The sequence below is a fragment of the Coffea eugenioides genome, chromosome 2 (assembly GCF_003713205.1).
Source record: "Coffea eugenioides isolate CCC68of chromosome 2, Ceug_1.0, whole genome shotgun sequence".
Lineage (NCBI taxonomy): Eukaryota > Viridiplantae > Streptophyta > Magnoliopsida > Gentianales > Rubiaceae > Coffea > Coffea eugenioides.
In genome coordinates, this window is record NC_040036.1 from 12,194,043 (window position 1) to 12,264,198 (window position 70,156).

The 70,156-nt window shown below is 36.0% G+C and overlaps 8 protein-coding genes across 13 annotated transcripts in view; 4 read left to right on the forward strand and 4 right to left on the reverse strand.

The window, feature by feature from the left end:
• Positions 1–4,781: 4,781 nt before the first annotated feature.
• LOC113763019 lies at positions 4,782–6,578 on the reverse strand. The gene is made up of 2 exons (XM_027306696.1): positions 5,803–6,578; positions 4,782–5,056 (listed from the first exon to the last, which is right to left on the reverse strand). Exons 1-2 carry the CDS (start codon positions 6,499–6,501, stop codon positions 5,042–5,044), a joined length of 714 nt encoding a protein of 237 aa, XP_027162497.1. The 5' UTR covers positions 6,502–6,578; the 3' UTR covers positions 4,782–5,041.
• A 13,424-nt stretch (positions 6,579–20,002) lies between these two features.
• Positions 20,003–26,861, reverse strand: LOC113762779 (ADP-ribosylation factor GTPase-activating protein AGD5-like). Of its 2 annotated transcripts, XM_027306370.1 has the most exons (11): positions 26,605–26,861; positions 24,157–24,215; positions 23,960–24,050; positions 23,666–23,720; positions 23,484–23,574; positions 23,119–23,353; positions 22,067–22,286; positions 21,689–21,864; positions 21,217–21,402; positions 21,066–21,124; positions 20,003–20,322 (listed from the first exon to the last, which is right to left on the reverse strand). In XM_027306370.1, the coding sequence occupies exons 1-11, from the start codon at positions 26,653–26,655 to the stop codon at positions 20,184–20,186; spliced, it is 1,362 nt and encodes a 453-aa protein (XP_027162171.1). In that variant the 5' UTR covers positions 26,656–26,861; the 3' UTR covers positions 20,003–20,183. The 2 variants fall into 2 exon arrangements, with proteins under 2 accessions (XP_027162171.1, XP_027162173.1); XM_027306372.1 differs by lacking the exons at positions 24,157–24,215; positions 26,605–26,861 and having other exon boundaries at positions 23,465–23,574; positions 23,960–23,996.
• Positions 26,862–32,654: 5,793 nt separating this feature from the next.
• Positions 32,655–35,802, forward strand: LOC113760789 (uncharacterized metal-dependent hydrolase YabD). Of its 5 annotated transcripts, none has more exons than XM_027303510.1 (3): positions 32,655–32,797; positions 33,768–34,766; positions 35,319–35,802. In XM_027303510.1, exon 2 carries the CDS (start codon positions 33,849–33,851, stop codon positions 34,761–34,763), a length of 915 nt encoding a protein of 304 aa, XP_027159311.1. In that variant the 5' UTR covers positions 32,655–32,797; positions 33,768–33,848; the 3' UTR covers positions 34,764–34,766; positions 35,319–35,802. The 5 variants fall into 5 exon arrangements, with proteins under 5 accessions (XP_027159311.1, XP_027159312.1, XP_027159315.1 ...); XM_027303511.1 differs by having other exon boundaries at positions 33,780–34,766; XM_027303514.1 differs by having other exon boundaries at positions 33,786–34,766.
• Positions 35,709–39,587, reverse strand: LOC113760790 (transmembrane protein 184C). The gene is made up of 4 exons (XM_027303515.1): positions 38,937–39,587; positions 38,679–38,801; positions 37,672–37,962; positions 35,709–36,093 (listed from the first exon to the last, which is right to left on the reverse strand). The coding sequence occupies exons 1-4, from the start codon at positions 39,198–39,200 to the stop codon at positions 35,884–35,886; spliced, it is 888 nt and encodes a 295-aa protein (XP_027159316.1). The 5' UTR covers positions 39,201–39,587; the 3' UTR covers positions 35,709–35,883.
• An 835-nt stretch (positions 39,588–40,422) lies between these two features.
• LOC113760787 (beta-galactosidase 6-like) lies at positions 40,423–53,077 on the forward strand. The gene is made up of 19 exons (XM_027303508.1): positions 40,423–40,761; positions 40,853–40,948; positions 41,254–41,366; positions 41,684–41,750; positions 41,910–42,002; positions 42,956–43,099; positions 44,157–44,245; positions 44,369–44,474; positions 44,572–44,659; positions 45,599–45,717; positions 46,202–46,366; positions 48,377–48,576; positions 49,044–49,150; positions 49,657–49,766; positions 50,398–50,505; positions 51,238–51,348; positions 51,583–51,794; positions 51,989–52,316; positions 52,675–53,077. Exons 1-19 carry the CDS (start codon positions 40,582–40,584, stop codon positions 52,783–52,785), a joined length of 2,547 nt encoding a protein of 848 aa, XP_027159309.1. The 5' UTR covers positions 40,423–40,581; the 3' UTR covers positions 52,786–53,077.
• Positions 53,078–53,532: 455 nt separating this feature from the next.
• LOC113760788 (quinone oxidoreductase PIG3) lies at positions 53,533–58,029 on the reverse strand. The gene is made up of 6 exons (XM_027303509.1): positions 57,686–58,029; positions 56,072–56,251; positions 55,499–55,583; positions 55,321–55,428; positions 55,002–55,160; positions 53,533–53,877 (listed from the first exon to the last, which is right to left on the reverse strand). The coding sequence occupies exons 1-6, from the start codon at positions 57,935–57,937 to the stop codon at positions 53,681–53,683; spliced, it is 981 nt and encodes a 326-aa protein (XP_027159310.1). The 5' UTR covers positions 57,938–58,029; the 3' UTR covers positions 53,533–53,680.
• A 4,265-nt stretch (positions 58,030–62,294) lies between these two features.
• LOC113761190 (endonuclease 4-like) lies at positions 62,295–67,524 on the forward strand. Its single transcript, XM_027304059.1, has 9 exons — positions 62,295–62,602; positions 63,265–63,439; positions 64,235–64,345; positions 64,421–64,476; positions 65,301–65,384; positions 65,716–65,808; positions 66,354–66,406; positions 66,830–66,903; positions 67,195–67,524. The coding sequence occupies exons 1-9, from the start codon at positions 62,480–62,482 to the stop codon at positions 67,311–67,313; spliced, it is 888 nt and encodes a 295-aa protein (XP_027159860.1). The 5' UTR covers positions 62,295–62,479; the 3' UTR covers positions 67,314–67,524.
• Positions 67,525–69,188: 1,664 nt separating this feature from the next.
• Positions 69,189–70,156, forward strand: part of LOC113763530 (endonuclease 1) — a 2,147-nt gene continuing 1,179 nt past the window's right edge. The window contains exons 1-4 of the mRNA XM_027307362.1: positions 69,189–69,341; positions 69,512–69,692; positions 69,776–69,883; positions 69,975–70,030. Of these exons, the coding sequence (XP_027163163.1) occupies positions 69,207–69,341; positions 69,512–69,692; positions 69,776–69,883; positions 69,975–70,030 (480 nt within the window). The 5' untranslated portion in view covers positions 69,189–69,206. The remainder of the gene's footprint in view (positions 69,342–69,511; positions 69,693–69,775; positions 69,884–69,974; positions 70,031–70,156) is intronic.

Genomic DNA, 70,156 nt, shown 5'->3' on the forward strand with positions numbered 1-70,156 from the left:
TTTTAAAGAGGATTAGTAGTGTTTCTCCACTTATCCCCTTCCTAACAAAATTTGAGTTTTCAAAAACATAATCTAAAACATGATTTAAAAGCATATTATATGATTATGGGATATAACCAAAATTTGAATATTAAACAATTCAAAATCACTACTTTTTTCACCATTTACAAAAGAAGCAGCAACCTCAAAAGAAGCAGATCAACAAAGACTTCAAAAAGACACACACACACACACACTCATTAGTTGTCCTTCAACTGACATAAATGATATGACACATGACCAGAGGTTCCTAACAAAATTTGAGTTGTCAACAACATTACTTTAATACATGATACTATTAATGGGGAATAAGAAGAGAATGTTCATAGTTCTTTTAATTTTAAGCCATTAAATTGATAATCAATTATACTGTTTCTCCAAATCTACATGTTAACCATTTAGATTTAGCATAATATCAACCCATTGGTAGTCATTTTAAGCAATCGAAGAGTATTTATTAAATATAGTATTATAGATGAAATACTATGAAAAGCTATATATCTTCATAATAAACCTTATAATTTACTAAACCTTCAATCCAGCCCTTAGACACGTACGTCTTTCATGATTAATTTACTAACTGAACCTTATAATTTAGACAACTAACGACGTACATATACCAATTTAATTTTTTCTAAGGCAGTACCAAGTTCGTATTGGACCCATGCCGGCCTCAAGAGTAGTTGAATTAATCGAAATTAGCTGTATAAACATTATGGTTTGTTAGACTCTAAAATCTTGCTAAATTCGTTGTCGCATTTGTGACCTTAACCATGGCTTCTCATGCCAACCCAGATTCCAATTACAATGACTTCAACCAATTTCTGGGTCAAATAAATTCAGTTCCTCATCAGAGATTGATGAAGAGGAGGATGAAGCTCCTCTTGGGAGCAATGAGGTCTTGATCAAATAGAACAAGAAATATTTCAAAGATTTGCCTAGCAAATCCATCTGCAATTAGTTTGTATTAATTTGATCACACATTTAACAAAACTCTCAAAATCCAGTTAATCAAAAGAGGAAACTTGTCAGATATGTTCATGTCTGGTTCCTTCAAGAAATACAAGGATTTGAAGAATCAGGCTTCGAGGGACAACATGGAAATTGGTGGAAGGCTGTCAAATGATGCTAGCCATCTCGATCGTTTTATGCATGAACTCGAGATCGTGAAGGAAGACGTGAAAAGCATGGATAAGGTCCGCAATAGGCTGAATGAAACGAACGAGGAGAGCAAAACCGTCCCGGATGCGGCAAAAATGAAAGAACTCAGAGCCCGAATGGATTCAGATGTTGATCATGTCTCGATGCTGGCCAAGTCCATCAAGAAAAGAGTCGAAGCTCTAGAATTCATGTCGTCCACCGATACCATTGACCGAACCATGATTTCCGTGGTTATGGGGCTTGGAAAAAAACTAAGGGACATGATGGATGAATTTCAAGGGCTGAGAGTCAAAATGGCAACTGTATACAAAGAAACTGTCGAGTCCAAGTACTACTCAATCACGGGAGAAAAGAAATTTATAGAGGCCATCGAGAATTTGGCATCCAGCGGACGACTTGAGGATTCTCTGGAAGAGGCAATCCAGGAGCATGGGAGAGATAGAGTAGTGGATTTTTTTCAAGAAGTTCAAGAAAGGCGTGAAGGTTCGAAGAATATGCAGAGGAATTTGGTTGAGTTGCATCAGGCATTCTTGGGCATGGCTGCTGTAGTTGAGGGATTTGGTCAGAAGGAGAGCAAAAGTGGCGGCTTGGGTCGGGAAAACCAAGTGGTCCGTGAGAGTTCCTTTATGAAATCAACTGGGGCGGCACAATTGCTAGACCAGCCTGATCATTATGATATGGAAGCCAGAAGGCGTGCTAAATTTGCTATAGCAGGAGCTGTCACTCTTGTTGTCATGATCCTTATCCCACTCTTCGTTAATGAGTCTTTTAGGGATTTGGAATAGATATATCTACCTAAGAGGAGACTTAATATTGAGATGCCCGTTGTGTGTCCAGCTTTTTTCATGATATTCGTCATTTGCAAGAATAAATCTCCACATTATTGACTCACTAACTGTGGGATATAGTTATTGATGTATTCCATGTTGGGAAGTTAGGGGGAAAATGAAAAGAAAAGTGATAGTATATCAAAATGCACCCATTGACAAAAGGTACCGATTGATTAAGGGGGTACCTATTATTCAAAAGGTTTCTATTTATTGAAAGGTATATATTGACAAAAAGTTACCTATTCATTAAGAAATGTTGATGAAGATGTATGTACATGTCTAAAGAGACGTATTTTCATAAAGGGGTATCTAGACTATAAAAAATAAAAAGATCTAGACATCATTCACTCACTTTTAACTTTTACTTTCATTTTTCTTTCTTCTTTTACTAATAAAAAAAAACATAAAATTCCGTAAATATTCTTGAGAGAGTTTCTTTGTATTGGTGCAAGGAAATTCTAGTTTCTGGCATTGTAATTCTTAGATGGAATTGCCACAAACTCGATAGCAAGTAGCGGGGGCAAATTTCCTCAAGAAAAGTGAATCTATTCACGTCAAAACCACATCTTGTATTCTATATTTGTAGTTATTTTTCTAACACAAACCAGGGGACATTCATTCCTTAAAAGAAAAAAAAAAAAATTTACTACCATGTTTCTTTTGAAATATTGATGAAACACACGACTACCTCTCCAATCAGATGTAAGGTGTACTGAAATCTGTAGTAATTGTTTAGTTGCTCTCCTCTCTTTATATTAGCTTTGTAGACAAAGAACAGTATTAGATAATCGTCCATTCTCATGAAAGGTCTATCTATTATGTTCAATCTTAATACTAGTTCCAATGACCAATGCAAAGGAAGCAGTAGAAAATAGGCGTGGCCAATGAGAGGGTTGGCAAATTTTGCACTTTCAATCAGACATAAATTGGATCGTGTGTATGAATACCGAGAAAGATTTTACATGCAAAAGTAGGCATTCCAATCTTTATTGTATAACTGATCCTGGATTTGATAAGATGGCAAAAGTTTCAGAAGCACCGATAAATACGTTGAAATTGATGTGGATTCTTGATCGCTCCGATGACCATTGACGTAGCAGTTCAAACCGACCGCCGAAAACTTGGCTTCTGGATTTAACTAATTTTAGCCCATTTCGTTCGCAGAATTTCAGGAGCGAGTAGATCATCAGTGTTTGGCTGTTTTTGGGCTGCCAGAGAACGCTGGAAAAAAAAAACAACAACAACAACTTCTTTTTGCTTTTTTATTTTTGGAATTGCTTTTACTCAATGAATTTATCTGTGACTTCTGACGTGAAAATAATAAATAAGAAGTAAGGTTGACTCAGTGTTCAGTTCATAATTCATTTATTCCATATATATATATATATAACTAATTAAGTTACTGTGTTGTACAATCTACAACATTCCAGTTAATTGACAGTTATATCAACCTGTAATTATTTCGACAAGAATTTAGTCTAAGAATCTTAAAACCAAGATACCTTGTCATAGTTTATTCCTAGAAATCCTTTTTTTTGTTTTTTAGCAGAAGAGGGTTGGGAGATTTGAATTCAGAACCTCTAATTTCTAAATCTATTTAAATTCGTTTTCTTTCCCAATCAAGATATCTTGTCATATTTTATTCTTAGCAATTATTTATTTATTTATTTTTTGAGAAGGGGATGGTTGTGGTCTATTAAGTTCTTTTTCTTATCCGATCAAGTGGTCCATTATGTTTTTTACTTCTCATGCCAAGTGGCTTTCCGTGTCGGGCCTAACGATGCAACAGGTTATGAATACGGATGACTAGCCAGTGTCACAACCCAAAGCCCTGGCCCATCTTATGAAATAGGACCCAGCATTGCAATTGACTCTCGTTTTCTGTCGTTGGTTGCGGCCTATAGCATCAGCACGACTAGACCTGGCGAGATGCATCGGAGAACATAATAAAGATACTAGTAGTAATTACCCAAAAAAAAAATGTATATGGTAATAACTGCAAATTAAACTTGCACCCCAAAATTAATCTTTCTTCATCTAATAAAATACTAAAGTGAAGTATTAAGAGCTATTGTTAGAGGTTAAGTACCACCTGCTATAACAAATAAATCAGTGAAGAGTATTATCTGAGGAACGTAACGTCGTACTTAGTTAAGTTTTGAATTTGAGCTTTGAGTTTCTAAATTTCAATCCTAACCAAATTACCAAAAAGGCCTAGAAGTAATAAATGGAGGAAATTAAAGAAAAAAGTAAAGAAAATATATGCATAATAGCAAGTAAAGATAATACTCCAATTCAAGTATTCAATAACTATTAAAAAGTTAATAGGCTACTAAGTTTTCATTGATGTAAAACATAGATAATTAACAAAAAAAACTTTGCATGTTCATGTACATAACTCTTTGGTTGTATATGTAATTGGCCCCTGTCTTATATCCCTATACCAATTAGACATGGAAAAACATCACTGAACTCCCAACCATTTTAACAAGTCAATCAAAAACTTCTATACACAACTTTTCCTTTTTTTTTTTTTTGGGTTTTTGTGTCAAATTTTTCTTTGCTAAAAAGAAAATCCTAAAATTAGTAGTATCAAATTAATTGGCCCCACGGTTGATCATTTCCATGTACTGGTTCAACGACTCTTGCCTCTGCAGCCTCATATCTTCATTGAATTTTTTGATGAATGCTTCGACTCGGCGGTTCAACTCGTCCTGACCCGGTGAAGGCTCCCTATTAATCCTCCCAGGAACCGGAGACAAACTCGCCGGCGGCCGGTGGTTTTGTGCGTCATAATAATTGGTGCGGTCTCTCTGAAGGTCTGTGATTTGGGCACGTGGTCCGGAGTCAAGTCATGCTCCGAATCTAATGATGGTTTACGAAGACCTCCCGCCCATGATTCTCCCACGTGTCAGATCTCTTCAAGTGCCTCGTGAGCGGCACGTGACGCCCATCCGTTATCATCTTCCACGTGCTCTCCAGCGTTTCATCCCTCTTTGGCCTTGCTACCCTCAGCGCTCTCCCACCTTCCAAATCAAAATAAAAAATAATAATTAATAAAAAGAATAAGAGCTAAATGGAGTAACTATTTGACCAACCTAACCTAACTACTTCAAATGAAATTTTAGGCAATTAACAAAAATTAGAAGACAAGAAACCTTTGTGGGCCAATATGGTAGCAACTACTAATAAGTGCGTGCTTATCTAATGTAGCCAAAACATAGCAAATTTCTTCTGTCTATACGTAAACACAAAAAAAAAAAGTAAAGGACAAATTAAATTTCGTAGAGTTTTCCGTGAAACTTCTGCATTAAAAGATGGTCAAACTTAGGACATCCTTAAAAATGGCTAATGTTACAACCATCAAGGAAAAGAATGAATGCACAATTACAAGATGTAATAATACGCAAAATTTCAATTTTTTTTTTAAATCTTTCATGTTTCCTTATCCATATCGTTTTTCACCCTAACTGCTAAATTTCAAATTCGAACTCTCTGCACGACCTTAGAAGCACTGTAACAGTACACTCTAAAAGTTCTCTTCTTATCATTAATGGATCAACCGCAGCTGTTACACCACAAAATTTCGTTGCATGAGTCCACAATTTAAATCTATATAGCGTCCTTAATAAATTACTGCGTGGTAGTTGACTTGTCTTGCTACCAATAGTAGGGTTAAAATTGTAATAGTAGTAGTAGAACTTAAAAAATGGGAAAAAAGTAGTAGTAAAATAAAAGGACGGAATTTTTAATTAGTAAATTGAGTTTATACCTTCGGGACTGGTTTTGATAGGCTTCCTGTGACCCAAATCTCGACGCAGTTAGCGTTTCTCTTTTTCCGGCAGGAGAAGATCCAGGGGAGACTCGGGGAGAACCATCTTCTGAGACGGAGTGGCACTAGACTCCGAACCACCCATTCATCATTCGCCACGTCATCAGCATCTTCAGTTCCTCCAACGGCCTCAAATTGAACACCGTTCACCACCACGGGCTTCAGCTCCACAACCTTCTCGTCCTCATCTTCCTCTTCATCTTCAGCTTCAGCTTCAGCAACATACACCTCCACCACAGGCGGCGGAGGCAGCGACAGCGGCCCCGGAGCTTCCACTGCATTCCTATTCAGCTCATCCTCCCGCTGAGCCAATACTACCGCGGCCACCACATCAGACGGCGGAGGTGTTCTAACAGAAATCAGCGGCTCACGTGATTGATAGGAATCCGAGTTTTTGGATTGGTGATGATGACTGAAGCGGGAGGAGGCGGCGATGGTGATGATAATAACGTTGATGATGAAGTAGAGGTAAGGAGGCTTGAGCCAGGTCACCACAGATTTCCAAACTACAGGAAGGTCATAACAGGTAAAAGCTGTAATCGATGGAACAGAGAATATCATCCCCATAGCCATGGAAATGGCTCCCGTCGAAATCAAGATAATTTTCAGGGAAAGTAGCAACGTAGTAGGAAACGACATTATTTTTTTTCTCCGATTTGTAATTTCCAACAGACCAGAGAGTGGAGTGTATATGCTTAGCTTTGAGTCTGGGGAACTTTTCCTTCCAGGTTGCATGGTTTTGTGGGAGGTGGGTGGCTGGGGATATAAATAGGGGTGGGGAAATGGACGAGGGACCGGGGAGGAGACGTGGTAAGTGGGATTTGATGGAATGAGGGCCGTTGGATATAAACATGGGGTGGGGACCTGGAGGAAGGACTAAGGAGGAGACGCGGTAAGTGGGATTTGATGGAATGAGGGCCGTTGGATGTGGGAATGGAATGGAGTTCGTGAGTCGGAGCTTGGGGGTGCAGCAATGCAACTTGCAGAGGAAATGGGGGGTGGCCCACGTGTGAGAAGATGAAGTGATTAATTAGTCAAATTAAGGATAAAGTGATTTCACTTTAGTTAATTAATGGATTTAACGATCAAATACTTTGTATTATGAAACTAAGAGACAAATTGACAGTTTGTAGTTGTTGCACAAGATTCACACTGAATTTAAATGTTTTCATGATCATAGATTGCTCATACAATTTTTGATAGATTGCTCATTAATACAGTTTTCACATCGACAATGAAATTCAAACACACACATCTTTTGCATGAAAATAATCCGGTCTTTATATTGGTGAAGCTATCAATCACTTGTTATAAAAGTAACCATTACTCCGATATCCATTAGATTTGCTTTAAAGCATAAATGATACAGTATATTATAACTTGTCAATGTGTCTTATTCCATTTGAGTTCTTGATTGGTCTATGCTGCTATAAGAACTTTTGATCAAAGGTAAAAAATTTAAGTAAGACTTGATTTTACCAAAGGAAAAAAGGGATACGCAAGAACCATGAAGCTATTTTGAATTAAGGGATTTTGTGTTCAAAATATGCATAAATTTCAAAGTACCAGATATAATTAATCCTTCTAAGATCGCATATTTGCAAAAGTCTGCCATAACGGTCATATAACAGACTGTTTGAGTCGAGGGCTGGATCCGGGATGCTGATAGCCCGGTCCCATGGTTGCCGGCGGGCTCAATTGGTGGGTAGGGTACACCCCTCTGACCGACCATTCTTGCGATTTTTGTTTGTCACAAATAAAGGGTTTCTCTCTTCCAGCTGGAAAATTTTTAGAAATGCTTTTCAAAAGTAGAAAAGGGGAATTATTAAACTATTTCCGTTATTAATTGTTAAAGTTATCGTTACTTCAGTTAAAAGAGAACAAAAAGCCAACGGTTTGCAATCTAAATTTCGAAGTTGAGTCTTGATATTCTATTGATTTATTTTGCTTGTTCTGTCCCAAAGCAACATGGTCCGATAAATTAGTTATACGTGTCTAATCTGAAACATACACCACTTAGTGACGCTGGTAGTTTTTTTCCCCTTTTCTATAAGATTACCTATAACCAGCGACTGTGGACCAATAAAAGACATAAATTTGTCTGTAAAAGAAGAATTTTAGTGACGCAGGTAGTTTTTTTTTTTTTTTTTAATAAGATTAGCTATGTGGACCAATGCAAGAGATTGAGTTTACAACTAATTTAAACTGTAACTAACCCCTACCAACGATGGGAGAAATATTAACATAAAGTTAGGAGAGACTCACACTTTGGTGAGATTTAAACCTATAATATGTAAATCCTTGTAACTCAATCTTGATCAGTAGACTAAGGTCTCATCGACATTAGGGGTGCTGGCGAGCTCAATCAAACGCTCAACTCAAACTCGATACAGGAACCAAGTTGGGTTTCAGTCTCTCTTTGTGCTACTTGAGTGCTAGTCAAGTAACCCGATTAAGTGTTATTTTATATATTTATTTTGATTATGAAATGACCAATAAAGGTTTATGTTTTAGATAATTTACGTGAAGTTTTGTAACTTGATAAGATTGGAGAATAGTATCGAACCTTATTAAATCGAGTTCGAGTTTTAATTGTTCTTCTCTCAAATCGAATCGGGTTATATAAATTTTTGCTCGCTCAAGTCGAGCTCGAACTCAAATAAGCTTGTCTATCATCGAATTCAAACTCAAGCATAGCACTATTGGGATTCGAGTCGATTCGATATCACCCCTAGTCGATGTGAAACTGATAATCGATAAGATCTCCTCTCGAAGAATTGTTAAGTATTTTGGTTAATTCTCACTAATCTCATTTTTCCTTAACATTTAAGCATTTGGAATCAATCCATGCACTTCTTTTGAAGCAATTCCTTACTCAATTGACAGGAATTTATCCATATCTCTCAAGGGAGATTAGAATTACTTTATAACGACATTTACAGCGTTATTAACTCAAGCACGTATAGTAATACGCCATTTAATTTGATATCACATCGTCTCATGATGTAACAGTTTTAGTAGACCTTTTTCAGGGTGATACCTACTAGTCACCAGCTAAATTCCCGAAGATTATCTGCTGTTCCGGCTGGCACCGAAAGGATAGCTGTGGCAGCAGTTTCGAGTTTTGACTAGAAAATCTAGGACTCGCATCAGACCTGTACCGTACATTTGAACCCAAGGTTGATCAAGTGGTGGTGATTATGCTATTAAATTTAAAAAAAATTCCAGTAAACGTGGAGACAAAATTAAATCGCAATCTTGGCATGTTTCACTCTCTGCACAAGGTGGGGTATTCAATGGCTCATCTAAAAGAAACCATATCCTTAGTTGGAAGTAAGCGTATGACATCTTGATCTTGACTCAGAGTTTGGATGAAAATATTAATTAAGGGTAGTGAAAGATTTAATTTAAGGAAGCCTCATCACAACTCAACATGTAAAAACACTGGACACCATCACTTCTCTGCTTAATCAGAGAAGAAATCTCAAAGATTTCTTGATATTGGAGGCAATACTTATTTATTTTCAAGAAAAATGTGGTCTTGATCTGTTTGTATTGTGTGTGTGACTCTGTCCTTCGAAATGGAATCACCAGTGTCATTATTTGAAAAAAAAAAAAAGAAATAACGAATGAATAAATAAAATGAAAGAAAGAATAAGCGTTCAACTTTTGCTTGCTTTTTTAACCACTAAAACGAAATTCACTTCTGGATAAATCTCAAGCCTTACTCCATAGGAATTGCCATTCCCATCAACTTGTATTCTTTTTTTCTACGTTGAAGCTCAGGAATGGACGGTGGTGGGAGCCAAAAAAAGTCAAAGACTCCACAAAAACAAATCCATTAACCGACATACAAATATGACTCATTTATCTCATTATCCATCATCTACTATTAATTTTCTATCTTATCTATCTATGCAAATATTTGCATGGGCATATCTATAATGCAAAAAGGTTACATCGAAAAAAAGGGCTTCACTCATGCAATCTTTCCTGAGAATCTCCAACAACTTTTTTTTTTTTTTATCTTTTGCTTTAGTTTCTCTGAATGATTATTTTTGGTCATAGTTAAAGCATCTTTATGACTAACAAATAACTTTTAACCTACATTTGTAAAATTTGGCACACAGGGGGATTCTTGCAATCATCATTCTGTTAACTATTTGTACTCCATCATAAGCCCAAGATTCTCTTTTTTTCTCTTGACTGTGAAGCATAATGGAATATGCTGCCAGTATATATATGTGAACTAGTCAATAACGTGTAGAATTTTACATACGTACAGAATATACGTACAGTATATGAATTTTCTTGCTTACTTTGGAAGTCAATTAATTAAAAAGGAAAAGCCCAAATTTCATACCACTGCTCTCGTGAAAAGGATCTTCGAAATACTTACATCTGGAATTATGTCGATTCAATCCTCCTAAACCCTATCTAAGCTAATTAGTCCAATTGGGTAGATTGCATGTAAATTCACTTTTCTTGTCTGAGATAAACATTTTAAAACATTTCAACAGAAACTAAAATAAATTAGATGTTGTATGACTTTTCCAAGCAAAAGACTTGAGATCTACCGAAGAATTTTACGTTGGTTCGGTCGAATAGCTGAGGTGCATGGACGAGATTCACCCATTTTATTTTAAACCAGTCACTGATGCAACACAGTAACAGAAGCCTTGGATAAAATAATCTGATAATGAAAGGCAACTAAATTGCTTTGGAACTGGAATCTGATTGACTTTAAATATCAGATCAAGTCAACCCAGACTCGTATGAGTCCTATTCAAACCGTCGGAAGTATCCAACCGCTACTCATCGAGTTGGCATCTTTTCATGTTTACAGCGAGGAAATTTACCTGCGTCGGTTGCGGAGTTGGGTCCATTTCTGTCGTACCATTAGCGTACTGGACTCATCAAAGGTCAGGTGTAACAACGATTGGTTTTCCATTTGAATATTGGAACTTTTAAATCAGATATTTATGCTTTTTTTTTTTAATATAATAGAAAAATATATGGCTCTTCCTGTCTTTCAAGCTCCAACTAAACCAGTTAAAAGATGTCAATTTGTTTGTTGGAAAAGATTCCCATTTAGGTTGTAAATTATCGTAGTAGATCCGTAGATGTAGCGAATGGACGTCAGCCAAAATTACGCGTTGTGAAGCGTTGATTCCACAAAGAGAAACTTAGGAGTGAATTTGATTTTCAAGATAATCAGTTTTTTCTTTTCTCCCCTTTGGATAAAACTTTTTTTTTTCCCTGCCAAATTAATTAGGTTGCTTTGGTGAAGCATTTGATCTTGAATACGTATTTGATCCTTTATTCAGATCAAGAATAGAGTCTGGTGTCGCCAAATGCTGAACTCCTAATTCACATAGTACTAGTTAACGAAAAATTACTAACTACTAATTTCGTCAAAAGTGATTTTCGAGCGACTAATTTCTAAGAAATTTGCCTGCAAACGGTGGGCTAGAATGATTTGTATGGTAGTATGCACGGTTAGAGTAGAAAATTTCAACAATAAAGCCAAAAGTTTGTCCACTTGTCATCTATCAGACGTTCATAATTTACAAAAGATTAACTTAATCTACTCTACCTAAAGAATAACCGTTAAACTTTGAAAGAACTCTTAATTAAAGTTTTATAGGAAAATAGCGTCCCTAGAACGTCCTGAACGAACGAGTGATGAGAATGGAAACTAAATTTATCCAAACTTTTTATTACAAAAATAAAAGAAAAAGATAAGCATTTAATTGCCATACTAAAGATTTAGATCTTAATGAACATATACATATATTTTTTTTTCATCCTCCCATCTCTTCATGTACCCTTCTTATTTTCAATTGTCAAATCCAAAATTCAAACTTTAAACCTAACAGGTGCATTTGCTTAAATTAAAAATGTTAAAATAAAAAACGAAAAAAGAAGACTTGAGGAGTTGACCATGAGGGTGGACTCAGTACCAAGGGAAGGTTGTTAAGACTCTTTTTCGCTGTTAAATTTAGGATTTGAATCCTATGCATGAGAATTGGGGTGAGTTAATCAACCTAGCAGAGAAGTCTATTATAGTAAGTACATCTTAATTTCGAAGAAATGTTGAAACCATAGCTAGGTTGATAAAATAGGGAAAACATCACTGGGGACCCAATCGGCCAAACCCCGGCAGCTAACCACAGCACAGGTTTCTGCTGTGCTGTTGCAAATTGCTGAACCAAGACAACCGCGTCCACTGTGCTTGACACAACTGAATTGCGGCCCCTTTCCAAATATAGACAGGCCTACGGTCACTGCCATTGTCTACGGATGAGAGTGGCCAGTGACATCTTTGTCCATTTCCCTGCTCTAGCCCACCACGACCAGCTTCGTGGGCTGACCCCCCCAACCGACCATTTGTTCCTTCTAAATTGACACCCACCCTCTTCCATGTGCTGCCTTTCTGTCAAAATCGACCCACGAACGGACCAAAAAGGGCATTCTCCAGGCTCTGGCTGCCGGGTCCTAGGCAAAGGAATGACATGACAGTAGTTTCTTTCATCACAATTCCCTATCTTTTTCTTTTTCGCTAAGATACTACATATAAATTTTTTTAAAAAAAAACATTCTTGGTTAATGAAGCACCATTACCTTCATTCTTCTTCTACCATGAAAAAAAGTAGTAATGAAAATCCACAATTACCTTATTTTCTATCTAAAGATAAACAAATTTCTCTCAACAAGTACTGTTTATATCTTTTAATTAGTAATATCAAGATTTAAGGGTTTTTTTTTTTAAAGGCAGCAAGATTGATCGCTTTCATTAATAAGGAAATAAGCCTGTAGAAAAAGTTTAAAGAGATAAGATTAAGGTTTTAAAAACATTTTGTTGCCATTTTAGGAGATATTTATCTCATTTTGATGGTTTAATTTCTAATAAATCTTCCGATAGTAGTTGATTCCTTTTCTCCAAAGTCTACTACTAGTCGTCTGTTAAACTAAGGTTCAATCATGACTGAGGTTGGAGTAAGATTAGTCCCTAAGGAAGTTTAGACATTATTGCCTCCCATCTTTTTAACCTTTTAGAGAAGCATCAATAATTACTGCACATCTGTAATTTTTGATCTTTGTCCTTTAGAGAAACATCAATAATTACTGCACAGCTGTGATTTTTTGAGCCACCCACAAAGGCTAATAAAAGCATTGCGCGGAATACAAGTCAAGAAATGAAGAGCAGAAAAGTCCATAGATAGAACTTGTAAAGCGTACACGGAAATGAAGACTCCGAAGACTTTACTTTATCTTGGAATAATTTTCAAAGTGGGATAGTAGTTGAGATAATAATCTCCAATCTGATTATTGGCATCGAGGTTGTTTCCTTTCCCGTTTGGTCTAGTATTCACCCTATCGACAAATTCTTGAGGAAGAGGAGGCCATGGCTTAACCGCCTCCAGCAGTCCATATAAGGTGAATTTGAAGGAAGTTTCTCCCGCAAGAAATTATGGACGTGCTTGAGGTCTTGTCTGGACCTTCTTTTTTTCTTTTTTTTTTTTAAATGTCTGGACATGACTCTCTGTTTTTTTTTTTTTTTTCATTTTGATTTTTACAAATGGGCAACACTAAGACGTGCTGAATAATGGGATTTACCTAATGCCTAGTTTTTTTATTCTTTTTAAACAAGAGAAGAGTGGGATTGAGAAGCGGTAAGGGGACAGAAAGATTTGAAACTAAAACCTTTAATTCTTAGAATACTACTTAAGATATCTTATTGTCTTGCTGAGAATTATACCAAATCACACGAAACATAGAATAGAAAACTTTTTTTTTAAAATATGATAAAAGCATAGAATAGAACTTTTGTATGTATTACATATTTAACACGCATGTTCTAAGGAAACTTCATGCGAACTTTCAAGATAAAAATTTGTCATACACCTAACTGAATATGCTTGGACCACTTGTACTTATCCGGTAATTCAATTTCATGTATGACTTTTCGCGGGTAAAGAAGTGTAGGGTTTCGAACTCTGAATACGACAGTGGACTGTCTACCGTGTGAAAGAAAGAATAGAATAGATAACTCCATTCCTTCAACTGCCAACCATTCTCCGAATACAACAACAAATTTAAATGGAGGAGGGCAACAGCAACATAAAGAAATTACGTGTGTCCATGAAGATTGAGATCCGAGGGTCGAACGTTTGAAAATGGAGTGAACGTTAATGGTCGATCCAATATGCAGGTATGGGTAAGGAATTGGGGGTCCCATGAGAGCAATAGGCAGTTATTTACGTTTCAACTAACATAACTGCCCAGAAGAGGTGGCACCGACTCATTGCCAGGAATTCCAAGTCTCCATCTCCAGAAGTTACGGAACGATGTTGCATGCCAACCCCTTCAATTAATTTCTCCTAATATATTAAGCTTTGGAGGAGACGATCAGAAGTGTATATATATATATATATATATATATATATTTCTTGCTTTCATCTCATCCGTTAAATTGACGATAGCAGTGGTCATTCTTCTAGTGTCGGAAAAGGCACCATTCTTAATTAGAGAAGAAAAAGCTAACGTCCATAGCTGGACAACGGTTGTGTTTTGGATAATGTATTATGTCGAAAAGAATAAAAAAAAAATAAAGCCAAAGACTATCTTTACTGTCTGAGATGTAAGGTAGAGAATCAACGTTTATAGACGTTTTGGATAATGCAAGTGTGTTTGGATAGCATATTATTTGAAATATTATTTGGAATAATTACTGTAGCATTTTTTGTGATGTGATGTGTGTGAGATAAAAAGTAGTTGAGAATATAAAAAGATGGATTGGAAAATATATTTATGATACAAGCGAAATATTATTTGAGATAAATTTGCAATCCAAACACAACTGTGGATGGTAGAGAATCAAGGTCAGTTTTTGCCATATTATCACTTAAAATATTTTTAATGTTTGAGATTTAATTCGATAACTCAAAAGACAAAAAAAAATTTTGTAGGATAGAAAATAAAAGTGAATGCGTATCAATGGCCAATAAATTAAGCTTTGGAGTAGAGGTATAGATGGTATATTTCTTCTTGCTTTCAAGTTTCATCTTATCAAATTGGGAATACGTACACTTGTTCTTCTTCGATTCCTCACCTGCGTTGATTAACCAAAATTAGCTTGTAAAAAATTTGTAGTACTAGTGTCAAAAAGGGTACTTTATTTTTCAATGGAAAAGACTGACGTCTATAGCTGGATAACAACTTGTTTTTCTGGATAATGGATTGTATCAAAAGGAAAGGGGAAAAAACAAGAAACAAAGATGTATCTCACTCTTCGACAAAGAAAGTAGGATGATAATTTAAAAACCTTGTAACGGTTACTTTCGATGATCGCTGGCTTGAATTGTTCGAGTCAAGAAACCATCAAGTGGGGGTGCAGATGCAATAATTTCACTTTAGATATTTATATACAGTTAAATATTTATAACTGGTTTTAATTAATTGTTCGAGGCTTTAACTATCAAGGGGGGAGCATATGCAATATTTTCTCTTTAAATATTGAGTAAAATTTTTATACATTATCAGTGTATAATTTTTTACACTATCAAATTGAAATCATATTACATAGCATGAATTTAAATTCAAAATTTAAATTATGCACATGCGACATACATTCATAGTTGTTAGTGTAAAAAAAATTACTATACTATTAATGCATAAAAAGTTAATTCTTAAATACTCCCTCTGTCCCACTTTGATTTGATAGATTTGATTTTTTTGCCACACAAATTGAGAAAAGTTAGTTAACTTTGTTGGAGTAATAAATCTAATTTACTATCTTACTAAAATACTCTTACATTAAACGGAGTATAACTAATTAGCTTTACCTTAAATAAGTTAAGTTATACTCAAGAAGAGGGCTAGATTGAGCAGTAAAGTGGGAGGGGTTGCAAGTAAAATGTCTTTGGTTAAAGTCCTCTCAATTATAAAAAAAAAACATTAAATAAGGACATTTTAAAAAGTTATAATTTAATTATATTTTTCAATTGTAAAGTAAATTGTAATTTGAAATGAATGAAAAAGAAAAATAAAGCTATCAAAATGAGACGCAGCGAGAGTAGTTAAGTTTTGATCGTGTAGCTCAATTACAAAATGTAGAATTGATAACGAAAAGGACTATATCTCAATGTCGGCCCGAGGCCAATGTGTCAACCTGCAATTCAGTTTAAGTCTAAGGGACCATGTAATAATTTACGCTTTCATAATGGCGTTTGTACACTTTTCTTGACTCATATGCTTAAGTCGTGTGCATTGACGGGCCATTGCTGAACCCAGACAATTGACCGCCATTATGAGTCAATCTACTCGGGCCATCCACGAGATTACCTAATCAATTGAAACTGATGTACCCAGCTTAGGAGCATTATTCCATAACGAGAATTATCCTCAGAGAATTTACCGGGAATTATCCATCATACCCTATTTTTCCAATTGCCCCACTTGCAGAAGAACCGCCAGATCAATATAATTGGTTTCTTTTTTTATTTTTTATTTTTTTAACATGGAAAACGAGGATGAATACTAAAATTAGTGGCGAAGCCGGAACATTAGACCAGTGGAGCAATATTATAGTTAAAAAAATGATATAATTATTATGTGAAAAAGATATTGAACTTATAATTATGTATTTATTTTTCGTTATTTTTTAAAATTTTTTTACTTATTCAAGTAGTATTCAATTTTTTGCTTAATTAGTTTTGAAATAATTGTATCATAAGGAGAGATGTCTAAAGTTATTATTTAGGGGGGTGGGGGAGGGGTGATGGGCAATGTAGAGGGGCTATGAATTTTTCAAAATATAGGGAGTAATTTCAAGGGAGAAATATTTCCTAGAATTGAGAGGGAGGGGGGACAATTATGATAAAAGCCTACAATTCTGTGAAGTTTTCATGTCTATTCCATAAATTGTGCAAAATTGAAGGAAGGAGGGATAATTGCCCGCCCTCTTGTAGTAAAACAAAGTGTTTGGATAGTAAATTATTTCAAATAATATTTTATTTGTATCATAAACACATTTTTTAATCCACCTTTTTATATTTCCAATCATCTTTTTATCTCACATACATCACATCACAAAAAATGTTACAGTAATTATTTCAAATAATACCCGTAGAAGTGTTGATAAATTCAAAATGTTACTCAAATTCTAAACTTTCGATTAATTGTCTTAATAAATCCAACATGTTAAGCTAATTATTTAAGTTATGCATATTCTACACGTAAAATAAATTTTTTTTTTGGGGTTGGCTATCAGGCCTATAGCTGATGGAGCTTTGTCTAAAATAAAATTGTCAAGAAAAAGAAGTTAAAAAATGTGCCAAAAGATTATTTGAATAATTATATGTTATATTGGCTGGTATATTACTGGCTTGATCAAATATTTTGTAAAAATTCAATTGGTCTGTCATCCATGCAAAACACATTTTGTTTATTCATATTCGCCATTATTCTAATGAATTATCTCTATATATATATATTCAGTGTTTGAAACGACAAATTAAACGAAGAGAGGATACGAGTTGAGCCTGAAGGTTTAATGTGTGAAAGCAACAATGGAAGTGGATGTATGTAGCTAGTTCACACCTTATCACCGTCAATCTTCTAAGACTCTGCCAAATGTGCAGCTAGCAATTAAGATAAATGGCTGCATGGGTTTGGTGGGCGCGGGGGGTATATTCCATGTACTCGGAGTTCTAGTTGGAGTTTGAAGGCTACCATTTTTACTGAAGCGTACATGACATTTGAAGCTTCACAACTGCCGACGAATCATCACTACACAAGTTTCAGGCAAGTTGCTCATCAGTCAAAAACATGTATGATAACCTAGAGATGCTTTACCAGTTTTTTGATGGGTTCATCTATTTAATGACTTTGTACCATTTGATTTCGAGGTCATGCCAGCTGTACATTTAGAATGGATAGATTTGTCGGGCGAGTAGGGAAGTACATTTAGAATTCCCTCATATGCCACTTTTAGACCTAAATCTTAGATATGACAGTTAGGGATGAGAATATAGTGATGAGGAGCGGTGGAATAAACCTAACTTTATTTTGTCAAAAATTCTTACTTTTGTAAGAAAATGTCAGAAAGAAAACTCATTCTCAGGGGGTTTGGGGGGGTCTTTATCTCTTAGCAGCGGGGTACCCCTGTGGGATTTTCTATCCCACATCGGTAATGAGGGGGTTGGGGTTTAGGTTTATAAGTCCCTCACAGGACTCCAAAAGTTACCGGCTTTTGGAGTTACTGTGGGGAGTTAGGTTTATTTTGCCAAAAATTCTTACTTTCGTAAGAAAATGTCAGAAAGGAGCGGTGGAATGTCAAAAATAAAAAAAAAAAAAAATTGGCATGTGTTAAACTCACATGTAAAAATTTTTAATTTATTTGATAATCAAATTTAACACTTAAATTTAATGTATTCAAATCTTAATTGTGTTTAGATTGTTTTATAACAAAAAATAGTGCCACTTAATTGATCTAGTGCTTCTGAATTATCTAGGCAAAATTGAGTTCAGAAAATAAGTGATAAGTTTTTCATTTATCACTTAATATAAGATATACTTATACGTTGGGGTTTAAGTACTTTTTTTATATGACCAAAATAATCCGTAGGTTGTCTTCTCCCACACCCTCTCTCATCAACATCCGATCATAAGTCCCCCACCCCTTCCTTTCTCATTTTCCATTGGGCATCATTATGGATAATTAAAAGGAGTTTTCCATTGAAGTGTTCTCTCATATAAGCTAAAGGTGTGCATACAAGTCTGTAGATATTTGTATCGTTTCCGCCATATTTGACAACTATATGATTCATCATTAGTTTATGGTTTGATTACAAAATTCGTTGAAGACATCACAGAAAATGTAGAACACGAAGGAGGATCTCGACAAGTTGATCAAGCTTTTATGATCAACTTACGTGAGCAAATTAAAAATCAACATTTTTAGCATTTTAGACGAATTATATTTATAGCATTTGATAGACTATTATTTGTATTTTGTCAAATATATTTATTCCATTACCAATTTTATTTCAATTTTAAGTTCATTCTTTTTCTAATAAGTAATTCTTATTTTAAATAAAATTAAATCATATGTGCTACTATTAAAATACACCAATATAATAGCATTATTTATAAATAAATCAATATAAGGACAAAATTGTAAAGTAAAAGAAATTCGGCATTCAGTTGTCTATAATTATCAAACATACATAATACATTCAATGTTCAAATTCAGACAAAAATTGTATTAAATTTACCACTTAACAATTCAGTAACTTAATGAATTCAAATTTCAGACTTCAATTTTATCAAACATGCCATAAATTTAGAGATCAATTAACCTGGTTGTTATGGCCCAAGAGACCCGCAAGACAAGCCAAGGAAGACTACTTTTGAGCTAGAGATCATAAGTAATTGACTATGAAAAGTCAGAGATTTTGCAATATTTTCTGAAGTTTTTTGTAAAAAATATATTGTAACGATTTGATGTGTGTAAAGTAAAAAAAATGATTAAAAATGTATTTACGAAAAATGTAAAATTTTTTTGAGATTCCCAAATCATAATGTTCTCCTTTGTAGAATCAAAACTCAACTCCAGCACCTTTTGGACAATATTCTGAGAGAGAAAAGCTTGAAGCCGATCAACATTCCATGAGCCACCCAAGAAGAATTCCGCCACCAGCATTGGCGGAAATTTTAACAAAGTCTGGCAAAACTTTTACAGAACAATATATATATATATATATAACAATTTTATAGTTTTATTTTCTTCATGTTGGTGCCATTTTCCCGATTACGGGGATTTACATCGATATTTGCTTACTGCTTTTTACAACTCCCTCTTGCCCCCTTTCTGATATAATCTTGTTTCCTGCTTTCTGAATCTTTCCTAGCATGAAAACACGCATCCTTTTGGTTATTACAGTATCGGGCAACATTCGTGTTTTATTTTCTTATTACCAGTTGCTGTCGATGCCCCACATCGCAGGTGATCCACTCCACTCAAGTTAGAAGCATTGTGTTTCTTAGCATAAATCATTCTCGGAAGTTCACAAGGTAAAAATCTACTATATTTATGCTAGCAAAATTAAGAATTGACAAGCTAAATGCCTTAACATAAGAAGGGATATAGCAGGTAAATTACAAATATTTGCAATATACAATCTGCTGATAAATAAAAGAATGGAGCCAATTCTGAACATCAGTCACTATAATAATTGCTTCAAACCAAAAGTAGTATTTAACTATGGATATGCTAATTTTGTGCTCTAAAGTAACAAATGAATTGGGGTGGTGGATCACCGTTTTGTAAACATTCCCTGCACTAAAGAAGAGAAGTCATAATTTGATGGTGCACTCAAAGTTGAGTAAGGCCTGCCCATCCCCGCAGCTGATATTCTTCCACCTACTGGAGCCATTGGTGTTGCATTGTACATGCTGGCAAAGACAGATTCTGTAAGTGTTTGAAGTTATTTTCGAAAGGCTGATTTCAAATTACTGGTATCTTTCCATTGAATAATGCCTATCTTCATGTTTTCAATGTATTATTAGAATGCCACGCAGGGACTGCGGGGATTTGCACTTTCTTGATTTCATCTTAAATTTTCACAGCGATTCTTGTGAGCTGCATTAATTGGATATCAGATTGCGGGACATCAAATTTTCATAAAACTAGTAGATATAGAACCAGAGGACATTTGATTTGGTTACATGCACTCAGATGCTTGAACAGGCTGGAAGAATGATTCAGGTGGAATTTCTATGCCAACCTTTGGATTGCATTTTTCATGATTTTTCATGGAAAAATTACTGTAGCGATTTGATGTATGTGAGGAAAAAAGGTAATAGGAAAATGTGATTACGGAAAACGACGTAATTTTCCGACGGAAAACCGCAATCCAAACAAGGAGATTATCTATTAACGGAAGTGATGCAAACGAAAGGGCGCGCACACTGTATTTTGCAACAAAACGACAGCAAGTCTCTTCAAATAAAGCTGAAAACTCTGATGAAGGCTGTTTAAGAAAGGTGAAAGACACCTTTTGATTGAGTTGTTATTCATGTCTAGATGTCATTCTATGATCTCAGATTTCAGATTATTCAGTGGATATTAAAGGTAATTTCTCCAACAATTATGGATGAAGAAATTCATGCAAAAGACGTTCCATAGTTAGTATTACCTTAAATTTGGACTTGCAGAAGCAGCAGCATAGCAGTTTAAAGGTTGAACACTTCCCATCTTGTACAAGAACATAAAAATATAACAATGGTAAGAAGAAAATATGTTAAAAAAAAAAAATAAGATTAAGAGAATACATTCAGGAGACCAACCATTCTTCCAGGTGCCTGATAGCTAATTCTTCCCCAGTTTTGAGCATTGGAGGTGGCTTGATGTATATTGTTGGGAATTGAATGAGACTGACCCCAAGGCCTTGGTGCAGCAGCCATGAAACTAGACTGCTGTTCAGCCAGCATCATATGTTGTTGTTGGACGGGCAAAGGTGACACCACGCTAGACTGTGAGAAAAAAAAAAAAAACTAGCAAGTTAAGATGTAATCTTACCTAAGAACAAGAACTGCACATGAACACTTAATAAACATATAGATTTGGTCAAGAACATACGTTACAAGTACAACAATTTCCAGGGACTGCCCAACAAATTTGAATTGAACCTTAAAATACAGTTAATGTTCTGAATTACCCTGTTCCTTTTTTATTTCAGTGATTATTTGTCATCAAAAGAAAAGAACCTCATAATATGGCAGAATAAACTTTAACTGATTGTCGCAAAAAGTCATATACCTTGTCAATGAGGCTCATGGTGTCATTCTTCATATCATCTAAAGGTTTCCCTACAACAGTTGGGGTATTCCACTGAAAATCTCTAAGTAATTCTTCAATACCAGAGTCCAGCTTGCTCTTGTTTTCTGCAACCTTAGATGGAACCTTTTGCTCTAAGCATCGTGTAGCTTCAGCAGCTGCAACAAGACAATTAAATCATTAGTGCAAGGCAAAAAGGTTTTAACTTATCCAACTATAGATGGCTTCTTACTCCATGGCGATAAGAATTACAGCCATCACCACCTCCCTAAGAAAATAAAAGAAGGAAATAAAAAGTGCTGGGAGTAGTCAGTAAAAATGCCTGCATGATACCAAATAAATCTCAGGTGAAGAACATACTCTGCGAATGTCCCAATGAAAGATTATTAGCAGCAGACAATTTGGGGTCATTTTCTTTGGCTTCCTCCATAGAAAGCTTATTAAGAAAATCAGTAGCATATTCAACCTTAGCTTCTGATTCCATTGGGGTGGCCCTGCCTCCTGGTTGTCCTTTCCTAGCCTGAGTGTCTGATGGCTCCAATTTCTGGTGAACTTCTTGCGGTTTCACAGCAGAAGCAATCTGTCCAACAGTCCATGTCAGTCTTTGGGAAACAATTATTTCTGGTATAGAATAAAAGCAAGCTACCAAATCCAGATCATTCAAATATATGCTCAGAGAGGGCAGAAACATGTTCAGAAAAAGGATGGCTCAATTTCCAAGACATCCAAAAATGGAATACAAGGAAATCAAAGTCTAGACCTCTGTATCTCTTTAGTGAACTCAAAATTCAGAAGTCTCCTGACTGACAAGTATTAGGTTGTAAATGTGGAGGCATGTGAAGGTTCACTATCATATGTAGTTGCAGAGTTACATGTGCTTAACAGTGAGCAATTTTCCCCCAACCCCCTCCAACTGTGATAAAAGTACTTCATAGGCATAAAAGTTCTAACCACTTTTCGAATTTGCACCCATTTGGACCCCATTGTAAGATTCCTTCCTCTATCACATACTGTGCCCTCTACAATTATAGTTCTATAAAATTCAAGAATTCAATGTAGACTCACTTTAAAGTAAAAAAGTTCCAACATGTTCACTTTTTTAGATCCAAGCAACAATTAAGCTCGAATGATACACAACAACTATCAAAGAATACAGTTCTTTACTCTTCACTATCAAATCCAGTCAAAAGGGTTGCTAAACGCAGCTTCCGTGCTATGACTCTTATGTACAAAATTTACAGGCTTCAACTGATCTCATCGGACTTGTGGAAAAGAAGACAAAAATACAAAGTAAGATCTTCAGAAGTTGCAAAATTCGAAGAAAAGTACAAGGACAAAAGGAGATGAAGGGAGGGAGGAACAAAAGACAAAGCAACCAAGAAAAGAACATCTTTTAAGTTTGTTCTTTTAACCTGTTCGGATACTTTAGGAGGCGCAGGGTTACAGCCGTTTTGAATGGAGGGGGAACTTGTAACATTATTCAGAAGTTTAGAGTTTTTCCTCTCTTCCGACAAATTATCTGTGCACTTAAGGTATCCAGTACTTCTACTTCCAGATCCCATCTTCTTGTCCAAAATTCTATCTTCTCTCACAGCTGGAGATGCTTTAAAGTTTCCATTCCTTGGGATCCATCTTTTCTCGACATACCTAACAAGAAATTGAAAAATAGAAACAGGATAAGTGCCTATTAGAATTCCACCACTAGGGAGTAACAATGAAGCTGGACAAAGTCATTGGCATCATAGTTGGTCAAAGTACCGATCAACCACTATCATACTTTGCACGGATAAAATTTTCAATTCCAACTCTATCAAATTTTTGAGGCAGCTCAGCTTCCCAATAGCTATTTGACTTCTCATTCCCCATTGCTGCAAAGATGAACAAACAAGTTAAGTCCAAAGGAACCATTGAAAAACTTAGTTTATCTGTCCACAAGAGGTGGAAAGGAATCCTGCTCACATTGAATCAATGCAACTTGATCTGGAAGCCATGTGTCAAGAGTAGCAGATCTCACCTGCAACAAATTAAACAAGTTTAGTAGGCATAGCATTGAAGACATTTTAAGGAAATACAATTAATCCAAGACAAGTAGCAGGGGCAAAAGATTTGCTATCCATCTGATAGGTGCACAAGTAACTCCCAAGAGCTAAAATTTCCGGTGAATATCATACTACTCTTTCATTACAGATGAACAGGATGATACACATCTTTTCCAAATCTTGAACATGTGTCATGCAAGTATGATACACGCACCTTTGATATGTGTACTCCAAGACCTCTATGGATTCCAGAACATTGCATGCATATGAAGATTCCCAGATTCACGCTAGCCCATCTAGGGCCTCTTCACAGAAATTAAATGTACCATTAGGACAAAAAAGCATGACATCTAATGTTTGAAATAATTATATTGAGACTAATTGCAGAATATACAGCTCCCAGGTACATACTTGCTCTTGCAGTCAGCACAGTATTGGTTCTCCGGCAGTTTGAGTAGCCCCTCAAGAATCTGTCGGAAGGACACAACATAGAAATTCTTCCTTTTAGCCTCAGTATACTAGAGATAACTGGATCTAATTTTGCTGGATAAAGCAAGATTGTAGGTCAGAGGCCCTCAATCACCACAGAACAGAGGCATCTTTGATCATTATAGTATCTACTCGTCAACAGATATAGATTTTATCTTATTGTCAAAATTGAATGGAGCTTAGACATCATGGATAACAGAAAAGTCAAAATTGATATCTGAGATTTCAGTTTTCTTGGCACAGAAAGAATTGGATAACAGAAAAGTCAAAACTTTTCCCCAGAGATCAGTGAACCAAAGTCTATCTAGTAGAGAGAAGACTCCATCTTTAATGCATTCAGGGGTGCAAAAACCAGTTGAAGACATAGATTAACATAGATCTAACAAATATGCTCGTAGTTGTCTACAGTCAAATGCCTTTTCAAATTTAGAAAAGAATTCAATCTATTACTCATTTTGATATGCCATTGTTCTGCATGACTGCATCTTTTGCTAGGAAAATCAAATTCCATAAATGGATTAATACCCATAAAATTTGTGGAGATCTGCATTAGCTCAAACTAACATGAAATTTGATTTCAGAAAGATGCAAAACCAGCTCTTTATTGCTTGTCAACCAAAAAAGGGGGGAGGAGGGTTTCCAAACATTTCATATGCTGGTTCAAGTATAAGTAATCAATTCAAGCTAAAATTGGCATATGTTGATTGATTGGTTCTGGTATTGCAACTTCCAGACTCTTATGTGTCAAGCCAAAATCTTTAAATGAAACTTATTAATCTCACAGTATTCTGAATTAAAGCACATGAACTGCATGTTGGAATTACCTAGAACATCATAGCTCCCCAAATGTTTAACATATGTCTAATCTATGAAAATGATATTCCTTCATATCAATCATGACTGCCTTTCCTGTAAAATCTTATCTAGCACAAACTTCTTTGTGCCAATCCATTCTTTGCCTGTTTGTTTCCTCATCGAGGTCCTAGATGTTCTGTTAATTCTTTCTTTAGCACTAAAGGAAACTCATACTGCGATAACTCTTTCGGATCGATGCCAAATCTAAGACACAGATGGAGGAAGGGCTTGTTTTAAGACACAATTAAGAGTCCACAGGAACTTTTAATAAAAAGCTAGTCTTTTCAGGGGCACCAATCTAATTTTGCCAACATATAAATTGAAATACACCAACATAGTGCTGTATGCTCTAGATTATGGACTTATGCATGTCAACCTCAACTACTTTCCCAATATGTCCAGCTATGCCGAAGTATCATGGTAATAGCAGAATATCAATGCTATAAAATTGTGTTCCAACCTCCAATGTGGGGCCTGATGCCAAAAGAAATATTGGCTTATAGAACCTTTGACAGGAATAGGAATATATAAAACTGAATTAAGACCCAGCATTAGCTCATGATTGTGGATAAGTCTAATTATTTTGAGCACCAAATGGAACACAGAATAAGTTCGTCCTATGTCATCAATGACTTAAAAAATAGGAAGTTTGTTAACCAAACACACCAAATCATACATTGGCACTTGGCAGCAAAATAGTCAAGCACCGACTATCAATCTATTAGACCAAATTAGTTAGACATTCATGTTCCGTCCCAAATTGAAATTCAACCACATGCTAAACCCTCGAGAAAGGAAAAGAAATATCTCAAGAAAAGATGTTCTTTTTCTAAGCAAACCTAAAGAAGAAACTTAAAAGCCTAAATTCTGAAACTAAAATCTAACTAATAACAGAAATAAACGATGTATTTGTCCATAACGGACACGGCTCTGCTATGCTTCTCAAGAACAAAAAATTAACACCTTAATAAACAGAGAGAAAAAAAATAATTTAAATTGAAAAAGAATAATTTAAATTACAGACCCATCATGGTAAGACAAGAGGAAGTATTCAAACACAAGGAATACAAATTCAAACAATCCTAGCACATCAAATTTCAAAACCCACGTAAATTTCAGCGTCATGGATGCTTAGACATATTTCATGCTCCTAAAGATTCAATTTTTAACAATTTTTTTTCAAAAAAATAACTTGACATGGGATTGAAAGAAAACAGATGTATGCTTATGGAGCATGTTGACATATTATTGCTGAACAGGGATACCAGTACAACGAAATTTCCAAAACGCATTAGTTAAAACTTAAAAGACATAGTCACATATTACTTTGTTATGCAAGAATTCAAGCTTTATCAAAATCTTGGACATACAGACTCCAGCATGATTGAAGACACATATATATTGATGAAAGGAATCATAAAAACACGAAATTTTGACAACAAAGATGAATTTCAGCTCCATAAAAATTCGAACTTTGACAATTTCCCATGATAAGGAGAAAAAAAAAAACCTTACCTTTATGTGCTTTGCATTAAGCTCCTTGGAAACGCTGGCTTTTCCGTTCATGGCGTGGTGCTCTTCCCTTACTGGGCTGCCAAACTTTCTCTTGCTTTGTCTTTGCGTAGTTGCAAACAATACAAGGAGGATAACTCTTTCTTTGTTTTTCTTGTTGGACTTGTGATACGAAAGGATCAAGAAACTGCTAAGAAAACTGAGCGTAAAGAGAAGGAAAAGAAAGAGACAGAGGAGAAGATATTCGCAGCCCAAGCAGAAGCAAGTGGAGGAGGCTAAGGTTGTGAGTTGTGAGTCAGTCCCCTGAATTTGACTTTTTTCGAAGTTCCATTCCGATTCCTTCTTTGCTTTGCCGTTGTTTTTCGAGGCTGGCGTGTGCGGCTGGCTGGTCAAATCCAAGACGACCCCGCTTTTTTGTTGGTTCTTGAAATTGTGCCTGCCATTTGTTTCTACACAATTTATTTGTTCTATGCGGAAGAAGTGTTCCAATTGATCTTGTTGATTACAGTGCCTAGTCGGAGTATCAATTATTAGTAACACTTTTGGTCTATTATGTTTGTTAACTTTAGGTGGGGAGTTTTGATTGATTTAAGGACAAATCTGAAATGGGCTAAAGAAAAATGAGTTAAATTTTAGAAGGCATTAAAAGTTCCACTATGGTACCTAAATTTTTTTTTTTAAAAAAAGAAAGTTTCATTATGATCCCTTGTGGGTAGAAAATGACCCATTCGGTCCCTAATCTCATATGTTTGGGATTTTAATCAATCAAACTCATTCCAAAGAAAAGCTTAATACAAGTTGTGTAAAAGATGTCATTGGGAGGTAAAATCTTTGGCAACGGATGTGTGGACTTTTGCAGAACTGTCATAAACTTTTGTTTACGAGTCCTCTTTTGGTGTTTCATTTTACCATTTATTGTTGCTTTACAAATTCGGATTCTGATAGGTTTATTAAAAACTTACATGGTTGTTCGATCATAAAATGCAAGCACAATATGGTCTAAACTGCAAAATACTAAAGTTCCATTATTTAAGTTACTATCTTTTAATTCTCAATGATCGAGTATACATTAAAGTGTAGTAATTTCTGGTCCTTTAATTTTGACAAAATTGCAATTGATGACTGAGAAAAGATACCTGAGAAAGTAGACAAAGATGGAGAAATTTTACTAATTTGGAATAAAGTACAAAGCACTTATGCTATGCATTTACAACCGCAAAATTCTATAGCAGAAAGAGCTTAGCAAGTCATGCATCGAGAAAAGCTTGTTCTTGTGTCATAACTCAATTATCAAAGTTGTATAACTCCCCACCTTCTTAAATAGTATAATTGTCAATGTCTCAAGCTTTATGATTCCATATTTTTGGTTTGATTAATCAATGATTTGAGCTTACTAATCACTTTCTTCGCTTTGCAGCTGGCTAATCGAAAAAGTGGTGGATTAACAAGAAAGGCTACTAACTACCCAATGTGGGGCACTCTTCTACTGTAGTAGTCACTTTGCTCATGAATTGCGACCATGATCTCAACAAAGTCTCAGCATATTTCAATTTTAACATCTAGTTACTTAACACCTTTTTCATTACCTATCTTTGATTTCTATTAAATGTCCATAATTGGCCAAAATTTTGAAGTAAAAAGGCCAAAATGGTTTTAGCAACATTGGAAGGGACCAAAATGTAATTCACTTTAACATTAATGGAAGCAAAGTAATTTTTCTTTCCCTTTTCATTACCTCTTAAATGTTTGTAATTTGTAGCTTGTGCATTCATTAAGCTTTTACCTTCCGGAGCCTTTAAAAGTGGCCTGGGTTTTTACGGAATTCTTCACATCTCATTAGATTTAAATATAATATTGTGTACATGAATGATGAATTGTCGGAAGATGTCGGATCCATTTTACCAACTTCCAATACTAATCAGAATGAGAAGAATAAGAATAAACCACTGAGCCAACGGCTCATAGGCCACAGGGAGATACTTAAGTCCCTTCTCTCGAACTGTAGGTGAATGTTCAAATTTCATCTGCAGTGAAAAAATTTTAAGGATTGTGCCATAATATTCTCTTGATCTAGTTGGATTGCTGATAAAAAAAAAAGAGAAGAAAAAGAATAAATTGTCGAATAAAGTAATGGAAAACGAAATTTTGAGATTAGATTACCAAACAGATGGAGAACGGAGCTCTCCAGAAGTTTGGAAAATTACACCTTAATTGTGAACAACATTTTTATACACCGCCATTGCTTCGCAGATTTCTATCCTAAATCAATCATTAATTGTTTGTGATTGATGATTAATGGAGACGCTTTCTATTCCAATCATGGCATGCATATATACGCGCGCACACACACAAACACACTATCAGAAAGTTACACACACTGACACACACTGTCAAAAAGTTGTTGCAAAGTTTGTCATAAAATAAAAAGTTGTATATATGCAGACCCTACTAAGGTATACATGTATGTATGTGTGTATATATATATTATGTTTGTAACTTTTTTATGACAAATTTTACAATAACTTTCTAATTTTATGCCCATAATCAAGATGGGAGCTTATTTATCTTTTTACTCTCTAGTTAAGTTTCTTTGTTTATTTACTCATTGAAAGATCCGAAATATATCAAGTAACATAGAACTAACCTTTTAGCAGAGCGAAAGCTTGCACTAGTTTTTTTAAGAAAGACAAGACTAAATTTGCAGTTCTGAATTTGCATATTGCCTTTTGAATTGGGTAATAATTTGCACTTAAATAATTGTCAAATGACAATATATGGGCAGGCGCAAAATTAGTACCATAACACCGCTGTATACTATTCTACTTCTTATATGCGTATGCGAGAATTTTGGGATTTTTGGCAACATTAAGGGGGTAGATTAGAATTTTTATGGAAATATTGCAGGTGTCATTTTATATACTTAGCAATTATTCTTTTTAGATTGTGACACACATTACGTGGAAATTGGACGTGAAAACTGACGTAGCTTCAACATACTGAGTTTTCAAGTGATTTTGTGCTTGGAATAGATGATTGGACTTCCAAGAATTACATAAAGAAGAAGAGACAAAGCAAAGAAAACAAGAAGGTATTTAAATGTCTAGCCAATTCCACTAGAGAACCACATACCTTTAGATTTGATAATACTGCTTATAGAAGTGGAATGAAGATTCTGATTTGATCGATGTTGTAGTCTAGTAATCTGTTTCCTTGCAGATTGTATTCTGACGAAGGACTGGTCTCGCGCTTTGCACCTCTAACTTTGTATTACTTTTTTTATTTTGTACTTTGAGTTTTAATTTTAAACACGAATTTTACACTTTAAACTCTCAATTTTGGATAATTTCCATCACAAACTCTCAAATCTGTCTCATTTAAATCCAATCAATGTCTGTTACTGTCCCGATGCTTTAAATATTCAAGTTTGTATGATTGCTTATCACACAACTTCTTCGAAGATCATTGATATTTTCCAGGGATAATTTCAGAAACCTCCCCTGAGGTTTCTGACAATCTCAATCACCTCCCCTGAAGTTCCATTTACACCAAAATCTGCTTCAAGCAAATGAAGATTGTGAGGAAATAGGAGATGAATGATACAACAAACAGATAATATATTAAATATGATGCAGCACTTCTTGGATGATCATCGATCGTCTTTCGAACTAATCTGATTCATATCATATTATCATTACGAGTTAAAGTTGATTGGATTTTAGAGAGAGTTTGTAAAGAATACAGAAGAATTGCAGAAATTGCCAATTAACTTGACGATGCAATTATGCAGAATGAGTGGAGAGCCAGATATATATTTAGTGCGACCGGCAAGAAACAACTTAAACCTAACTTTAACGAAACGACCATACATGGCTGTAGGCGGAGATCTTCATGATGCCCCATGCTTCAAGCCCTTTTCCTACCGTCTTGATTGACAGGGGGCGGCCAGTGGGATATGGATATGGATGATGCACGCTCCAGATTACAATAGTACCACCACATCTTCTTTCGTTTCAACTCACTTCTGCTCCGAAATCCACGCTTTGGTCTCATAATCTGATAATGAAAAAGTTCATATTCACCATCTCATCTTTCTTTATGCACTTTTTGTATTTTATTTGCAACTGAGTTTACAGAATTCACTTTTGCTAGTCTGAGAAATTAGAATTACAAAAATCAAAGTTAGGTACACAAATTGGATTATGCAATAGAATAGTCGTCACTTTGACAAAAAAAAAAAAATAGAATAATCACGAAAATTAATATATTCTGTTTCTTCGTAATCCTACATTTGGCCAAGGTTCACTTTGCAAAAAAAAAAAAAAAATCTTGACCGCTTTCAAGCTCAAGAGTCATGACACCACACCTTTCCAAAAAATGCAAAAAAAAAAAAAAAAAAAGAAAGGGAAAAATTACTAGAGTCGTGAGTTGATGATCTCTGGATCTAGAATTCGTGAGGAATTTGGTGACTTGTGATACTTATTGAAGGTAGAGAAATAAAGATACGAAGTTATTGACGGTGTTGAATGGAAACATAGAAAATTTTTAGAGAAGAGTAAAATTTTAAAATTGAAAAATTAGATTTCATCGTTTAAGAGGAAAGAGCTAAAGTTATGTATTTCTTTTTTTGCTATTTAATAATAGTATATAGTGGGTTAAATCAATTTTTTTTAAAGATAATTTATGAGGCGTATGCTTTTGACGTCTCACTTAAGATAATTTGATGTATGCCCTGAGTTTTCGAACTTAGATCCTAAAATACTTTCGCCTTATGCGATCGCCCTTGGGGATCTCGGAACGCCACTTCCTTCTGTATATTTTTGCAGTTTCTTTTTTGCTCAAAATGAGAAATCCCCGTTCGCTGCGTGTCATCCTCATTTGTGTTCCATTGCATATTCGCTTCCTCTGAAGTCTGGAATTTCCAATGCTATCCACATACACAAGACAGGAATTGTGGTTATGCTGTAATTCAAATGCTGTACTTGTTTTTGGTTTTGGATTTTTAAGAAGCTTTTTGAACGAATTTCGACAGGTTGTGATTTATGGTTGTCAATTCTCTCGGCAGTTCTTTGATCGCAGATAAATAGCGATGAAGCATCTGTCAGAGGTGATGTCTGAGGCGGCAGTAAGTGGGCATTTTCTCCTTTGTTGAATTTTATCTTTTCTTTGGGCTTGGGGTGGCTGCTTCAACTGTTATGCTCTCTTTTTCACTCTGCCGTAGATGACCTTGCAGATGTGTTTCTCAGTTCTTGTGCTGGTAATTTTTTGCACCAGAAACTGAAAGCCTCCTAATCAAAGCTAAAACGCCTCCTAATTCATGCACCATTCTCTCTACGCCCCAAATTCACAGTATGAGCTATGACTGACTGTAAAATGCAGCTTTCCGTACTTTGGGGAACATGCATAGACAGAGTAGTGTGTCTTTTGGCCCGCAAAAGGCACCATCCTGCAATTCTCTACTTCTAACACTGACCCTTTGTATTTCTTGACAGCCGCCTCTTAAAATACACCGCCTGTGCGTTTATGCAGTTTGTCGAGAATAATAATAATAAAAAAAAAGCTCCTTCTTGCCTTTCTTCTTCTTTGTGAAATGCTTGGATATGGTGTATTATTTTGGAGAAGTTTGGCACACATATTGATTGGATAAATAACAATTATATAAATTTAAAATTTAAAATTCAATTTTTACACGTATGTTATGAATCAAACGGGTGATAACGTATGTATACATTGTCAGTATGTGTTTTAATAAGATATTAGTATTAATATGTGGTGGTGTTCATGAGTATTTAAAATAGGATGATAAAGATTTTTTATTTTAAATATTTTGCAAAAATTTTTGGAGCAAATCCAGAAATGCTTCATCTAGTATTTCTCAAAATAAAATATTGCTCTGCTTGAATTAGACATAAACAAAAAAAGAGGCCAAATGGAAACAATAAGACCTCGAATAGAATTATTTTAGAATAAAAATGTATTATTGCTGATTAATGACAAGTTGAAGACTTGAAGTGCAATTTGTTCGTTAGCCACAAAGACTTCACCCATCCCATTATCATTCCTATTTCTTCCGCAGTCTTATCTTTCAACGACGTCGTACAGGCTCCAGTCTTTCTCCGTACCTTGGAAGCCTCACAAGTCACAACCCGAAGAGCCAGCTGCCAACCGACGTTTTATCCATCAAAATAAAGAGAACAAGGTGAACATTTTTATGCCCTTTGTATTTCTTTCTTGTGCAATTTTGCAGAATTAATTGGTACCTGGGCCACCTAGGTTTTTTTTTTTTGAGTTTATTCAAATAATGGTGATTGATAGTTCAAAGACGGAGTATTTGGATTTAAACATATGGTCTGTGGATTATTGGGTTTCAGAAACTGATTTGGAAATCCCTTCTTTTATCTGAATTTTTCATTGCAAAGTACAACTTTGAAGCTAACAGAACCAGGAAAAATGATGGAATAGCATAAGATAAGAAGTCGAGGGAGGGAGGGTATTGCAATATAGCAAGTTATATCTCTTGCTAGACTATATATAGAACCCAAATGATGGTCCTGATGCAGTCCTCGCAGGCATTTTGATCACTAGAAAGCAGTTTTATGTGTGTTGTTTGGTGATGGGCATCCCAGTTTCCCCAACATGTATATCTTGCTTTAGTTTTGGATTCACAATGTGCAGTAGGGAAATGACAGCAAGTATCAAACGGAATTTGTTCACTAGTTGGTTCTTGATATCCTGTGATCTATCATAATGGCTGGGTGTTACTTTTGTAGTTTTAGTTTGCTTTTTTGTTCTTGATGTGGAGTATTCTGGCTTCAAATAGTGGTGTTTTGCAGGGCATTGACCAGGTGCATGTCTTCTCCCATTTCGATAAGTTGTTATGCCAATGCCTGTTCTTTGCCTTTTACCTTTTCCAGTTTGATTTTTTTGGGCGTTCGGTAAATATTAGAACATGGGGTTGTATTAACTCGATAGACCAACCTTTCTGATAGCAATTCCCTTGGTTGCAACTTTTTATGTTGTCTCTAATTAAATCACCAGGGACTTGTGTTGCCACGACTTCTTGCTCTTTCTCTGGCCTTTCTGTTTTATTGTGCTCCTTAGTGTATTCTGCCCGAGTATCTCTTCTAGAAGTTAAGGTTACCTATTGCAAGCTCTGACTTACTGGATAGTGTTTGATTCAGGAGCAGAATAAACTCTTTAAAGGGTGACTAGGTAAATAGCAGCCGACAAGCAATGCCTGTAATAGTTCCATGGCCATGATGAAGCTGTTTGATGCTCATTGTCACCTACAAGATCCGAGGGTGTTCAATATGGCCCCACAGATAATCAGGAAAGCGCTTGATAATGGGGTTGCTCATTTTGCTGTCAATGGAGTCAGTGAGAGTGACTGGCATTTGGTTAAGGAGATGAGTGATAGGCATCCTTCGGTGATTCCAAATTTTGGGATCCATCCATGGTTTGTTGCTGACAGAACTCCCAATTGGCTGAACACTTTGAAGGAATTCTTTGAGGCTAATCCTGCAGCTTCAGTTGGAGAGATAGGTTTGGACAAAGGTTCACGTGGGAAGCAGATTGATTTTACAGACCAGGTTGAAGTTTTCCGACAGCAACTTCAGCTTGCTAAAGAGTTGAAAAGACCAGCATCTATCCACTGTGTGCGAGCTTTTGGTGATTTACTTGATATACTGAAATCTGAAGGACCATTCCCTGCTGGTGTGCTTTTGCATTCTTTCTTGGGTTCTGCCGAAATGGTTCCTGAATTTGCTAAGCTTGGTGCGTACTTTTCCTTTTCGGGGTTTCTTATGTCCATGAAGGAAACCAAGGCAAGGAAAATGTTGAAGTCTGTTCCTCGTGATAGAATTTTGTTGGAGACAGATGCACCCGATGCTCTTCCAAAATCAAACAATTCAGATTCTCTTCTTGTGATTGGAAGTCCTGATGAAGATTCAACTACCAAGGACAGTCCCTTGTTTGAGAATGCATCTATAAAGGAAACCAACAAATCAACTTTGGAGACAGAAAACCTTAATCATCCTGCTAACATTCACCATGTACTGTCTTATGTAGCATCTTTGCTTGATATGACTAGGGAAGAACTTGCTGAAATTAGTTATGGAAATGCGGTAAACCTCTTCACTTATGAAGGTTCCAAGAAATATAACTAACAGGTAATTGTAGTTGTTTACTATTAATTATACAGGGTAAAATTTGTATTCAAAAAGGGCTCTTATATGTTTTCTCCTTGCACGTATTGAGAAAATGTAATTGATCAACTTCATGCAGCACATTTGCTGTACTTGCAATGCAAGCATGTTTTGATAGCGTTGAGTCTCTTTCAATGCAATAAAATGAACTGAAATGTCAATAAACCATTCACAAGCCAAAAGTACTTTCTGCCATCTTCAGCCTAATGATTGCCCCCCCAAAATTTCAGGGATGGGTCCGATCTAAATCCTATACCTTTTGCACCTGTAGGCAATAGATGCTGAAGCTTTACAAGTTGGATGTTTCTCACTTCTCTTAGATCAGCCTTTTTTAGTACGATACAGTAGCATCATAAACAGAAATAAGCCAATAAATTTTCTGGTTGTGAAACCCTATGCTGTTGAAAGGCAATTCGTTTTGCTGACTGGTTTCAACATTAATGTTTCTGCCTTCCCATTTTATTGTGACTCCTCGTGATTTAGCTCGAGTTTTTCTTTTACTTTTCCCTGTGACAGGTATTAGTGGCTGGTCTAGTGCCTACTTGTTCCACAATATCAATCCAACGAAGTGGAGTAAAAGAGACTTGGAGGTCTAGAAATCGATCTGAAGCTTCTTTGTAATTTCTGTTGTGACCGACATATTTTTACTGGTGCATACTGCAAGAAACCTGCTTTCCAGTCAGATAGGTTTACGTGTTGATGTGGCTGTCGCTAGAGAAAGTTCTGGCTAACTTGGAGGACATTGAACTACTACCAGGATATCTTGCACTCTTTTGTATGACTTGCAATTTATCATGGTCTACCAGTAATGCTACGTATAGATACAGAAGTGTTTATGTTCTGCAGCAGCATCAGCAAAAGCTATATCCTTTTGTGCTATGTCTTTTATGTTTCTAAAATCTTAGGTTCGTTGGAATTTTTTTCTCAATTATGGTGCCCTTGTACATAATCGAACATAAAAAAGATTCGCATACATAAATGGATCCTGCACTCAATGCCACTTTTGCTGCTACATTCCACTATTACATAAAAGACCACTTCCTCAAGATGCTCTCTCACAAATTCTTGGATCCACAGCCCATCACTCGTACTTCTTTTGTGATTTCAAAAGAGCTTCCACATCTCCAGTATAAGGAGCAACATGGTATGCATACTGCTGAATAACAGAGAAGGCAACCATCTCCACACAGATCAATAGATTCTGAATAGCTTCCTCAACGTGTTCCACATCTAACCAGAAATGCTGAGATCTAATGATGCCCGCTGCAGCTAGGATATCAAGCACCATGCCCTAAATATGTTGAAATACTAGCTTTAGTAACCAACAGTAATCCCATCAAGCATCAAGGAAAAATAGTAAAAAGAGGGAAACATGGTTTTAAGAAGCCTTTTTTTTTACTCTCTTGTGCTGTCAACAAGTCATGCTTAATTCTACTTTTAGATGGACATCATTGGAGATTAGCAGGGGCATGTTATTTAATTGACTATATATGCATAAACTCATTCTGATTGCAAGAAAAAACACAGAGACAACAAAAATGTTGGTAAAGAAGCAGTTAATAAATTAGTATTGAGCAAGCAAAATTATCTGCAACAGCATCAGACTAGCTTCAATATGATCTGGGAGGTAAACAAAAGAAGTTGAATGCTGCACAATGCATGCAAAGTATGTACACGTGGCAACAAGAATAGCAGCAAAATAATATGTCTGTACTCTTAATATAGGCATTGTGGCTTATAAACGTTGACAAAGACGATCCTTTCCTGCTATATAGTAAGGCTTTAGAAAATAAAAATACAGTATAAGAGCAACTGTTAGACAATCTAAAGATGCTCAGCTTCATTACTATAACCAAGAAGCAATTACCTTCACCTTCTGCTTTATGTTTCTAGCATAGAGCACAACAACATCTCACAAAAGGATTGGATTTGGCCAATACATTTCTGGTAGTTCATATCTTTAATTTTTTGACCTTTGATGGCTTCCCTTTAAAGCATAATGCTGATAGTTAATCCCAGAATTATTAGAAGACCAAATGCCCCAGCTGTCAGGCCTATATGCATAAGAACCTTGTGTAGTTTTAGCATTGAAAATGCTCGGTCTTTCTAGAGCCAAAACCTTCCCAACCCCACCCCCTCCCTGAGAGAGAGAGAGGGAGGGAGGGGGGGGGGAGGGGAGAAGATTTTTTCTCTGGGTCTTCATAAATTTGGCTGATCAGCGGGTAAAATTTGGCTATTGATACATCTGGACTGACTTTCTTTTTGGGGCACAGATGATACATCGTGGGTACAAGACAAAGTGATAGTTGAAACCAAGCAATTGCCTTGAGAAACACTAGCAATTACCACCAGTATAACTATTGTGCACTAAGCCGGAATAATTTAATGATACAACTGTATCATGCAGTTATTGAGATGGTTTACGTCTATCATAATTATTGGATTCTCTCTTTTCTGGTAACAATACATTTCTCACAAGCACATAAACAGATAGACAGTTGAAATCCTGGCATGTATTAAAAGATTCATCAAATTGATTTAACTCCAGGGGGTCAGACACCTGCACATACGTTGCTCATATCAGAACATAGCGATATAGGGATGCTCACATCTCATCCATGAATATAGTCTGCTTGTATTATGCTTACATATGGGCTCTCTCTTCTGCTTAGAGTAATGTTTCTTATCAAGCACAGACACAACAGAGAACACAAAAGTGTGGCACGTTACAAGATACACAACATTGTGTTTAACTGCAGGTGATCATTGTCCTAAAACTATAGGCATACACAGTTATAAGATAATTTCTGCTCATTACAAATGCAGATAAAGATTCAGCAATTTGAGAAGGTAAAACAGAAATGCAAACCTGCCAAAAGCTGAAGAAAACAATCCCCTTGATGCAAATGAACTTTGCAAGTGGCTTGTGTGGTTTCAATTCTTTAGCAAAGACATGGTAGAAGGCAAGTAGCGAATACATCGCTAAAAAGAATGACATGTTGAGAATGATGGAGAATGTCCAACTGACCCATCTGGGATAAATGCCAAGAAGCTGTAGTGTTATCATTAAGAGGGAGCATACAGGGCGAATGATGACAAACTGCCATGTCCAGTACTTGAGAAGCTTCAATGTTTGATGGTTCAATCGAGTAGTGCGAGGCTGAAATGCACAATCAATATTCAGTACAAACAACATGTGTAACACATTTACCACTCATCTAAACACAATATGAACAAAGAAATCCTACATGCTATGATCTTCAAAAACTGAGCAGAATCCTTGTTAAATCATGTTTGCACTTCATTCCAGTACAAACACACACAGAGAGAGATATAAACACACACACACACACACACACACACAAACTTGTAACGAATCGGAAAATGTTTAACAGACTTGTGCATATAAAATAAATCTCCAATGAATACAGGGCATTTTGTTATGGTATAGTTCATGATAGGTTGCAAGATGGCTGGATTTACCGAAATGGTGTTACTAGACGTAATACAAGACTCTTATAAGACTTTGTTTAATTTTGTTTCAGATTTAAAATGTGAAGAAATAAAATAAATTAGAACTGATGCAAATGGGACATTGCATAACTCAAATATCCCCTATCACATTTTGTCAAGATCATCTGTTTTGACATACCTTTAGCAAGAAGAGAAAGACTCCGCTAACAAAACCAAATGTTGTCCACCAAAATTCTAATATAGGAAAATTGTACTCCTGTTCCTATACAATTTAAACGCTACTTCTATGTAATTAACTCTTTCAATAAAAGCCTTACATTTTTACTTTTATATCTTCTTGCAGCAAGTCTTGTACAAAGTTACACTGAAACACGGTTAATAAAAAGCAGTAGTAAGTCTCACCTGGAAAAGAGTCATAGGAAAAGAATGGTGAATTTCCCTCCCTTTAATTTCATCCGGCACTATATTCTTGCTAATGGATATATTCAAATAGCTATACATCAAAGCCAAAAACTTTGCAATCACCTAAAATTCAACACAAGACAGGGCAAAATTAACTATTATCAGCACTAATTTCAACTTCAATAAGCAAAAGTCAAGCCCCAAATAACTGAAAGAGGCTCAAAATTGAACACCCCAAAATCAAGAATATGGACTTACTAAAGCTTCATAGCACTCCTTAATGGAGCCCAAGAACATGAAAAATGCCTTGCTACCTTGAAAATCCAACAGCCCCACAAATGAATCGACAGCATAAACAGGAGCCATGAGTATAATAATGATTATGGCCTTTTGTTCCTTCGGATTTTTCCAGTAAAACAGGTGCTGTGATAAGAGCTGTACAGTATAATGGACAGTCAGCAATACGCAGAACCCAGATCCCACAGTAGTAATCTGGCCTCGATCCATCTTTGTTATGTCCATTTTTTCAATAAAGTAACTTCAGCAGCTAGCTAGCTAAAACCAAGAAAGAAACACCAGTGTTCAATCAACAAAAGCCCAAGTGTCCACCAAGAAACGGTAAAGAAGTATCAGAATCTTTGATGTACTAATCAGCTGATCAGCCTTTTTAGTAAGGGGTAGAGAAATGGAAGAGTCGGATAAGGTATTGCGATGAATCCGTTATTCAATTGCTGAAAGCAACGTAGCTGAAAAGTCGGGAGTTTATGGAGTGACTGGCGCGTGAGTCTCTTGATTGCGCGAAAAGTAGCTGTTTACTGAGAAAACTGCTAACGCAGATTACACTGTTACAGATTCGATCAAGAGGAAGAAACCTATTAAGAGAGAAGTTTCACTATTAAGCTTTGAAATCTTTTGTTACTCGGTCCTCCTCTTTTTTTTTTGTTAAAAAAATTTATTTGTTTACCTATAAATCTGTTTATATTCTTTTTAAAATTTTTTTACGTAGGGAAAGGGGTAGATTTATATGACTGGGAGCGAGAAGGGAAAATTGAACTCAATACCTCATATTTCTAGAGCTTTAGAAAAAACGTTTGATAATACATTTAAATCCAGTTTGTTTAATTATGAGAAAAATTGACTTCGAACTTTTTTGCTATCTGATTGTACAGAATTTTTGGATGGTCTACACTATAGGTCAAATTATGAACAAAAATATTAGTATCATGTTAAACTAATTGAAAAGCCCATATCCACAAGCCTCATGATCCATTGGACTATGGAATGAAGGATCCCGGTACATCTATGTGGAGTTGAATAAAGCCCAAGCCGGCGTATTAATCTGTCCAGATTTTGCCAAGAATTTATTAAATCTTTCAAGATTTTGTGTTCAAGATTGAAATTTGAGCATTGGATGCCCCATGGCCTTGAAGTCTTGTCGTTGCATAGTTTGTAAGGTAGCAATTACAGTCTCTCATACACCTCCATGGCTCCACCAAATAAAACAAAACAAAAGCCAATGTATTCAATGCAGGAGCGACCAAAAGGGGAAGACAATATCATTATAACATATCAATCTCTTGGAACCATCGTTCATTGTCAAGAACATGGATAATGTGGACTGCCTAACCAGATGTAACTTCATGATCGAATCATCCCAAATACTGCCAAAGGTATGGTCCTTCTTAAATATGTCAAGGAAGGAGGCAAAGGTGGGGGCTTGAAAAGTGGGCTACAGAATAAATATTCCTCTTTTTTGAACCGAACAAATGTGCAGAACTAGATTTCCGCAAAAAAGAATTATTGTGCATTGATACTAGTGTTGTTTTATGTATAATCATGTCAAATAAAAGCATTATTTATACGAGGTTTGAGTTCATTGACTGTTAGTTGCACTGAGGTGCTGATGGGAAGAATGAACATGAGAACCATAATTACCCTCTTGGTAATCTTGGTCGTTGAAGGCTGTTATTGGGAAAGAGGGGTTTCAACAACTGTAACTTATGATCATAAGGCATTGGTTATTGATGGAAAGAGGAGGATTTTGCAGTCAGGCTCCATACATTATCCACGAGCTACACCTGATGTGAGTTGGAACTGAAGTTAACTGGTAATTACATGCAATTGTTGTTTTTGGCTGATTTTGAGGCAATGCTACTTTTACTGGAGAACTCCAGATGTGGCCAGGCATTATTAGCAAGGCGAAAGAAGGAGGATTGGATGTGATCGAGAGTTACGTTTTCTGGAATTATCATGAACCTGTTCGAGGGCAGGTATTAAGTAAATCATCTCTCGCTTCAATACTGAATATATTACTCTTCTTTACTTATTTGATGTGATTATAGTTGATAAGAAACATGACTGCTTGGTTTAGCATGTCGAAATGAGTAGAATATGATGAGAGGAGGACATTATCTCAACTGCTTGTATCATTAATCTGTGATAATGCCGAACTCTGGTTGTTATGTTAAGTTCTGTTTTGTGTTTGTGCCTTCTGTTTGACTTCGTGGTTTGATATCTGTTGTTGTAATGAGTATTATCTCGGTCTCACTTCTGATTTTGTCTCGTACATTTGTAGTATTACTTTGAGGGCAGATTTGATCTTGTAAGGTTCGTGAAGACGGTGCACGAAGCTGGCCTTTATGTCCATTTGAGAATTGGCCCCTACGCATGTGCTGAATGGAATTACGGGTTTGATTCTTATGCAATCTCCTTTTGATTCTGCAACAATTTGTCCATTATTTATACTTGCAAATTTTGTTTGCAACATTTTTTTTTTCGGCTTTTTTAGCCTGTAGGTAGTACTCGAAATAACTCATTACGTTATGATGTTTATGTTCTTAATTGACCAGTGTAATATTTATTCTGGTATGTCGAACTGATCAAGGCAAATTAATCTCTGACATGTTGTTTGAAGCTGTGAAATGAATTTCATTTCTTTGTATGCAGTAAGTTTTCAGTGTGAAGGTGTCCATGCTCTTCTTGACTTCTGTTTTTGACATGGACAGGGGATTCCCTGTTTGGTTGCATTTTATTCCTGGAATTAAATTTCGAACTTCGAATGAACTTTTCAAGGTAATGGGCACATAGACTTTCTAAAGATCTTTCAATTGTTTAACTGCCTAGTTAGTTTCTCAATTTACTTGCGGACAAAACCCAAGAAAAGGATTAGACCAATTTAATTGGGCCAATCTTCAAGATCAAGATGTCTGTACTTTTCTGTAATCCATGCAGAGGGAAATGAAGCGTTTCCTGAAAAAAGTAGTCAACTTAATGAAGGATGAGAATCTATTTGCATCTCAAGGCGGTCCAATCATTCTTGCACAGGTGGTTATCTCTTGCCTTTGTCATAGACTCTAGAAGTGAATTGTGTGCATTGGCTTTTGAAAATATGGTTTCTTTTCTTACTGGTTTGATTGATTGGCTCGAGTCAGTAATCCTTTTATGTAGCCTTTTGGATTGTTGATCGATTGTGTGAATGATTAGTTGGTCGTGAAGACAATATTTACTATATTGTGGACACAGCATGTGCGAAGTTTTCTTGATCCCTTCTCTCTGTAACAAGATCATGTATCCTAGGAATGTGATGATAAAGACATTGTCAGAAGAATATTGGAATTTTAATTAGTTCAAAACTTATCTATATTTTGGTGTCACGACACCAAACATGCAGGCTGGAAAACGAATCAGACTGATCTTTTGAAAGTTCCATAATCTATCTGAGCAACAAGATATCCTGTTGATAGCAACTTAATCACTTTAAAATAAATCTTTTTTTGGGTTCCCGAAGAAAGTTTGGAGCCCTAAAGTTGAAAAAGAAAAGTGACCCTTGTGTTGGGGTTGGGAGAAGTGACTTTAGTCTGTGAAAGTTTGCATGGCAATGAACTTAGGCCTTGATCTCCGGTATATCTTGGTGCTTCCTGCTTAATGTTTTACTAGTTCAAAGTTAGTACTTGTTCTTTAATTGGAAACTCAGCTGGAGAGGCATATAGAGACCGAAAGCACCATACCATGTGATCTGTCAGAGTAAAAGTGCAGTATGTTTTCAATCTTAAAATAACCCAACTTCTCTTTCGAAGTGTCCATTTCAGTGACCTGCTTCTAGCCTAATTTTTATGCAAGAAATGACCAACATCATGATTCATCAGTAACACCTGTTTCAGTGCTTGAGAATAAGTTCTATGAATCTAATTTCTTTTTTAGTTTTTGTTTTTACTTTTTATTGGCTTTTCTTGGCTTGGCTACTCATTTTTCCTTCAACCTTTTTTACTCTATAACAGGTAGAGAATGAATACGGGAATGTTGAGGATGCCTATGGAGTTGGTGGAAAGTTATATGTCAAATGGGCTGCTGAAACAGCTGTTAGTCTAAATACTACAGTCCCGTGGGTGATGTGTGCTCAGAAAGATGCACCCGATCCAATTGTATGCATACTAGCTTTCAATATTTCTTTACCAAGAATTTTTCCTGCACCATGTAATAATATACTTGTTTACTGCAAGCTAAATAAACCAAAGATCATGCAGATGGGGATGAGTTTTTATTATGCATCAGACATCAAAACTTGGTTACTTGGAAAAAGTTAAAGTTTTTGAGGGTTCAGGCTGGTGCAAATCATATTTATCTTCTTGCTTATCGGGATTGAGGGGAATGTTGGTGCATTCGAGGAATATACTAGATGGGCGGAATTTCATCAAAGCCTACTAGAAAGTGAAGTCATTAAGCATGAAGTCAATTACGCAAGGAAGAAAATATAAGGAAATCATAATGTAGTTGGAAGGGTACGGTCTTAACTTTGTAGTTAATATACTTACAGCTGGTAGGTTTGATCCCATATAACAGTTATAGAATTTGGCAGTTAGTTATTTTAAGGAAAAGAAGATTTGGCAACTAATTAACAGAACTCTTGAGAAGTCCTAAAGGAGTCAGAGAGAGCTCTACATGTAGGCCATGGAGCCCCCTAACATGTCAAGTCCTGCAGTTAGGTCCTAAGGTTTATATGCATAGGAATATTGAAAATTTATTCAGTGTGCCCCCCTCACTGGACTCGCAGTTTCTCTTGTACCATGGTCTTCTAGCATTAGTTGCTCTCCTCTCTCTGCAGAATTTTGAATTCAAGAGTGGTTGGTAAATGATGAGAATAAGAACTTAACAGACCAGAGATGCAAGATTCATTGATTATTGTTTTGCTGTTTCTGAATTAGAATGACGGTGGACATGGAAGAGGATGTTGTAAAAACATACACTGAACTGCTTCTTCATTGGCTTAGGTGATAGAAACTCTGATTAGTCACTCCCCTACTGCCTTAATTTTATGTGCTTAACAACTCTGATAGAAACTCTGAAAGGTACATGCTATCTGCTGATTTAAAGGCCCAATATTGTGGCTAAGCATCATATTTGATATCTTTATTACATGTTGTGCATGAGTTTTGAAGATCCTATAAAACTTTCCTGATGTACTAAACTTTAATAATGCAGATAAACACATGCAATGGCTTTTATTGTGATGGATTCACCCCAAATTCCCCTTCCAAGCCAGCAATGTGGACAGAAAATTACCCTGGATGGTTGGATCACGAGCCCTTCATGCCCTCAATGAATTATTTACTGGCATAGTTGTAGATTATTTTGACTTATTTTCCAGTTCATTACTTAGGTTGGAATTTCTGAGAACCTTGTCTGGCTTGCAGGTTTCTTGCATTTGGTTATCCCATCCCTTATCGACCTGTTGAGGACATTGCTTTTGCAGTAGCACGCTTTTTCGAGAAAGGTGGAACTTTTCAAAACTATTACATGGTAGGTGATATGTATGTAAATTTGTTAGTACAGCTGCAAAATAATCTGGTGCTTTGAACTTCGATTATACAGGACTTCAACTTAATTTCTTTTTCAGTACTTCGGTGGCACCAACTTTGGGCGAACTGCAGGAGGTCCTTTGATTGCAACAAGCTATGATTATGATGCTCCACTGGATGAATATGGTAAACTTTCTTAAATGTTGTTAGTTGCAATTGGTCTTATGAAGGGATGTGAAACAGTATGCACGCAATATTATTAATGGTGACCTTCATTGTTCGCTATCTTGCACAGTATCTTGTTTAAAGTCATTCCTGTAAAAACTAGATGGAGTGCATGACAATGTAACAGATGGAACTTAATGAATTGCCCACATTAGAAGCTACCACCAGAATACTCAGAACAGGAAAACTAACTTGAAATGGAGAAGTTTTGTCATCTCTACTCCCTGTCTTTTTATCCAATGAATTTCTTCTTTGATTCATCTATAGAAATGTAGGGGCGGGGTGTGATCTGTAACCGCCACTCTAACAAAGCCCCTGGCTGATCTGATATAGAAAACTTCTTCGAATTGCTGCCTGGGTATACACATCATCTGATCAATTTTATGCTGTTAAAGTTTATTTCAGATACTGGGTTTATCAGTTAACACGTTGCCTAATCATAAGATCTCAGTTAACTTGGCTGCATCATTGACTCACTGGCATATTATGGTGAATCTTTGTTCTGTCTGCAATGTGATCATACATCCATCTTTTTAGCTTTGACTCAGTTATTTCTAGAAGTTACTCAAAACGCCAAGTCGACTGGGAGCTGCCGGCTCCCATTACATTATCGTTCAGTTTTGGCTAGATTTTTTTCACAAAAAAAAGAAAAGAAGAAAAAGTGAAGTGTGCTGTCATCTCTCTATTTGCTTTATTCTTCTCTCTCTTACAATTTAGCATCCCGACTCTTCGTATTTGCTATAGTTTTCATGTTCAAGTTGCCTGCCAAGATATGGACAGACATTGAATTTCTTTTTTCTGCTTTATAACAATGTGGTTGAAAGAAGAATTGAATTGATAGAAATCCTCATCCAAGGAGTTTCAGTTACTGGTCAGATTATGAGATGATAAATGATGCAGGTTTTATTAGACAGCCAAAATGGGGACACCTGCGTGACTTGCACATTGCAATTAAGCATTGTGAAGACTATTTGGTTGAAGCAGATCCATCTAGAGTATCACTTGGTATGAACCTTGAGGTATGCAATGCTCCAACTCCCTCATGACCGATTATAGTGAGAAACTGAAATTGCCAAGTTTGGAATAATGTTTTGAAAGGCATAACTGATTATTGAATAGTTATAAACTTTGGTGAGGATATACAATGTTTCCTTTCAAGTATCCTTTACCCAGGATACATTTTGGAAGGTAGAAGAATTTGGTTGCTGAAGATTTTGTATTGCTTTTGGAACTTATAATGGATGTCATGATGAATTAACCTGCTTATGTTTCAGGATATTCTGCCCCACACCCCCCCCCCCCCCCCCCAAAAATGTTCTGAGTGATTAGGTTACCAGCTAACTGATTTTGCCTCATATGTACTTGGTCCTGTAACTTGCTTATGATGTTGAATTACAGAATTTTACACCTGATATAGGAATAAAACGTAAAACCAAAGAAAAATGTTGCTGAATGTGCTCTTTTTAATTCCATCATCTTGACAGGATTAATTTGTTTGATCAGGCACACGTGTACTATAAAACTTCAAACGATTGTGCAGCCTTTCTTGCTAACTATGACAGCAAAGGAGATGCCAACGTCACATTCAAGGGGAATTCATATTTCCTTCCTGCTTGGTCTGTGAGCATTCTTCCAGACTGCAAAAATGTTGTTTTCAACACAGCAAAGGTAACTTGTGATACACTTGCGTTAAGTTACACGCAGGATAGACACAGCGAAAGGCCAAGTTTTAAATCACATGTTGACTTTTTTGGCCTAATATCTAATCCCACATCGGTGGGATTAGTTGTAGGTGCAAGGCTTGAGAGTTATAAATTAACTCTCAAACCTTCCCAATTAAATACACCAAAGAGATACCAAAGAATTATTTGTAATTCTTTCTTCTTCCAAAATTATTAAGAACGCACCCGAAAATTGATAACGGAGTTCGGCCAATTTGACCTAATTTCCGGACACCGCCTAAACGACCCGCTCTTAATAATTTTGGGAGAAGAAAGAATAATAAATAATTTTTTAGTATTTCATTGGTGTATCTAATTGGGAAGGCTTGAGAGTTAATTTATAACTTTCAAGCCTTGCACCTACAACTATTCTCATCGATGTGGGATTAGAAATTATGCCAAAAGGTGGAGATTTGTTGACTTTTTTGGCATAATTTCTAATCTCACATCGGTGGGATTAGTTGTAGGTGCAAGGCTAGGATTAGTTGTAGGTGTAAGGCAAATTAACTTTCAAACCTTCCCAATTAGATACACTAAAGAGACACCAAAGAATTATTTGTAATTCTTTCTTCTCCTAAAATTATTAAGAGCGGGTCGTTTAGGCGGTGTCCGGAGATTAGGCAAAATTGGCCCAATTCCGTTATCAATTTTCGGGTGCATTCTTTTCTTATCTCTTTTATTTATTCCGCATTTATTTAATAGTTTCTTTTCAATTGTAGTATAGTATTCAATATATTTGTCGGGTTTATTTGTAGTGTTTTATACGGTTCTTCTGGGTATATTTTTCTTATTCGTGTGTACGTACTATTTATGTATACACGGATCTGATTCCCTCTAGCCTTTCCTGGGAAATTTACTTCGAATCGTAATTCTGTCTAAAGAGATTGTTTTAACGATCTTTCTTGGGAATTACTGAATCGGTTTAAATCACTAATTGAATTTTTGAGTGGGAAATTACCCGATTTCCCCAACATCACAGCCCTGCTTAAGTTTAGAAATTTTTGCAACTCTTTCAAGATTTACTTATTTTGAATGGAGATTGTCCTAGTGCTGCATCTTCTTCTCGTCCACTCTGCCAAAGAGAGAAAATCTGTTTAGCTACGATGACGGCATGCTTGTGAATGAATGGAGCTTCTTTTTCGATTTTGGAATTTCTTGTTAACAATTACTGCTGACTAGTCTGCCAAGCAAACAGAGTTCTCTAGTTGGTTTTGATGTGCTTTATACAGCATTGCACTTAACCTGTAAAGAGTCTATGGTTCTACTGATTTAGATAAAAGCATTTAATGCCAAAGATAAAGTAAAAACTTCGAAAAAAGACTACTGATTTCACAGTCAATATCATATACATGAGTTCAAGACTGGAAGCACACCCGGAAGGAACTACACTAATTAAACTGCACATTTACATTATGACCATAGCCTTTATTGCCAAAATCTGTTACTTGTGAATTCATTTGAAGCTTTCAAATTTTACTTTTTACTTTTTCTTTGTATGTATTAAGTTTTTAACTGAAAGTTGACAGGACAATAGCCTGTTAAAATATTTTGGTGCACACAATCACCAAAGATGTAGGTAATATATATATATATACACGCGCGCGTGGGGGCATATATAAATGTCGTTGACATATGAAAGTTTCTTCATTGACAGCCCAATTGCTGTTCCTCAGTTTCTCATATGTTTTATTCAACACGAGTTTCAGTCCTAGTGCTGTGTAACATGAACCTTCATATTTCAGTTGCTTTAATTATGTTTAGCAATATGCTTGTTATGAGAGGATCTATGACTCGTATCACATGGAACATGCAATTAACTTGTTTCCCTAAGAATTTTTCTCTGTGGATTTCAATTTCATTTTGGTAAATTTGTTTTATGTTTCAATGCTAGTGTTGCCCTGTTTCATGACCATCTTGATTAAACACTCTATATATTTTTTTGTGGGTGATGGCCAAGGTTGTGTCCCAAAAGACCCTTGATGATGTTTCATTTGTACGTAATACGATTACAAGGAAGTCTTCTTTGGCGTCATCAGCATGGGATTGGTATAAAGAGAGAGTGGGCATTTGGGGCAGCAACTCATTTACAGCATCAGGTTTACTAGAGCAGATAAATACAACAAAAGATGCGAGTGATTTTCTATGGTACACAACAAGGTAACTAGTACACCAGGTATCTTGCTGGTTATGATGGTTTATGTGAGTTGGTTGGCCTAATACTGTTATTGGCTCGGTGATGTACATTTCTGGGATAATATTACAGAACTTCACCCTCCCCCGTCCTGCCCCATCTTGTTGTGTCTTTGTGGGAGACATTAGTGTCATAAACGCAAACATGAGTTTCTGGGTCATCGTAGAACTAGATTAGGTATTGATGGCTATAGTTTGTTTGTTAGAATGTCAAATCTTTCAAAGTTTCTTCTGGGTAGTTTTTGTTTTGAATTGAGTTTTCCTTTCGAAACCCAAAGCGAATTATCAAGTTTCACTGAGTTTAACTTCCAGAAGCAACTGCTTGCACTCCTAATATCATTACAATTGGGATGCAGGCTTACTAGTTTTTTCACAATTTCTTTCTGCGTCTTACGAGACATTTGTCTAATACCTTTTTCTCTTGTTGTCATCAGTGTAAATGTGGATGAGAAAATTGAACGAGATCACAAGAATGTAGTAGTCTTGAGTATTGCAAGTTTGGGGCATGCAGCACTCGTTTTCGTGAACAAGAGGCCAGTAGGTAACCACGCATTGCTCAGATTTCTTGACTTCAAAAATTTTGCAGTACTCGGTTGTTCTGAAAGTTACATTATATACTTGTCTCCCAACATTGACGCTGGTATATATATCTTTGATTAAGATGACCAGAGCAAGTTTGCAATTCTAAGTGCTAATATTACTTGTAGATCAGAAGACTGTCTATCGTAGCAATTTGCTTTCTAAATACCCATGAAACATTAGTTCTGACATGTTGAGCCTTGCATCATCTTCCAATAAAATCACTCCTTTTCAAATATGGTATGACTAATTGGTAGCATACATGTTGACTAATTAAATGCATACATGTGACATTTGTAGTTGGTAATTTTTACTGACGTGACATCAAATATGTCCTAGTTTAGTTCAGGATCATCATACAGATTTCTACTGTAGGTATGGCATCCAAATGTTGGTTAGAAAGTGCATATCTGTGAATGCCTGTGTATCTGCAAACGGTTTTTTTTTTTTTGTGGTCTTTTCTTGTAGGATTTGGTTATGGTAATCATGATGATGCCAGCTTTGTGCTTAAAAAGAAAATTAGTCTCAACCCTGGAAACAACACGTTGGATGTATTGAGCATGATTGTTGGTTTGCAGGTATGCAATTTTTCTTTTGTTTTTCTTTTTCTGTTTAGTTATGAAATTAAAGATTGCATTGTATCCTTGGCTGCTTTTCTTTTTGACAAACAGTAGAATTTTGATGTAAACATGATTTTGCAGGTAAGAGGAACAAATTTAATGTGTACATGTGCTGCATTGTCAACTTCTGGGTTGCTAGATTCTTTTATGTCCAAAGAATTAACTTATGATGCATGTTTTCTTGATAAGAAACATCACCTTGAAAAGTTGTTGGCCGCACCATTTGTCTTCCTAAACTTCATCTGGAAGAGGATTTTTAATGTTGATACAAAATGACAAGAATGGTACCTCTTGTGTAGTGATTTGATTTTGGGATGCTAGTTTTCTTTCTCCATTCATTGTAAAGTTGTTCCCCTTTTTCCTTGTAAACCATGTGGAAAGTAGAGGCAAATCTGGTGCTTTGCATGTTAAAATTGACTCACAAAAAGCTGTCTGAGGTCCATGGCATGGATTTTTGTCTTCTTTCATTGCATGATTGATGGTAGCCTGCATTAACCAACAAGTTCAGAATGTTACATAAAGTCTGGCACTTTCTGTCTTGTGCTTTTATATCGTCAAGCAATTCTCTGACACTAAAACAAATCACCAGAACTATGGACCATGGTTTGACATTCAAGGTGCAGGAGTTAATTCTGTTGTTCTCAGTGGTTTGAAGAATGCTAAGGAAAATCTTTCTTCAAAAAGATGGAACTATCAGGTTCTTACCTCTGCCCTCACGCAATATGTTTCAGCATCCAATGTTCTTATTCAATGTTTGTATTGATATTGTTGCACTCAGATAGATAATATGATTAACTTCTGTAAATATATTGATCATGTAACTTTATTTCATTTACTTGTTAACCAGAAAAACCATGGGCACTCTGTATGATTTCCCACTGCAATATATAATGTCCAATCCTATTAATGGATAATATATATGGGCAAACCATCTTAGGTTTTTGGTGCATTTACAACTTTAGATTCTAGTTCAGTTAAAAGTTATCCAAAAAAATAATAAAATAGAGCATTAAGAAACAGGTTCTGTTCGTCAAAAGTAGCATGCCAGAGTGGGAAAGGCAAGGGCAGTCATGCCTCTATGTATAAGAGATCAAAATCATATGAAATGGTACTAGAAGTAATGCTGGTGAATGATTAAAACTTCGACTGAGTGACATTGGATGAATGTTGAATGTAACATTCTCACAAATGTAATAGTAGATTTTGAGAATTGGAGCTTTATTAACTCAGTAAATACTCTATGTACTATCCAACATTGCGTTTGGACTCGAAGAAACGACTGCCAAAATTTCTGTGACTCTGTCATTCTATATTCCCTTGCCAGAATTTACTAAGCTGTTGTTCATGGAAACTGTGAAAAGAGAGAGAACTTATCTTGGGTTTAATGAAGCAAATTTGACCAATTATGGACTTGGCATGCTATTTTCAGGTGGGACTCGAAGGAGAATCCCTTGGATTATATAAAGTAAATCTTCAAAATAGTTCACTATGGAAAAAGGGAAATGCTTTACCGACCAATCAGAGCCTAATATGGTACAAGGTAAGTCATGTGGATGATGTTTTCTAGTCTATTGAGTTGAAAAAGAGATAGCAAACTTTAATGCGTGCATAGCTGTAATCTGACAGTAGATATAGCAGAAACATCAGCTGTCACGAGAAATCATTCCAGCTTAGTATAATTAGGTGAAATTGAATGAATATTCTGGCATGCGACAGGGGGTAAAATATGCTAGGTACCTCTGCAGCATGCTTAGTTTGCTTCTATTTCTCTCAGGCCACCTTTCTTGCTCCTGATGGAAAAGGTCCAGTATCCGTTGATCTCTCCAGCATGGGGAAGGGTCAAGCATGGGTAAATGGTCGGAGTATAGGGCGATACTGGCCTGCCTATCACTCTCCATCAACTGGCTGCACCGACAATTGTGACTACAGGGGAAGCTATAATGCGTGGAAATGCTTGAAGAAATGTGGTCAACCTACTCAAACATTGTAAGTTCGAATCACACATATGGCCTCTGAAATTGATTCACTCATGTTCTGTCAAATTTTATCCACTAATCTATGAACATTCCAGCAGTTGGCACTGTTTAAAACTGAACGCCAACATCTTTTCTGTTCTTCATTTGATTCTGTATAAAGGGACAAATTTCGGGACTAATTATGTAACACATAAATTATGTTAGGTACCATATACCACGCCATTGGTTACATGCAGGCGAGAATATACTCGTTCTCCACGAAGAGATAGGAGGTGACCCTTCAAAAATTTCTTTGGTCACACGGACTGGGCAAGAAATCTGTGCAAGTTTGTCAGAGGCTGACCTTCCACCTTCTGATACTTGGAACCCAAAAGTAGGATTTTCGTCTGAAGTCCCTCAAGTTCGGCTGACCTGCGACCAAGGTTGGCACATAGCTTCAATTCGCTTTGCCAGCTTTGGAACTCCAGAAGGAGATTGTGGAGCATACATGCAAGGGAGTTGTCATGCCAATGTGACTTCCATCTATCAACAGGTGAGAAAATTTTCTGTTTCCCATATTTGCCAGGGTTTTTACCAATGATAACAGCCTTCAAGTTATTCAGCAGCTTGGCAATTTAAAACCATTGCGTTTAGTCCTTATAAAGAGCCGATCTTGTCCCTCGCGAATGCAGCACAAGTATCATGCCCTTCTAAGTGAAAATACGCTAGCGTTGGTGATTATCATGTGATATTCTTACTCTGCATCTTTTGCCATTGTGATACCTGGCGAAGCTTTCGAATACTAATTGTTCTTTACTTCGAACTTGTTTCATCTGGGAGAATCTCCATTAATTTGCTTCAATGTTGTCTGTTAAGATAGTTTTTGACATGCTTCAATGTTGACACTGCAGGCTTGCGTGGGCAAACAGCAATGTTCAGTTCCTCTCTTTGCAGCTAACCTCAGAGACCCATGTCCTGGGGTGCTGAAAAGGGTGGCAGTTCAAGCTCTTTGCAGTGTTTGAGACACAAATCAATCCTTCTCATGATTACTAGACTCGACTCAGAACGGACGTTTGTCTTACAAGTTACCATTTCGCTATTTCTTGAGCTTGTCAAAAGCAAAAACTGTGAGGAAACCATTCCGGCTCATGTCCATATTACCCTGCCGGAAAATGGTCCCTGCCATTTCGGTTATACATAATTGCATTTGATCTACTTCAAATCTTTTTAGAGTCCTGAACTTAGAATTCGCTCCTAAGCAAGCACTTCAACAACGCGTCTAAAGGGAACACCACCATAATTTGAACTTTACTACATCCATGTCTTGCCTAGACCTAGAACAGTGAAGTCCAGACATAGCCAGAGGAATGAATCTCCATAAATGAGAAATTGGGGTCACTGCGTTTTGACTCATTAACATGTAGAAGTTCTCCACCTAGCAAGCATTGAGGCCAAAAATGCAGCAACTTTTACATTTATTTAGTTTATACAATGAATTACAGATGGAGCAGGAAATGCCTATGCTTTGAAAAAAGGCACATTTTTTAGACTTGAAAACTTAATAGCACTGATTTAGTGAAATGATAAAAAGATGCAGAGCACCTTATTTAATACAAAAAAAAAAAAAAAAAAAAAATTCATATCCTTGAGGTCCTATCCTATGTAGCTTTTCTCAGCAACCCTTACTAAGGGTTAAGCTCGTTGAGGCTTAAGTTTAATAAATGGGAAAGGCAATGGCAGTTCCTATAAGTATATATGCTTCTATGATCATGTTGAACCCATGCTGTTCCGTGGGTATAGTCATTCAGAAGTAAAAAGTTTACCATCTATAACAAACGGTTTGTCATGCACACACACAGCATTTTTCCATTATGCACTGCTAATATACGAGATAATCCGCATGTAAAGAAGCACAAATTATACAACAAGGAGTATCTTCCCAATGTGCTTGCTGCTTTCCATTAGCTTGTGACCTTCTGAAGCTTGACCTAATGGTAAATACTTGTAAACTACTGGTTTCACCTTGCCTGCAGCGATTGCTGGCCAAACATTCTTCTCCACTTCACTGATGATTAAAGCTTTGTTTTCCTTGCTTCTATTGCGCAATCCAGCAGCTGCAACAGAATATTTATGGAGTTAATGTCGTAGAGAACTCTACCATGCAAGGAGACATACTTTAAAAATTTAATCCATGTCTTGCAATGAGCCACCAGCAGAAGATAAAAGATTTCAGTCATCAATTTTGATTCAGAAAATACAAGGAAATCTCCTCAGCAAAGTTCATATTTAACTTGATGGACAAATATATATACATTCAACTGCCACAGGGCAGCTTGCACACTCTCACTCTCCCACCACATCTGAACTTCACGCATGCATATATACAACCATAGCACATATTGATGGAACATTCACCAACAGCTACCTCCTCCCTTTACCCCCTTTCCCTCCCCAAACTTCATGCACGCACATGTATAGCTTTAGCAACATATCAATGCCTCTCCTCGCCTTAACTTATGCACGCATACAAATAGCCGTAGCAACATATCAATGCATCATTCACCCAACTGTCAATGAAACTAGATAGTGGTGCACCGAGATGACCAGGAACAGAATTCAGGCAAAGAATGGCTTGCAGGAAGTTTACAATTGTCAGCAGAAAAGCTCTGACAGGGAGTTGAGAGTTGGCCAGATATGGAAGATTATCAGGTTTCATTCTTTGAATCTTTTGGATGCCATTCACTAACCTATGCCCCACCATTCCTGTGGCGTTTCCATGTCAGCCACAATTTTAAGTTTTATTTAAAGTTTAACTGCCACTTTTCCTAAGTCCAATTTGATTGCAATCTTCTCATATGAATGAACAAAATCCAGAAATTCTGAAAGAGTAAATGGAAATGCAACGCCCGCTCCATGAGATGCTGCGATTTGAAAGCATGAAAAGCTTCAAGGCACATTTTCAGGGGATTGTGTTCCCTAGGTCCATTGGGTGGAGTTGGTAGCAACTAAAGTAACTTTTGTTGCAATCACAATGGTCAGAATAAATAAATATGTATCTCCGCATTTTTATTTCCTCAAAATGCTTCCATTCATACTCGCAATTCAAAGACATGCCCTGAACCATTAGGGCAAAACCAAAAATGTTTTTCAAAACAAAAAAGTTAATAAAAAAGAAAAAGAAAAAAGAAAAATCATGCAGATACTAAAACTATGTATCCGACGGGGAGGCTCAACATACCTTGCACTGTGAGACGTCTCGCAAGCATACCTGAAAGATTCACTTCAGTTACCGTCCCACCCATAAAGCCAATAATAAAAAGCCTCCCACCAAGATTCAGGCTGTCCAAATTCCGCTGGAAGTACGACCCACCAAGGTTGTCTAGTATAACATCAACACCTATCTCATAGCACATAGAATCAGTTTTTCCTCCAGAGGAATGCAAAAAGAGATGATAGGGTAGAAGTATTTATACCTCCATGTGGATAATGATAATGATATTAAAAAAGCAACTGCAAAAGAAATAGTCAACATGAACAGTAGATATTCATATTCAAACCTTTTCCTCCTGTTTCTTCCTTCACACGGGCTACAAAATCCTGAGTCTTGTAATTGATACAAACATCTGCCCCGAGATCCTTGCAAGCAGCTAGTTTTTCATCACTTCCTAATGGACAAAAAAAACAGTTAACTGAAGATCCATATGAAACATCCACTGATAAGACTAGCTAGTCAACCTGCTGTGACAAATACTTTGGTCACTCCATAATATTTGGCAATTTGGATGGCAAATGTACCAATTCCACTAGAACCTCCATGCACCTGGAAAGAAATATATAATTTAACTGGCTTGTTGCATCACATCTCATGAAGGATTTAAATTTCAAAACGAAGCTTATCCAGAAATGATGGAAAGTCCCTTAAACACAAATATTTTCCCCTCCAATCCACCACCTTGATATGATTTCATCCTATAACCTAACAAATTCTTTGAAGTTGAGTCCAACTTTAAAGATTACAAGAACTTGGAGATGACCATAACTCCTCACCCCAGACCCTACTGCTATGATCAAAGAAGTAAAGTTAGGTGTCCAAAGGACAAAGTATTTCCGATATGACTAATCTTCTGTGTTCTAAATATCATAGTATACAATCTCACAAAAGTACCATAAGTTCCTTGACACTGACATGGCATTGCGAAATAAGTGACAATACATCAGATTTCTATCCCCAAAAGACACAAAAGAACCTGTTTTTAAAAGGAAATTGGAAAAAAAATACTAATCAAGAAGCTTCAGTTCATGAATCACCAGAAGAGTCTCCCCCGCAGAAAGTCGGCTCATCATGAAGATGGTTGACCAAACAGTGCAAGCTACCTCAGGAAAACTAGCTGCATCTTGCAAAGAAACACCAGATGGAACAGGAAGAACTTGTCCTGCAGGCACAGCTACTTTCTCTGCGTATCCCCCTCCACTAACAAGAGCACATACCTGCATAAATCCAACACATTTTTGTCAATGTATTTGCACACGTATTACCACCAGAAGAATTAAATTCCAGTAACATGTAAGACATCCTCCTATCTAATTCTTAATTTGGAAAACCTCCTGTTACCCATCACACGTAACAGTGTGTGAGTAGGAGGAAAAGGGGAGAGGAAAGTGAGATAGACAGAGACAAGAGTGGAAGAGAAAGAGAGATAGATATAGACAAGAGAGGGAGAGTGGGCCAGGAAGTGCAGAGAGTAAATCTAGGTATTTGTGGTAACATCTGTTCAAGCTAGGTAGGGAATTTAGAAATTTATAATTTAAAAGGCCAGCAAAACAGGAACTGGCGTAATAACAAAAGATTCATGAAATTTTCTCGTCTAAGGCAATAGTATGAAAAAAACCTGGCTTTTTTCTCCAGAGTTCATGAAGTTTAACTTGAAAATCTAACAAGTGCAACTGTAAAAGCCTATTAGCCCATTCATGTTTGGCTATGTAAAATGCTTTTTTATACTACACTCTCTGACACTAAATAATTAGATGGAATTACATTTGATCACATCTTATTTGATATCCTCATTCTATACTAAGTTCTTGTCTCTCAAATCCTCCTTTTTCTGATTGATTATCATAAACACAACTCTTCCAGCTATCCAGTAAATTTGCCACATGTCCAAATCGTCTTAATCTATGTCAACTTATTCTGTTATGCCTAGAGGTTATGTCATCAAACTACTGAAAATGGCTGGAAGCCCTTGTCCTAAATCACTCACTAACTCATTCAATACTTCCTTAATAACATGTACCAGCAAGCTCTCTTCCAAAAGTAATCTTAAAACTCACTTCATTTTTCCCAATCGCCCGATGCAATCAGGACAGTCAAATATTTGATCTCAATGAGAACATATACACAACTGAACTACTAGCATCGTTCTTTTGCAGTCACAAAATTTTAGGCTTCATGACCGCATAAGGAAACCAGGAGTTTTAAAGTAGTTTCAAGCCAGCCAAAACGTACAGCCAGTGCAATGTACATAATTCAGGAAAGTCCTCTCCAGAAACTAATAAAGTTCCAATCTTCACGCTGAAGACCATAAAACCTCAAGAAAAATAAAACAACCCAGTTAATTAGTATGTAGTCTAAATATCAAAGAAATGCTTTAGCAACTTTATTCGATTCCTTTCATTGAATGAAATTCATTCTCTCAATAGTCAGCAGTCACAGAAAATTATACAAGCTACACGGCCTGCACTATTAAAAGTAAAATCCTCTCTAGAGATTCAAGTTTCAATTTTTATTCTCAAAACAATCAAATTTCAAGAAAAGGAAACCAACCCACTTAATTATTCATAAAACATCACAGGAAATGCTTCACCAACCATAATCCAATCCTAGTCCAATTAATTTGAAAATATTGTTGAAGATTTGCCCCTGACCTGATCACCAATTTTCCACCTAGTAACATCCTTGCCAACAGCTTCAATGGTACCAGAGCATTCAAGACCAGGGTACTCACTATCTCCCTGAGGGGGAGGGTATTTGCCCTGGCGTTGAAGGGTGTCTGCTCTGTTGAGAGCAGCAGCTGCAACTTTAATCAAGACCTCGTCATCTTTGATTTGTGGGTCTTCTACTTCTTTCAATTGCAACACTTCTGGGCCACCGGGGCTTGTGATCACCACAGCCTTCATCGTTCCTGAATTGTTTTCTTACGTGTTCTTCTCAGTGTGCGAGTCCAGAAGCGGTGTTTGTTTTGACAAGAAGGTTTTTGCTGTCTCTTGACGTGGATTTATGTAGCATACTAGAGAAGTTTACACGACCGGGCGGCTGTGACTGGCCAACTTTGGAGTTTGGACCGACTCTTGTTCCCTATCCATCAAATTCTAAAAAAAAAAAAAAGAAAGAAATACTCCTTCGTCCCAATTATTTAGTTATATTTAGGTAATTCAACTTTTTAAAAATAATAATTTGATTGTGATGTTTGTACTTTTCTTTTCAATTTTACCCCCACAAATTCAAATTTGAAATTTAAATGGTAACATACATATAATTAGAAAGAATGGCTATATTAGAAAGAGAAACTAAAAGTTGTTTTGACTTTTACAACATAACAAATGTTTTGGAACATTCTAAAATAGAAAGTATGACACTTTTAATGGGATAGAAAGAGTAATATATATCTAGTTCGAAAAGGGGGAACTATAGTTTTTCATTTTTTTTAAATGAACTTAAAGTTTTAAACATAAAACTTATCTGTCGAATCTTTTGTTCCCAATTCTAATTTCTAAAAGAATAACCAAACGCTCTCTATTTCCCATCCTCAAATTCAAAGATCGTTGTTTTCTTTTGTAATTCTATTAGATTTTGTTTAATTTTAGAAATACCAATGCATTTTGTTTAATTTCAAAATTTGGTTGTGGTTTGTGTAGGATTTAAGATTTTTTTTGTAGTAGGTACAATTGAAATGAATTTATTTATTTGAATTCACAATTTTAAAACTTTATTTGCGTTTAAAAATATTTGACATTTTATCATGTGATGTTTTAAATTGGTTCATGGGATATCCTATTCTGTGCACAAATGTGTGCGCATGTGTGTATATACATAATCATCGAATCAAGATTGAAACAGTTTGACTGATTGAATCTCGACCCAATCACTTTCCTAATTCAAATAACGGTTCGAGTTTCAAGACATAGCTAATACATCTCAATGGCTTTTAAAAGCATGATATGCCAGAGAGCTTTTACGTTCAAAACATACTTTCATTCATAGTTGTAAAATTCAGTCTGGCCTGACGGCTAAACCAATCAACTCGGTGAGCCAGATATATATGATCGGGTTGGGTTACTAATTAAATCAGTTAAGCAACAAATTCGTTGACCAATCAACGACTCAACGGTTCAATTGATGAATCGGATAAAAATCATCGGCTGAAACACTAAACTTAAAAATTTTATTATTTTTATAGGAGTAAATCTTATATACGCTGATAATATATATACAATACACTATCATGGTTGGATACTCGATATATTTGCAAATTTTGGATTTCAAATTTAAATTCGAATTATGTGTCATGCATCTAATGGTGAAAGTGTACACACTGTCAGCGTATAGAAGATTAATTTTTGTATAATTTAAAATATATTATTATATTATATTATATAACTATTGTGCAACTCGTAATTGAACTGTTCAACCTACGCTTGACCGGTGACCCGAAGACTCAATCACCTCTCTGGGTTGAACTCAGGTCGGATTTAATAACTATGCTTTCATTTCCTCTCATGGGTTGGATTGAATCAGCGAATTTGCTATACTATGGACAGGTATAGTTGACAGACAGCTTAGTGGAGATTGAAGTATCTGTCATCAAATGAAAGCAAATTCCTCGATCATTGGCACTTGTTGCAAGGAAGTTGAGCTTTTGAGCTATCTTTTCAGCTCATGATCAACCGCGATCATCAATCAACCATTTCCATTTACCAAAATGCTGTCCACATATTCGCAAAATGAAGCAGATTTCAGATGTTTAACTTACGAAACACCTGCATGGAGAACCTCTCCAGTGATCTACTAAATACATCTAAACGCTCGACAGTTCGAAGACTACAGTACAGGTTCGTGCAAAATTACAGATGATGGATGACCTTCAACCACATATTTGGTCTATACTATCTGAATCATCACAATTTGATCCGAATCACTGCTGAGATTGAAACTTCACCTTAAATTAGAAAGATCATTGAGATTGTGACCATGATTGTAGGATCTCACAATCCTAAATTCTACAATCTTGATACAATACTATCGAAATTAAGTAGTACCGTTGCCTAAAGAAATTAAGGAGATTTTTTTCCCCTTAAATATTGAGACTAAATACTAAAATTCAGGACAAGTTTCTAACTTATCAAAAATCAAGACCCTTCATTATTTATTCCACAGCAAACTTTGCCACTTCAAAATTACTCCATCACAAGTATGCCAAGCAGTGCCTTGTTGATTACTAGTCTCCCATGCGTGGCAGTTTATTGACCCCAAAAAAAAATAAAAAATAGGAAGGTTAATGTGTGAAAATGTGGAAGTTACTTAAGTGGGCGAGGAGTGATGCAAGGATCTTTTGTTTCACTTTATGAATCATTTTTTGCCCTAATATTTACTAAATTGCTATATATCTTTCAGAAATACCTTAAATTAATTCTTTTTCTTGTTTCTTTAAAATTCAACAATTACTTGTAGGGTAGAATATAAAAGCTAACAGACTAAATAACAATATATAATAGAAAAATAAAAAAAATTATTTAAACCCCATTTTTCAGTTAAATTTTGTTAATATATGATTTTTTATATTTTACTCTCTATTAGTAGTGTTAGAACTTAAAGAAACAGGCAAAAGAAGTAAAATAATGAAAAATATATAGCAATTTAACAGATGTTAAAATAAGAGATGGTACAGAAATTGAAACAGAGGAATGAACCTGCAATCATGTTGACATAAAGTCTACAAATTTTCTTCTCGTACACCTCGGAGCCAATGGCAAGTTGACAAGGCGGTCTCGTGAAACCAATTTGTAGACTTTATGTCAACATTATTACTTCACGTTACGTGCCTCGATAGCCAATATGCATGCGCACTTTAGAGTAGGGGTGGCAATTTTCGACACGACCTGAAAACACGACACGAACCTAACACGAAATTAATGGGTTTGGGTTGAGGTTTCGGGAATTCGGGTCAGAATCGGGTTGAACCCGATGAACCCAAAAAGAAAACAGGTCGATTTCGGGTCAACCCGGGGTGACCTGATATGACCCGATATGACCCGTTTACGAATTAAAAATAATTTAATAAACATAAAAATAATTTTATCTAACTAAACTAAGTTATTCTTTTTTTCAAAGGCATTAATTACTTAATCCTAAATGAATTTATTTAATTTGTGTGAAGTTGAAATTATTATATTTGGACAAATAATATATTATATTATTTTTTACTTTTATACTGTTTTAATTTATTTTATATTTTGTTTGGGATAAAACACTTTTACTGTGTTTAATTTATTTTAAATTTGGTTTGGAATTATTTATTTAAATTTTTATTACTTGATTATGTAATTAGTTTTGTGAAAAATTAATTTTATTAGAAATTACAGTGATAAATTAATAAATTAAAATTAAATTTCGGGTCATTTCGGGTCGACCCGCCAACCCGTCAACCTGAAATTTTCGGGTTCGGGTCAGTATATCTGACCCGTCACGGGTTGGCGGGTCGGGTTCGGGTCAATAGATTTTCTGACGGGTCGGGTCAGACCCGACCCGCCAACCTGATTTGGACCCGAATTGCCACCCCTACTTTAGAGACTTCATCTAAATGTCCAAAGAAACGACTTGGCCATCCCCATCCAAATTAGAAAAACTTGTCTTTTCAATGGGCCAACTCTAGACTTTATGTCACTGGTAGGGCCAAAATGAAATATGCCTTCCAAAGCCGGTCCTTCAACGCAAATTCGCAAGTGTTGAAAGGACATCCGCAAAGACCTTAAAAGCGCAATCCTAATTCCTAAAGCGTTAGAGATAGGGTGTTGAACGAGCGTAACCGAACCGACCGAGCATCTTAAAGTCAAGCGCGAGTGTTGAAAGGATATTAAAAAGGACCTTAAAGCGCGGTCCTAAAGCGACAGAAATAGCGGTGTAAACAGGGGTGTGACGAGTTTAATTCGAAAGCGTGCATTTTAATGTTTAAATTTATTTAATTATTTTAATAAATTTAAATTTTTATTTATTTATTTGTTAAATTAAATTTAAACAAATTTTTTTTATTAAACTTGAATATTATTAAATATAAAATAATAATTTAAATTTAGTTAAATTAGTTAACAATCAAATTCAAAAAAAAAACTCTTATTAAGTGAATTTGATTGAGTATCAAAATATTTTTCATCTTAGTAAGAAATGTGTGTAAATCCCGTCAACCACGTCGCCTAACTTTATCCATTCCCTCCATGGCAAGAAAGTCAATACATTACCATCATTGTTTAGCTTTTTCAACTGCTCAGTTACTTTTCCTACTCCTCTGGTGTCCTGTTCTTCATCAATGAAGTGAACCATACAAGAATAATACTCCCAAAAATATTAAAAAAAAAAAAACCTGCTTCAACTGAGCTTTCTCATATTTGTTACTTTTGCTTTACTGATTACTTCCACTGTCCTTTGTTTTTACGCATCATTAAGACATGATCAGTCTGAAGTCATGGTGGATTGGAAGCGTATTATTCCTTCTTCTTTTATCATTATTAGTTCCAGGAACTTTTGGTTGGGGAAAAGACGGCCATCATGTTATCTGTGAAATTGCCCAGGTAAATTATGTGTCATTCTTTCTTTCTTTATAATCTCTCAGAGAAATTAAAAATTCAGTCTTTACAACCAATTCATTGCCTTATTCTTGGTAAAATTTTATGTTTGTTTTAAGTTAAGGCTTAGCAGAAATGCTGTTGGAGTTCTAATTCTAGTCCCACTTCTGTATTATGTGAAGCTTAAATGGGCTTTTGATGTTTCTGTGTTTTCCCCAAGTAAATCAATTCTTGATACTTTTATGACTTGCTTACTAATTGAATCAAGCAAATTGTTAATCTGGTTATGAAGCTGGTTAAAGTGAGTTAAACTTACTCTTGTTAGAGTTGAAGTCTAGGATTAACTGATTTCATATCAAGACATTGTAAGAAGTACTCTGGTTATATTTTCATTGACCAAAAAATTCTCTGATTCCAGCTAGCAATATACAATGCCAAAAACAAAGGGTTTACTGTAGATAAAAGATGCTTTTCTTTTTGCCTGGGCAGACTGGTACTTGTGTTGATTCTTGGTTAAGTAGAGGGATTTGAGGATGGTACATGGAAGTACTCTGGTTGTGCCCAGATATGATGTCGATGATGGTCATATTAGTGATAAGAATAACTGATAGTATATCTTAGGTAACCTCCCCTCAGCACTTTGATAGGAAATGCTTTATATGCATCAGGGATATCTTTCAGAAGATGCTCTGGTAGGGGTGAAACAATTGCTTCCAGATTATGCAGAAGGAGAACTTTCTGCTATTTGCTTCTGGGCGGATGAGATTAGGTGGCATTATCACTGGAGCAGGCCTTTGCATTATGTTGACACGCCTGACTTTAGGTGTAACTACCAGTACTGCAGTAAGTTACAGTGTCTGCTTGTTTTCCCTTAGTCTATACTGTATTGTTCTATTTGGCATGAAACTACAAAACTAAGATAATGCACCAATGCCCCCCTACTTCTAGTTCTTGGATGTGATAACTGCAATCGCTTGGTAATTGCCATAGTTTCAATCTGTCTCTGCTAGCAATAGTAATCATTTATCTATTTTACTATTGTTGCCTGCCAATTCTGTGATGCTTTTATGTCTGTAGGCGGAGGATGTTTGCCTGACATAGTACTTTGAACATGCAAGGTGAACTAATTGGTGAGAGCTTACTACTGGGAGTATGCTATTATACTTTCAGTTCTAAGGCTCTGACCTTTAATAAAGTTCAAATCCTGTAAGCCTATTTTCAGCTGCCGACAGATAGAGGATGTCCCATACTCTTAAAGCATGAAATCTGTTACTAGTTGCTAGTATTTCTGGAAATTGGCACTTGACCATGCATTCTTCTTGAGGTTTCTGGCTTGGTTTTGCCAAAGATGAAACATTGCGGCGTATTCCTTCTTGCTACGTGTAAAACATTTCGAAACAAATATTCACATTCCCTTGATGTATAACTTCATCAACATGTTTGGATTTCTGCATATCATAGCTATTCACGTTTATTTAGCAATTCTTGTAATTCAATTGAATGTGACAACTCCTTGATAACCAAAATCTCTTTTTTCCATTTTTTTCCATTACGTGTACTTCTTGTAGGAATTGTGCATCTAACTTTCATTACCTCACCTGTAGACAACAAGGCTGACTCCCTTTCTACTTTTTGAAGGAGACTGCCATGATTCTGCTGGTCATAAAGACATGTGTGTCACTGGTGCAATATACAACTACACTAAGCAACTAACATCCAGTTTAGATGTTCCAGATTCTGAAATTAAATGTAAGTTTACACTTCTAACATGTTTATGGCATGATTTTTTATAAGGAATCTAAGTTAATATTCTCCCTGTAACAGACAACTTGACAGAGGCGCTCATGTTTTTGTCACATTTCATTGGTGATGTCCACCAGGTTAGCTTAATCTTCTACCACTCTCGGAAAATTTTGATCAACTGCTTCTTGTATTGTAGTCTGGGAAGGCTTTGGCCATAAACAAGTACTGTATATCGTAATGTATTTGGCATGGTTCTCATATGTGTAAATTGCTTACAACTGCTATCTCAAGGGTGCTAATATTTCAAAGGGTACTCATAACCAATTACTTTTTAGTAATACCATGCTTGGCCTCTGTCAGTGTCTCCCCAATAGTGAGAGAATATGTGGTAGCGAGAAGTACCTTGTTTGTGGTTTTTTGGTTTTATAGGCACTTTAATTGTACTGCAAAAATTGGAGGTCCATATTTGGAAGTTATCTCTTGTTTCGTAGACTGATGCCAATTTTTAGGAGATGTGCAGAATCGAGCTACAGCTCATTCATGGGTTATGTACTGCTAATAAATACATGACTGCAAAGTTGCAGTCACGTTGTTATGCTGCATCTTTGCAACAAGCAAGCTTTATTGTTGTATTTTATCATCTTTGGAATAATAGGCCTCATGAGGTGGATGGAAGTAATTTGGAGCCCTTTTAGTTAGGGATCAAAGGGTGCAAGAATAATATATTTCTGATCAATTTGACATAGGGATTCTAATTTCCAATAGTTACAGGAATGTGTTTAGTAGTCTGCATCTTAAGCTGTACCATGTTATTCTCTTTTAGATTGTGTAACTAAGTCATTCCTGCAAAGTATTGAGCATGATTTTCTTTTTACAGTTCGATTTTATTTCACAGGTTGCACAAATAAAATAGAATGACAATCAATTAAGCTTTGTCTGACAAATTTAACATGCATGACAGCCTCTCCATGTGGGATTTATTGGAGATGAAGGTGGAAACACAATAACTGTTCGCTGGTACCGGAGAAAGACAAATTTGCACCATGTAGGTCCTTAACCAAAACTATTTGGACTAAAGTCTCATTCAATTCTTCTTTGATTGTCACTTTTTTATCACGAGTACCATGAACGAATCATATAAACCAAATGTGGCTCTACCAACGTCTGGTTTTGAACTTCATGAATATTGCTGGAAAAATATACAAGGTAGCTACTGTGGTAAAGTGCAGAATTCATTCTGATGAAATTAATCATTTGCCACTTTCGACATGTGACTAGTCTAGGAAGATGCCCACAAAACACTGTTCCTTTTAAAAATATTAGAATTAGTTGTTGATTAATGCCTACTTGCTTTATGTTGCCTCCTCTGCTTTCAGGTATGGGATACTATGATCATTGAATCTGCTTTAAAGACCTATTATAACTCCGATCTTACAACTATGATTCAAGCAATTCAACAAAATATCACAGTATGTTCTCTTTGTCCTTTTCTACCTTCACTGCTTGAGTAGTTTCATGCACTATGACAAGGCTATTGAAATTCAGAGGGACTACATCATGCATAATCCATTATTACAGACAGTCATGTGCTACAGAAATTGAAGTAGAAAAAAACATCGACATTTCAGTTGGTATTCTCTTCTATAGTCCTTGCTGAATATGTGGATAATTGTGCTCATTCATTCTAGGAGAAAAACCAGATTGTCTTATATAATGAAAAATGAAATCTTTTCATGATATTCTTACACAGAAGCTCACCTTGGAATGGAGAGCTAATCCTGACATAATAATGTTACCGTCTCGTTGTCCCATATTCTTCTCCTGTTTTGAAATTCTGTCCACATCATGCTCTTTATTGTAACACAGTGTATCTGTTTGATTAAATTTGCAAGGAACTAATTTGTGCTGTGCGGGGAAGTAAGCATTTCTTGATTGCAAAACACTGCCTGGACTGTTTTCTGTCACAATCTATACACATTACTATCTGTTTATCCTTTTTCTTTACCTGTAACAGAATGAGGATATCTCATCGTGGGAGAATTGCAATGGCACAGTTTGTCCAGATCCGTGAGCACTTCTTTCAGTCACTCCTATCAGTTTTTGTGTTTGTCATGCTCAAGATGCATGCTTTTATATTTATAAATGTCCAATTACGTTGCGATGCTTGATTCCATTTTATGTGCTTCACAAACCTGCATGTCATTTGGCACCAAATTAGTGTTCCCATGGCTGTTCTGTTTCCATATGGGCAATAAAATTTAAGGAGGTCATATTAAGTTTGGCTTTTGAACATGGATTAAGCTGGTAAAGATGCTGTCAGGTAATGCATATCTGCTTCAGCTTGGGGACTCTAGTGGTTAAAGTTGAGGTCTAACATTTTGCATTACAAAGCTCATCTTCTGCATAGCCGAGTTTAGATGATAAATGTTTTATCAGCTATACCATTATAACTCCCTAGTGATCTAAATTGTAGTTAGCACTGTGTTTCAGGTATGCTTCTGAAAGTGTAAATCTCGCATGCAAGTTTGCCTACAGAAATGCTACACCAGGAAGCACTCTAGGAGGTGGTACTCCTTTCCCTTTATTTCAAAGTGAATCCATTTGGATGCACACATCTATTTCTTTTTAGCGATCAGTGAAGCCTTTTGTCTTTTTTAACGAGGAAGGCGCAGACAAAGTAAGAAACTACCTCTAGAAGGCTTTTTCCAGGAACTTTCTCCTGTGAGGCTGGATTATTTCTTCTGAAGTAGCGTTTTAAACAAATGTTTTTAGTTCGATTAGATTAAACGAATCCTATATGATATATGAATTTTGTCTTCCATATCTAATTTTGTTTACTATTGGTCTTATTATAGATGATTACTTTATTTCTCGGTTGCCTGTTGTGGAGAAGAGACTGGCTCAAAGTGGCATCCGTTTGGCTGCTGTTCTCAATCGTATCTTCTCTTCAAATCTACCAATTGCGAAAGAGTGAAAGAAAAAGTTAGGATATGATAGAACATAATGGTTCAGCAGTTGGGGAATACTAGCCCTGTTATGTAAAATTCAAATCTGCAACTTAAGTAAACCAAGTGTCCTTACCTATTGTATATTAGTACAAAACTTGCTGACTCTATTTTCTGTATCGTTATGTTGATAGGGTTTTTCTAATGGATGCCTATGGGCACCTGTTAATGTACCTAATATTCACTTAACCTATTATATATATATTAATAATTATGAGTAAATTTTATATATACTGACAGTGTATATACTATCACCATTGGATGTATGACATATGTGCGAAAGTTGAATTTCAAATTCAAATTTTACATAGTTGTCATTCATTCAATACTGACGGTGTATACACTGTTAGTGTAAGAAAGATTAGTCCTAATAACTATTACCCTCCCTTAAATTTATGTACTTTTTCTATTTAATCTGATCTACCCTTGGATTTTTGTACTTTTGCATCATTAAATCACCTTATGGATTTCATCTGTATTTGTAGAAAGGAATTGTTCAATTTCCCGCTTAGATTTCGAGCCTGTTCGCATTTGCATTATTGTTTTCTTCTTCGAATTGAGATTTTTATTCAACTAAACATCTTATCTTTCCGTAAAACAATGAAAACCTTTTAAATAATGTGCTATGGTATGTTATCATGGAGCATTCGTCGTCAATACATGTATTTCCCGTCCAACTTATATTACATAATTACACACACAGAAATATTATACCTTTGAATTTGAACACTTTTTCTGTAATATTTACACTTTTGCCAAAAAAATTAACTCCAGGTCCTCTCATGACAAGTGTCTTTCGAGCACACTTGTTTGCCAAACTCCCTTATTATCATTTATGTTTTCATTTTAGAATAGATTTTGGGTATAGATATTTTGTTTCCAAGCTTGAATGTAAAGATTATTGATGTTCAAGTTCTACAAAAAAAAAATAAATAAATAAACAAAAGACTGGCCCAAAAAAATGTTAAATAGAAAAAGAAATTTTATTAAACGGATTAGTTCTTGATTTTTTTGCCTCATCATCTGATATCCTATTTTCCAAGTCATTACCTTCCTTGACGAATTGCCTTTCTTTGCGACAAAGGTCTCCAACAAAAATGTAAACTTGAGTTTTTTGTTTTTGTCACTCAAACAGATTGGTCTGAATGCTCCTTAGGACTTACCTACTTTGTCCTCATTGACTAATCACAAAATTATGGTTCCTAATTCTTCCATGTCATCAAAGATGCTTTCAGATTATTACATCGCAACGATATACTTTTGTCAGAAGTATGTAAATCAATAATTTGCAGATATGCTTCTGCAAACAATGTGGTTTCTTCTGGTTGATCAATTCTGAGAATATTGCCATTCTATCAACAGCAGCTTCTCTGATTATTTTAAATAGCCTGCAAATCAGCGTGTTAAATAATCAATCTGGTCGAAATGTGGCTGCGTTTCTTGGCCGAATTTTTGCCTTGCACCCAACAACTGCAAACTAATTGAGTAAAGAACATCGAAAAGGCCTCCCTAATGATATCAGTTTCCCTCACGTCAAGAAGTGATCAACTACCTAATTAACAACCATGATTCCTTCTGAAGTCAACTTTTTCATAAAGCCAATCAGACCAGGGTTCCTTTCACGTTCTTCTTGATGTTTGAGATGCCTGGAATATGCTCATCTTGCTTCTAATGAAAATCAACATGCAATTCTCATTAGAATATTGTAAAGTTTTTCTTGCACTCAATGACAGGTCCCTTAATTAGTAATATAATTTGACAGAAGGGAGCTGATCACATGGAATTATATATAGAACTAAGCTGTCTTGGTTGGTCTTTCTTTCTGCTTTCGATTTCACAAAACAAGCTGAACATCCGTCAAAATGACAACTTCCAAAATCTTGTCGACATTGTCTTCAGTACTGGTCATTTTCTTTCTTTCCAATTCTTTCAATCCAAATCCTGGTGTTCGAGCATGGAGCAAAGAGGGTCATATCATGACATGCCAAATTGCACAGGTAAAGTAAATTTTGAAGCTCCAAGCCCTTTACATGGAAAGCAGATGAACTAAGAAGTTCTGAGTAGAAATTATGTGTAGGGTCATTTATTTTCATTGGTTAATCGTATTATACAGGATGAATATAGTGAAAATAATTTCGATTGTAACATTTATCTCCTCTGAGAACAGGATCTCCTGGAACCTGATGCAGCCCATGCGGTCAAAATGTTGTTGCCCGACTATGTTAACGGGGACTTGTCAGCCCTGTGTGTATGGCCAGATCAAGTAAGGCACTGGCACAAGTATAGGTGGACGAGCCCACTTCACTTCATTGACACCCCTGATAATGCCTGCAACTTTGATTATGAAAGTAAGCATAATTTTATGGTACTTCTTGAAATTGAATGACCAAAATAACGTCACTTACATTGTAACCATGATTTGGCCTGAAAGGGGACTGTCATGATCAACATGGAGTTGAGGATATGTGTGTTGCTGGTGCCATCCAGAATTTCACTACTCAGCTTTCACATTACCGCCATGGATCTTCTGATCGACGACGTAAGATTCCAAGCCAAATCTTAAGCAATTCTGCCCCTTCAGGGATGCTATTACCTGCACGCTCTGAATTTTTGTCTTTCAATCATCACAGATAATATGACAGAGGCCCTATTATTTCTTTCACACTTTATGGGAGATATACATCAGGTACAGCGTCTGATCGAAAAATTTATCTCTCTCTCGTTCGATTAGTTTAGTGTCATGTTGCCACTGTATTTGATAGTCGTGAATTTCTGATGCAATTTATTGCTTCTGTTTCATTTTACTCTCTCA

Coding starts and splice junctions, on each gene's coding strand:
- LOC113760787 (XM_027303508.1), top strand. CDS start 40,582: ATGGGAAGAATGAACATGAGAACCATAATTACCCTCTTGGTAATCTTG. Junction 41,367..41,683: donor TGTGCTGAATGGAATTACGG/GTTTGATTCTTA, acceptor TGACATGGACAG/GGGATTCCCTGTTTGGTTGC. Junction 52,317..52,674: donor TGACTTCCATCTATCAACAG/GTGAGAAAATTT, acceptor TTGACACTGCAG/GCTTGCGTGGGCAAACAGCA.
- LOC113760790 (XM_027303515.1), bottom strand. CDS start 39,200: ATGGACATAACAAAGATGGATCGAGGCCAGATTACTACTGTGGGATCT. Junction 38,802..38,936: donor AGGAGTGCTATGAAGCTTTA/GTAAGTCCATAT, acceptor GTTGAATTTTAG/GTGATTGCAAAGTTTTTGGC. Junction 36,094..37,671: donor TTTTCTTCAGCTTTTGGCAG/GTTTGCATTTCT, acceptor CAACATATTTAG/GGCATGGTGCTTGATATCCT.
- LOC113762779 (XM_027306370.1), bottom strand. CDS start 26,655: ATGAACGGAAAAGCCAGCGTTTCCAAGGAGCTTAATGCAAAGCACATA. Junction 22,287..23,118: donor CTCCTAAAGTATCCGAACAG/GTTAAAAGAACA, acceptor ACTGTTGGACAG/ATTGCTTCTGCTGTGAAACC. Junction 21,125..21,216: donor ATCAGGCACCTGGAAGAATG/GTTGGTCTCCTG, acceptor TTCTTGTACAAG/ATGGGAAGTGTTCAACCTTT.
- LOC113763019 (XM_027306696.1), bottom strand. CDS start 6,501: ATGTCGTTTCCTACTACGTTGCTACTTTCCCTGAAAATTATCTTGATT.
- LOC113760789 (XM_027303510.1), top strand. CDS start 33,849: ATGGCCATGATGAAGCTGTTTGATGCTCATTGTCACCTACAAGATCCG.
- LOC113761190 (XM_027304059.1), top strand. CDS start 62,480: ATGATCAGTCTGAAGTCATGGTGGATTGGAAGCGTATTATTCCTTCTT. Junction 64,346..64,420: donor TCCAGATTCTGAAATTAAAT/GTAAGTTTACAC, acceptor TCCCTGTAACAG/ACAACTTGACAGAGGCGCTC. Junction 65,809..66,353: donor CAATTCAACAAAATATCACA/GTATGTTCTCTT, acceptor TACCTGTAACAG/AATGAGGATATCTCATCGTG.
- LOC113760788 (XM_027303509.1), bottom strand. CDS start 57,937: ATGAAGGCTGTGGTGATCACAAGCCCCGGTGGCCCAGAAGTGTTGCAA. Junction 56,252..57,685: donor GGTGGAAAATTGGTGATCAG/GTCAGGGGCAAA, acceptor GGATTTATGCAG/GTATGTGCTCTTGTTAGTGG. Junction 55,584..56,071: donor CTGCGGGGGAGACTCTTCTG/GTGATTCATGAA, acceptor ATTTCTTTCCAG/GTGCATGGAGGTTCTAGTGG.